Source organism: Helianthus annuus, chromosome 15, assembly GCF_002127325.2.
Source record: "Helianthus annuus cultivar XRQ/B chromosome 15, HanXRQr2.0-SUNRISE, whole genome shotgun sequence".
NCBI lineage: Eukaryota > Viridiplantae > Streptophyta > Magnoliopsida > Asterales > Asteraceae > Helianthus > Helianthus annuus.
In genome coordinates, this window is record NC_035447.2 from 50,449,613 (window position 1) to 50,521,701 (window position 72,089).

Sequence of the window (72,089 nt, forward strand, 5' to 3'; positions counted from 1 at the left end):
TCGAGAGAACCTCATTTTTGTATTTTCGCCTAACCATATATCCGTTTCAAATTTACCCAATTTCCTTTTTAATAATACATTTAATACATTCTGTATTTCATTTTTATCAACCTTACACGTTTTTATTATTTAAAGTTTACCATTTTCATAACAAAATTTAATTGACCATTATTTTATGTCTATTTTTCTAAATTTAAGAGTTGGGATTCTCATTTTCTTCTTTTACCTTTTATGATCACACATATTTAAAATTACAAATATAAAACCAAATTTACTAATTCAAACCACTACACGGAATTCTAACCTACTTTACAATATAATCATACAAAAAAAATTACTTCAATGTCTCAGCCATGTAGTAAGATTCCTTAATAACAAAACCAATAAATTATAACATTTGAACCAATCATAATTACCAGATCTAAGATGACACTAATTTTCTAAGATTTGGAGTAAATTCTATAAGTTGGACTATTTGGAAGTATGTAATATATATCTTTATAGTCCCAACCAGCCGCCATGAATATTTACAGATAACATATATGTTGTCACATATAGTCATATGCATCATACTTTTCTTATTAAAAAAAAACAAAAAAAAAAAAACAACGATCTTTGGAAAAGGTGTAAGATTCTTGATCCCTTGGTTCATTTGGTAATACATATGCTTCAACTTCCTTTGGAATGACCAAAGGTGTAAGATTCTTGATCCCTTGGATCATTCGGTGGCACAAATGCTTGAATTTTGTCTTTGGAAGTACCAAAGGTGTAAGATACTTGACAACTTTGGTGTATTTCAATTTCCTAAAAATATTCTCCTTGTGGATTAGTTAAGTAGAGATCTATTTAAACCAATTTCGGGTTTGAATGAACCCTCAACTACGCATTGAGCTTCTTTGCAAATTCTTAGCTTCTGCTATCACATAGTTATCAATTTCACTGATCATGGGCATACACATATTTCCTAAAAGCATGTATACTAAGCTGGCTATAGGGAGATGCCAATCATCTTCACATGTCATTGATGTACCTAAAGGCCATTTCTCTGTGTATGTGGGTGAAAACAGCCTCAAGAGATTTATAGTTCCTTTAGCGTATCTTAAACATCCTTCATTTCAAACCTTGCTGAACCTAGCAGAAGAGGAGTTTGGCTATGCTCATCCGATGGGAGGTCTAACATTCCCGTGCAAAGAGGAGATTTTTATTGAGCTCGTTCAAAATATACAGTTAACATGATTGTGGTCTAATAAGAGAACACGACCATAATTTTTTGCAATGTAACCGTAAACATTTAGGACTTTTTTTTTCTTTCTGCATAATGTTTCATGGTTACACCCCGGGTTTTTACCAATGAAAACATGAGTTTGTATAAATAATATTACGTTGATTCGTTAGAAGTTCTACTATTATTAACTTTCATGGTCATTGATTAATTTTGCTTGATTTTTTTTACTTTTGTAACTGCAAAAAAAAAAAAAAAAAAAAAAAAAAAAAAAAAAAAAAAGCTGAAATTGAGAAGCAAAAGCAAGCACCAATATGGCCTAATCAAATTAAGCAAATATAGCAAATAAATAATACCTATATATAACAACCTTAAAACCATACCCACCAAAGCAAAACTACCTTGCAACCCCATAGGCCAAAACCATACACTACCACAGAAGATGATGCCTAACTAATTAACACAAGTCATTAAGTACAAAAGCGCTTGATCGAAACTAGATGCGCCTTGAGATCTAGTATTAAAGAAATCCGATTCAGAATTCAGAACGTAATTATTGTACGACCTAGACTTTTTTGGGTTCTAAATAATGGCTAAAGCAAAGTGAAAATTATCTATACCATAAAGAAGAAGGACGGTGGCAATAGCGATTGACAAAAAGGACCTCAAACTTTGATAAGAAGACAAAATAGACCCTAAACTTTTTAAATTGACGAAAACAACCACTAAACTTTAGAAAATTTTCTAAAAACTTTATAAATTGTCATTTTCACCCCCTTAGGTGCTGAATTTTCAACCCCCCCCCCCCCGCACGCGCTCGTATATACATTCTTTAGCTTAATATTAAAAATACAAAAACTATTTTTCTCACATGTTATTTTTATGTACATGGCGGTATAAATCACGTTTCGATGTAAATTTTTTTCGAACGAGTCAGGTCAAATATAATATGTTTTTATGCATATTTTTATGGACTTTTTTAGTTGTCCTACGTTTTGACATTTTAATGTGCGTGTCACGTTTCAACGTAAATGATATTAATTAACTTTTATAGGAAACGTGTACGGTCAAATATAATACTTTTTCATGCTTATTTTTTATACGTTTTTTTGTTGGTCTACGTTCTGGCGTAAACTGTGTTCGGAAACGAGTTGAACGGTATAAATTCGAGTTGTTGTGTGTGTTAACCCGCTAAATCTTGATTCAAAGGTAACGGTGGTGTAGTGGTTAGGTGGAAGCTTTACTAAAGAACCAACTCGAGTTCAATTCCGTTTCTTTTGTAACCGCTATGCTTTAGATCATATTCGTCGAAACACGCAGTTTCATATGATTAACGCGTCACATATTGTGTTACCAACTACAAACAACTAATTAATGTCACCACCGCAACACGCAACCTATGGCAACAATCTAGTTACAATTGAAACTACAACTTATTGATTTGAGCAACGTGATCTTCTGTATTTTTTCGCCACCGTACAACTAGTATACCTTTATTAACAATCCACAGACTTAGTATTTACAAACCCGTTTTCCCGACCAAACTCGTATTTACGCATACGACTCTTTACATAAACCATATAAACAAGTCGTAACGGGTCAAATATTTTCAGAACACTTTCAAATCAGAATGTAAGGTTAACCAACCATATTATATGAGACACCTCACTTGTATGGTTATAACCTATATTTTATCCGGTCAACGCTTAATCTAGCGAAAATCGTGCTTAAATCCACGTTAACCGGTCAAATCTAAATGACTTATAAAGACCCGTAAACAATTCTCATGGATATCATTTCCATTCACTCTGGACTATAGAGCCCTCTAGTAATTGCACCATAGGCAATAAACTTTGAGTCCGGCTATACTACGGACTGAATACGTTATGTTCTAAGCTAGTACAGGTAAATAGTTTTTAACTACTTTTATCAAGATATAGTATAAAACTCCTTGGTTTGGGTATTGTAACAGGCTAAATGTCTTCATAATGCAATAATTCAATTTAATCCGTATTATTTGATTAACAAAAACGATTGGGGTTAATACCGTATATGGGTTCCTTGATTCATTATTATAATGACCACAAGTGTGGGGTGTATATTGATTCAATATTGGCTTCTATCCCAGTTCCCGAACATGACAGGCATGTGAATACGGTATTTTTTAACAATATATGTTTTAAAGATTGACTTATAGGCGACGAATGAAAAATATATGTTTTAATAATGAGTCAGTTAGCTGTATTTACCAGCGAAAGATAACGTATTTTTTTAAAGATTGACTTATAGGCGACGAACCTAGATGAATAGGTTAGATAAGGTCCGGTCTCAAAATCCATTTTAAATTATTTTGATCCACCTTTGGGTTATATTGTATCAACGTATTGATACACAAAGTTTTACTATATAGCTTAGGAGTTTTAATACTTGAAATTTAATATTACTCCTTATTTTGCTGCGCTGTGAAACTGGTATACAATCGTCACGTAAAAACCCCATATTTGGGCCCACCAGGAAAGCGGGGTGTGACATCAATCGTCCTTACAACCTAGACTTCTATAATTTGACTTTTTACTTGATAACATTTTGCCTTTATAAGTAAGAACACAAGACCATGTTAATTCATTTCCAAGTTGAGAAGCACTCAAAGGTCTTAAAAGCCATGTTCGTATGTGAGTCGAGAAGCACTCGTAGGTCTCTAAATGTTTAATGGCAAGTCATTAAGACAACACTTTAAAATCAATCTATAACCGGTCATTAGAACCTCTTAATTACTTACTATTAAAGACGTTCATTAAATTAATTTTTTCCTTTATTGGAGTTAAATAATTTGACGATTTGTTTCTTTTTTTCACATGACTATAAAACTCACGCCACAAAATAATAATAATAATAATAATAATAATAATAATAATAATAATAATAATAATAATAATAATAATAATAATAATAATAATAATAATAATCCAATGATCAAGAAACTTTTCGGGCTACGCGTTTAAGCTATGATTTCAGGCATTGAGTTTTCTAGGCTGCACTATTTTGTTTTTTCTACCATGGAGATCAATGTTTGTTCTCTTAATCCTTAACCACTTTTTAACGTTATTTTACTAATTTCGTGATTACATTCTTTAGCTTAATATTAAAAAAAAACTATTTTTCTCACATGTTATTTTTATGTACATAGCGGTGTAAATCACGTTTCGATGTAAATTTTTTTCGAACGGAGTCAGGTCAAATATAATACGTTTTTATGCATATTTTATGTACGTTTTTAGTTGTCCTATGTTTTGACATTTTAATGTACGTGTCACGTTTCAACGTAAATGATATTAATTAACGTTTTTAGAAAACGAGTACGGTCAAATATAATACTTTTTCATGCTTATTTTTGTATACATTTTTTGTTGGTCTACGTTCTCGAGTACACTGTGTTCGGAAACAAGTCGAACAGTATAACTTTGAGTTGTTGTACGTTTTGACCCGCTAAATCTTGATTCAAAGGTAACGGTGGTGTAGTGGTTAGGTGGAAGCCTTACTAAACGAACCAACCCGGGTTCAATTCCGTTTCTTTTGTAACCGCTATGCTTTAGATCAGATTCGTCGAAACAAGCATTTTCATATGATTAACGCATCACATAACGTGTTACCAACTACAAACAACTAATTAACGTCGCCACCGCAACACGCAACCTATGGCAACAATCTAGTTACAATTGAAACTACAACTTATTGATTTGAGCAACGTGATCTGTATTTTTTCCCCACCGTACAACTAGTATACCTTTATTAACAATCCACAGACTTAGTGAAATTTTCAAATATTTGATGTAAGTAGAAAGAATTAATGGTTTCTACATACCAAACATGATTATCTAGTAACGTTGTATATAAGAAGCGAATATCAGTGTGCAAAATGATGTTTTTTTTTACAAACTACATGATTTTTATAAAGGGAATTGGTACCAGATAGTTGTTAATCAGAAGTTATGAACAATAATTGGCTAACACCCAATGTTTATTATCAAGGAAACTTAACTCAAAACCTTGAAAAATTACAATCCCTACCAATTAGTTTGGTATATATAGCTAAGGCTATGCGGTATGGGGGACGTCCCCATACCGTCGAGCACCGGCGCCGACATATACACCATCCCGGCCCCCACGTCCCCGTCCTCTCCGGCAAACCCTAGACGTTTGCGACGGGCACTAGATGCCAAAAAAAGGTGGGGACCAATGTAGAGAAGCTACTGTTTAAAAAAAATTCAAATTCACAATTTAGGACCATTGATGAAGATAATTTATTTGAGGATCGATTTGAAGCTGAAGAAGATGAGAATCTGGTTGTGGGGTTGTTGAATGTAGGGGTGTAAGTTGAAGAGGAAGTAGAAGAAGCCATTGGTGTTCTTTTAAGCTACTTTATAAGAACATTGGTGTTCTTTTAAGTTGAAGAGGAAGTAGAAGAAGCCATTGGGTTGTTGAATCTGGCTGTGCAATTTGTGAGTTTGGGGAGGAAAGGGGTTCGGGGAAGGGGTAATAGTGGAATAAGTCCACATCAAATGTGTAGAAAGGAGACCACGTGTTGGATGGTTAGCAAAAGCTAATTGAATTGTTGACGATTATTATTTTTTATTGTTATATAACAAAATGTTTTTCTTGGAGGCAGGTTTGTCATCACAACAATGTAGTATATTCTTTCAGGAAATATTTTTTATTCTTTCAGGAAATAATTGTTATTTGTTTATTTATTTTTTTAAACTTATGTAATTGTTATTTTTAAACTTAGTATTTTCCTATTTTATTTGTTAAATGTTAAAAAAAGTGGAAGATTAAAAAAATAAAAAAACATAAAAGTGGTGGGGTAGGATCATCTAGGACCATCCTCCCATACCCTCTAGTTTTGTGGGATGGACCATCCTTGGGAGGACTATGATGTGACGCCTACGTGGCGGATCATCCTCCAAGGAAGGATGGGTACCATACCCTCTAGCCTAACCTAAACGCGTTAGATTATAACTAGGAAACCTATTAATTAATTACATAATAATTATCTAACACACTTCCTAACCTAACACATATAGGAACCTTAGATAATATTCACTAATTAATTAATAATATTGTTTATTACTTGTCTTGCACTCCAAGCGATCCTCCTAGCCATCCTTCACGCATGTAAGCCACGGATTAGACTAGGAATTCCCAACATTCATCCCCTGAATTTCTGAGTCGTATACGGGAGGTCTTCAATGCCAAGTAGATCCCGCATCTCCTTGAACTTGATTTTCGCCAATGCCTTCGTTAGTATATCCGCTCTTTGCTCGCTGCCAGATACATGCTCAACGACCACTTCGTTGTTTTCAACACACTCCCGAATAAAGTGAAATCGGGATTTTATATGCTTGCTTCGATTATGGAACACCGGATTTTTTACTAAGGCAATCCCTGAAGTATTATCCACTTTTAACATCACTTTCTATGGTTGTCTTCCAGTAACTTCACTTATCAATTCTCGTAACCAAATAGCCTGACAAGTTGCTGAACTAGCTGCCATGTATTCAGCTTCACATGATGATAATGCCACTGTACTCTGTTTCTGCGAACACCAAGTAATTGGTGCAGAACCATAATAAAACACGTGTCCCGTTGTATTCCGACCATCATTATCATCAATATTATGACTACTATCACTGTAGCCACATAACACGCCTTCTGCTTTTCTCGGATAAGTAATCCCATAGCTCGCGGTTCCCTTCAAATATCGGAGTATTTGTTTAATAGCTTGCGCATGACTCTGTCTTGGAGTTTGCATGTACCGACTAACCATGCCAATTGAATAAGCGAGATCCAGACGTGTCTGGAGTAAATAACACAAACACCCAACTATTTTTCAATAACTGCTTGCTTCAACTTCAGCTTCGTCTTCAGCTTTTGATAACTTTAAATTCGGGTCCATTGGAACAAGAGCCGAATTGCATTCGTGCATCCTCGCTTCTTTTAAAATCTTCCAGGCATATGCTTCCTGTTTGATTTTAATTCCATTCGCGCCTTGTGAAACTTCGATACCCAAATAATAAGTTAATTTTCCAAGATCAGACATATCGAAGCGTTTCGCCATTTCTTTCTTGAACTCATTAATAATTGACAAACTTGAACTTGTAATGAATAAGTCATCAACATACACGGCTAAGATTATTAAAGAATTACCCACAATCTTTCGATACACGTCTTTTTCTTTAGTACACCGATGGAATTTTAACGCCTTCAACAATGAATCTAGCTTAATATTCCAAGCCCGAGGTGCTTGTCTTAACCCGTACAACATCTTGAAAAGCTTGTAGACTTTGTGACTTTCTTTCGGTTTAACGAATCCTTCCGGTTGAAGTACATAAATATCTTCCTCCAAATCACCATTTAAAAACGTCGTTTTCACATCTAAATGGTGTATTTCCCAACCCTCCACGGCTGCAAGAGAAATAAGAAACCGGATCGTCTCGATTCGCGCAACCGGTGCAAAAACTTCATCAAAATCAATACCCTGTCTCTGCACGTAACCTTTTTCTACAAGTCTCGCTTTGTATTTATTAATTGTTCCATCCGCATTCTTTTTTATTTTGAAAACCTACTTTAAACCGATTGGTTTAACGCCTTTTGGTAAATCCACAAGTTTCCATGTACGGTTTCGTTCAATCGAATTAATTTCTTCTCGCATTTCTTTAACCCATTCCCCCTTTAATTTTGCTTCGCCAAAATTAGCCGGTTCGTCATCAATTAAAAGCAATTCGCACGTATTTAACTTGTAGTCACTATATTTTATAGGTAAAATAGACTGACGAGTGGAACACCTGACCTGAAATTCGTCTTCTTCTGGGCTGCTCTGGGCAGTTTCTGAGTTGCTCTGTGTAGTTTCTGAGCTGTTCTGGGTAGTTTCTGGGCTGCTCTGAGTTGATTCTGGGCTGTTCTGAGCTGATTCTGGGCTGCTCTGAGCTGATTCTGGGCTGCTCTGAGCTGTCTTTGACATCATTGGGCTTGAATTTATCGACCCAAAGCAAGTATCAATCACACTACCCCAGTAAACACGGTAAAATAACCGGGTTCGGTTTCACTTCCGGTATGATTTTCAACACTTTTATTCCACTTCCACCCCCTTGTTTCGTCAAATTCCACGTCTCTATTTACCACAATTCGTCGAGTTCTTGGATCATATAAATGATACCCTTTTGACCCAGGTTCGCTTCCAAGATGCACCAAAATATCGGACCGATCATCGAGCTTTTGAATATCTGTTTCGACTTTTGCAAAAGAAATACAACCAAAAACTTTAACGTGTTCTAAATTAGGTTGTTTACCTTTGTATTTTTCATATGGAGTAGCTCCCACCAATGCACGCGTAGGAGACCGGTTAATTAAATAAGTCGCGTATCAGACCGCTTCACCCCATAAATAGTTCGGAACCTTCATTGCTTTCATAATACTCCGAACCATCTCCATAAGTGTTCGGTTCCGACGCTCGACCACACCGTTTTGTTGTGGTGTATAAGGGGTTGTAAACTGTCTCGTAACGCCCTCTTCATCACAAAAACGATTAAACGCCCGGGAAGTAAACTCTCCACCTCTATCGGTCCGTAAGGTTTTGAGCAAATTACCCGTCTTTTTTTTCGCCATCGCCTTAAAATATTTTATTATTTCTGTTAGTACATTATGTCTGTAGCTTTCGTCTACATCGAGTCTTATTTATTTTATCATGTATGTGTGTTTTTGTATATGTATGTATATGTATGTATTTTTGTGTCTAGACAAACAGGGAACAGAACGTAAATTGTCAGATGTGGTCCGAACGGATGGGAAATGTCATCCGTACGGATGGCAATCCGATTGGATGGCAATCCGATCAGATGAAATCCCCCCCTCCCTGTGTTGCCTATAAATAGTGGACTTGTGTCATTTGTCCACAACCTTTTGCTGAATTGTCATAGCGAAGCGCTGTCTGATTGTCTACCAGAACTCTTGTATTTTCACATTCTACTAATGAAATCAGACATGTTAAGCGTTGAGATTGTTGTTAGTGATTCTCAGACGGTGTCGAGGGATTCCGCACCTCGCCACTGATCGATTCTGCTACGTTCTACGACTTGAACAGATCCAAATTGTGTGCCTAACAATTTCGAAAGCTCCACTTTTCTCCTTTAACAAGTATGACCACATATATCGTGATAAATCATTAATCAAAACTAAAATATAGCGATTACCATTCATGGTCGATGGGGAAATTGGTCCACATAAATCACCATGGACTAATTCAAGTGTTCGTGATGCTCGAAAAGTCGCCTTCTTTGGGAACGGTTTTCGCGTTTGTTTTCCAACCATACATGCTTCGCACACCTTATTCTCATGACGAATCTTTGGAACTCCTAAAACCATCCTGTTGATTTGCTCCAAGGTCTTGAAACTAGCATGCCCGAGTCTCGCATGCCATAACCACGAATCTTCACTGATTTTCGCCATAAGACAAACGGGACTGCCCACTTTCAATTTCACCTTGTACAAACGATTTTTCGAACGAGCCACTCGCATCAATAATTTTCCATCACTATCAAACATCGTTAGAAAATTATCTTTCATTTGAATTTCACATCCAAATTCGGTTGCTTGACCCAAACTCATCACATTACTCTACAAATTTGGGATATAATAAATATTGGTTAAAAGCTTTTGTTCACCGGTTTTACCTTCAAATAAAATCGACCCTTTTCCTTTAATCGTCACACGTGAACCGTCACCAAACTTCACGCTTCCATTTATTCGCTCGTTTAGCTCTGCAAAATAACTCTGGTTACCCATCATGTGGTTGTTGGCTCCGTTATGAAGATACCAAACATCTTTTTCGCTAGAATCGGCTTCAAATTTCTTTGGCAAAACCTTTTCTTCGTTTAAAAAGATAGTTTCTTGATCGATCTTCATCATAAAAAATGTTCCATCAACCTCATTATTTCGTTCCTCAGCCTGTGCCATGTTCGCCTCATTATTTTTTAATCGATCTTGACATCTTGAAACAAAGTGTCCATATTTGTCACATCGGTAACACTTTATTCCCGATAAATCACGCTTTTTATCCTTTTGCTTTCCGTTGTCTCGGGTCTTATATTCTTCTTTCTGACCGCGGTTTTGGGTGTTATCCCGACCACAGCCACGCCCTCGCGATGAGTGAGATCCTCGACCTCGACCCCTACTAGAATCACGTCCACGGCTAGAAGAAGATTCAGATTTAGAGAACAATAACTTACCCGAATTGTCGTATGCGTTATCTTCTTCTTTGATCCTCTCTTCATAAGCTTTTAGTCTACCAACCACATCTTCATACCCGACTATCTTCAAGTCTAAAACTTGTTCAAGTGAGGCCAGAATATGTATAAACCGCCTTGGCAAACTAGTGAATAATTTCTTGACCATTTTTCGTTCTTCCATCTTTTCTCCTAGTGTGGCCGCCTTAGAAGCAATAGACGACAACTTTGAGGCATACTCGTCAATCGTTCCGGTATCCCTGATCTTCAAACCATCGAATTCAGTAATTAAGGTTTGAAGTTATGCTTCTTTCACACGTTCTGCACCGAGATTTCTTGACTGAATTGCTTCCCACATCTCCTTTGCTGACTTCAAATTCCCGATCTGTAAAATTTGTTCCTCCGGTATCGATTGAAAAAAAAGAGCCTTTGCCACGTTATTTTTCTTCGCATCATCAGAACCCGGATCAATCACATCCCAAACTCCATGAATCCCAAAAATAACTTCCATACGTATGCTCCAAATCGTGTAATTTGTTGAAGTTAACATCCGACACTGAAACGAACCTGGATTCGTTTCCTTTACCAGAGCATTCGAACCTTCACCCACAACCATCGTTCGTTTCTTTCGTCGGCTATAGGTTTTAGTAGTCCCCAGTGAATCAATTTTACTGATACAACCCTTTTAACGTGGTTGTAATCGGTTTGTTTTTCGATTCATGTCGATAACATCGTAGGACAATCAACGGTTTCCCGTTTCCAACCTACTATAATCAACGATTAATCAAGACAATCAACAGTTAAAAACTGTTTCCAACTTGATCAAATCTGAATGGAAAAAAACTTAGACCACGTTTTAACTTACGGTTTCGATTGAAACGTAGTTTAAAAAATAATATTGTTTTATATGGAAAAACCCAACACCAGCTCTAAATTAATTGTAAATAAATAAGGTAATTTAAAAGAATTATCTTTTTCAATTATTCACAAATAAAGCTATGACCAGAAAACGAATATTAGTCAATCTCTTTGAACGTAGCTTTGACTAAAAAACAATGGAACTCAGCTTTTTCTCAAGAATCACCGGTTCACCACTATCGCTCATGTCTTTCCAACGTGTGCCGACTCTGCTAATCTGATTTCTTGCACTTGATCAAACTACTACGATTCGTACACCAATGGCTGGTTTTCCGATCTCCGCTGGTTTAGTCCGATCTGAACTACTGTTCCGTCGTGATACAGTAGTTCCGGCGAGTTTTTCTGCAATCCCGATCAAACCCCTTCAATCACAGGTTCGGTCGTTCTAAATCAACCACCCCTACGTTCACATGTATGGTTATTCTTCACGAATTCACATGTATAATCGCAGGCTCTGATACCAATTAAAGGGAATTGGTACCAGATTAGTTGTTAATCGGAAGTTATGAACAATAATTGGCTAACACCCAATGTTTATTATCAAGGAAACTTAACTCAAAATGTCACACCCCCAAAATACCACCTAGGGAGTGTCCCTGTCAGGCGTGTGACAAACCAATAACGAGCCACTAATCATATTGAACCAATCATAATGTTGAATAAAATCATCAATTATTCTGAAAAGTACTGTCAATAAGTTTAAAAGAAAATCAACATGTTCAGCGGAAGCAAACAAAAGAAAACATAACTAACTGTTTCGGTTTAAATGTGTGAAATCAATAAACCCATCATTCGTATCCACTCGGCACGACCCATGACCACTCCAGCTACTTCAGACAGCAAGTTCCAAATCCATATAACCTAACAACCTGCGAGCATGCAACAAGTGTATCAGACAACGCTGGTGAGTTCATAGTTTTACGAAAACGTTGTTTACCAAATATGTAGTTAATCCATTGAAGTTAATTCCCGAAGTAATGTTGAAAACAATGTTGATAATACCCCAATACAAGACGGCTTCTGATTATTTTGCCCTTTCTCCAATGCTCCTATCAAAGCATTGGTCATGACTAGGTCATTAGTTCAACACCCGTCCTCCCAGGAACGGGGTGAGGTTGCCAAACCTAAGTAGCGCTACTAACTAATACCATGTTACCTTCCCGGTAACCAAACAACACGGAGGGACTTTAAAGGTGATAGGAAGAGTATATTATCCAACATTCCCGTTTTTACCCAAAAGACTTTTCCCTCCCTGGGATACCCACTGACTGTCCCAACCACCGGGACGCATGCTCAAGAGAGATGAACTCACCTTAGAGTGCTCGGTAGAATTAATTACACGTTTCACACAATGATCAATCAAAACCTACCATATTACACATAACAATCAGTTCCACATTTACGTAAGTCATAAGTTTCACGAATAGTGCACTCATACTAGACTTGAACAATTCTCAACACATTTGTAATTATTCACGTCGTAACACGTTCTTTACTGAAGCCCCTAGCTCGAGTAACCATGTGTACCATCTTATCTAAACAAGTAACATTCAAACTAGTGATACACAATTTAGACAACACCTTTCATGGACACGAGATCAACACTTCTGATGTGCACCCTATAGATCAGCCCATATCTACAAAATTAAGCTCGGCTGAATAGCTCTACACTATGCAGCCCAATAATAGATGTGTTTAAGATGAATATGTGAGTCACGAGTTTCTAACAGGCCCAAAGATATATCTATTCAACCTAAAACACCAATCTAACATTTTAAGTTATAACCGGCCTCACTCTACCTCGGCCCAGTCCAAGCAATTAACATAAAATCATCACCACTACCATCCCAGCCAATAAGTTTGTTCGGCCCATAATAAAATAACCCAGTTTCCTTTAGTTGGCCGGTTGGGCTGTCGAATTCAGTTAACCCCAGCGGCCCAATTCAATAATAAATGATCAGCCCACTACCCATTTAACATCATTAACTACCCGATTCAATAATAAGTTGCAGCCCCCTCATTAATCATCAGGCCCAAACCTATTTACATAAGTTTATTAGTTCAATTTTTATATCAGCCCAACCACCCTAAGCTATGCAGCCTATTCCCGTTGACAGGGCCCAAGTGATATTGTGTGTAATCCACTACCCATGTGCTATCTGATGTTATCACCCAGCCCAATATAGGTGTGCGATTCCACCTAATTCCATTACCCATCCCCCCCCTCTAATCACGGCTCATCAGTTTCTCAACCAAGTTTTAGACACTTACAACAGTTACTATGATCATCATGCTTTCTATTTATCATTAATTTATTAACCAAGTATAACCACAACAAACCAGATTCCTCTTTATAACACTTAACATGACCAAAGAACCTACTCAAAGATCCCACCCTGTAACACCTCCTAAACCCAATGAATACGTAAAGGGTCTAGCCGATTTACCAAGATTCTATCTACCCTTCTTAGCATAAATCAATACATAACCAATTCTAACTCACTCTCTGATCATACATAATACTAGTATTACCCAAGATCGCATTCACATATACACAACATAATAATCATTAAACAATCTGAATTCATGAGTTGATTCTTTTATATAACATTGTTTTCCATCCAAGAATACCTAACAGTTTCCACACAAAACATCATAACCATCGGTTGCTATTATTCTAACTGATTACGTGACCGTCATGCATACGAATACAAAGTTCTGATATCACCTACAAGATGTACACATATATAGCAACCTAAACCACTAACGATCAACGAAAGCATACATCAAAACAGGAAATCACACTTTGATTACTTGTGCATACCGACATCACGCAACATATATATATACGTAGATGAAACAGGAACGATTATACTAACCGGATAAACGAACGAGAAGGTATAGATGATTAACACACACACGGGGGGGGGGGGGGGGGTTCCGCTGCTGAGATTGTGCGATCAGGGGAGGGGATGTAGGGGTAGGGTTTGTTGTATCATGAAATTTGTGATAATGTGATTATTATAAATATATTACGTAACCTCCTACTATAATACCAATCACAATTGAGGTGGGCCGGCCATGAGATGTACCAAACAGCAGGGCCGGTTATTCAAAACAATCAAAGGTGGGCTCAATTTGTTAGATTATGGGATAACCAGCATGTACGGCCCCATTTCCATTTGATGTAGTTTACTAGGGGTTTCGACCCACATACACTAGGCATAGTAAACTAACTCACTAACACGCAAACATATTAAACCGGATTTTCGTTTAGCACGATTATTAAAGTCACACGTTTTATAACAATTTATATTGTCGTAAGGGGCGTGAAAAGAGAAACAATGAGAAAATAGGGATTACGTGACGTAAAGGCACTGACCTTAAATGTTCGGGTTGTCACATCATCCCCAACTTGAAAGAAATTTCGTCCCGAAATTTGACAAGTGAGCACGAAAGAGTGAAGTGAGAAATCAAGATTGTTGTGGATTATTCTCAGGTGCCACATCATCCCCAACTTGAAAGGGAATTTCGTCCGCGAAATTCACCAGTTGCATCGGAATTGATTCAGCAGATTCGCACGATTGCATATACTTAGTCTCGAGTTCCAACGAACTCTCACAATCGAGATATGACTATGTTAATCGAACCTTGACTTCCTGGTCCATGTATTCGATAAGTTTCTCCAGTAAAGGTATCGCTCGCGTTTCATCAGACGTCAGTTAAGCTCGCCACGCTTCCCAAGCATCCCACCTTGACTTCGTTCTCATGTGTGGCTATGTGGGCCTTCAGGCCCGGTCATCCGTACATGGTCTTCAGGTTTTAATACATCCTATCAAAGCTCTGATGAGTAGGATATTGAGGCCCGTGTGCTTCGCCTACACCAGTTCCCTAAGGTTGCTGTATAGTGAGGTCCATATCCGTTCCACGAAGCAGCAAATATCGTCCGTCCTGCCAAAGGTTGCTTCCCCATGCCCCGCATGGGTCTATCTTGAGAACTCTCTTCCGTCAGTTCTTCAATTTAAATAGGGTGAGTCTGATCAGGTATGATAAAGTCGATAGCGAGCTGCAAAGCTCGTACACGTCCAGGTTTCACGGTCGTATTCATTCAAAAGTTCCATCCAGCGTTGCCATCACATGTTTAGCTTTCTTGAAACAAGGATACACGGGAGGCCCTTGTGATCGGTCTAAGTAGTGCATTTGGTACCGTCCAAGTAATGCCTCCAATTTAAATCCAAAGACCACGGCTCCCACCGCAGGTCGGAACTCGTGCAGTTCTTCCTGTAGGTCCACCACGTAAGCCATCGCCCGCTCATGTTGCATTGGCGTGTAACCGGGACTCTGAATCGAACCATCATGATATATCGCCGGATCATCAGTACCCTCGGATAGAAGTGATGCTCCTTGCGTTACAGGGTTGGGTTTCAAAAGCTGAGAAGACGTCCTGCTACTTTGGTCCCGATGAGTTCACCGCTCCCCGCTGTGCTAACGAGGTTAAGGTTGCGCAATCTTCGAAAATCCCGTGATGAATCTGTGATAGTATCCAGCGAATCCAAGGGATTACTGTACCCCAGAAGGAAATCAGGATTAGCATAAGGTCTATTCTGAAATTCCACCTAACGATGTGGAAGTAAACCAGGTAACTCTTCAGAAGACACGTCAGGAAATTCACGAATAACTGGAAGATACTCGATCTTCCTTTCTTAAAGTGGCGAATCGGTGACAAGAGCTAGTATAGCAGAGTAGCCCTTCCGTAGACACTTCTGGGCTTTCACGATTGAGACGATGCCAACAATGGCACCACTACGATGATCTCAAACTGATAAGGATTCCCCACTGGGAGAGGGAACGCACGATTTTCTTTTTGCAGAGAATTTTCTGCTTGATACATAGATAACCAAGTCCATGTCAACGACCATGTCAAAACTTACAAGAGTATTGGGAAGTAGGTCAATATCGAACACTTGACCCACGAGATCAAGTTTACAACCAGAAAGAACATGAGAAGCTTCTATCGATTTACTATCAGTTAATTCTACTACATGCTTATTTACAAGAAAGGTGGGAGTCAGTCCTAACTGACGACTGAACCCTAAGGCACATAACCCCAATCGAAACAAGAGTCAAATAAAACAGAAGCAGAAAAAGATCATTCAAGAAGACGTACCGGTCTCAACATTGCCATCATTGCGAGTCTCCCCCAGCGCCAATAGTAAATACTCTTCCACGTGCTCCGTTCCCACCATTGTTCCCATTGTTGCCGCTCCCAGTATTGTTGTTGTTGCCAGCATTCTGATTAAGCTGAGGGCAATCCCTCTTAAAATGACCCTCATCACCACACTGAAAGCACCCCTTTTGATTTCCCTGGTTCTGTTGAGACTGTTGCCTCTCCTGTTGCTGTGGCTGCTGCTGCGGCTGCTTTGGAAGCCAGACCCTGCAATCTTTAGCCATATGACCCACCTTGTTGCACCTATGACATACCCGGGTGCACGGCCCGCGATGGTGAAACATACACTTATCACACTTTGGTAACTTTCCCGCGTAGGAACCCTGATTTGAATTGTTGCTCTGATTCTGGTTCACAGAAGACGACTGGCTAAAACTACGGTGGATGCTGTTGTCTGCCCTTTTCTGAGGTTGGCTGGCACTGGTTGCTTTGTTAGTATCGTTCCATTTTCGCTTGTGATCACTAGCAGGGGTTGTAGCTGTAGCAGTCGAGGTAGTAGCAGAAACACGTGGCGGCAAGTTGCCACGTTCGACCTCTTGGTCAGTAATCTTATGTGCCAAACGGACGATACGGGGCAGATTATCTAGGTTTGCAGCAGTAACGTACCCCTTAACAGCTGGTGCTAAGCCCTTGAGATACAACTCAATTCGCCGAGGTGGGGGTCGAGACATGTTAGGGCACAAAGTTGCTAAATCATTAGACCTCCTAGTGTATGCTTCAATCTCAGACCCCTCCATTTTCAGGTTGTAGAACTCGTTCTCCAGTTTCTGAATCTCATCACGAGGACAATACTCCTCTCGCATCAACTCCTTGAAATCATCCCAGGTAGTGGCATTCGCCATCTCAATACCCAACATTTGTACTTGGGCATTCCACCAAGTTAAGGCACCATCCTCCAAAGTGCCTGTAGCATACTTCACACGGTCCCCCACGGGGCAGTTGCACATAGCAAATACTGATTCAGCCTTCTCGAACCAACGCAAGAGTCCCACAGCCCCTTCAGTCCCACTGAAGGTCTGTGGCTTACAATCCATGAAAGTCTTAAATGTGCAGGCAGGCGGATTGTGTTGATTCGCAGGTTGACCTAAAACGAAGGGACATACAACACACAAGTAAGATTCGAGTATACGTCGCAAGGATAGAGAGTAATTGGCAACATATCGTACCAGCCTGGTAAGCCGCTAGGGCTTCAGCTACACGAGTGTTGATCAAGTTGGTTAATTCGGCCTGGGTCATAGCAATGTGACCACGTCCACCACCTCGACCTCCTCCACGTCCACTCATGGTTCTATATAAGAGAAGGGAACAATCTTAAGGGTCGAAATGAGGCAAAAGTCGAGTATCACATTGAAATCTACAAACTACCAAGTTTACACACAATAGGGCAGAACCCTTCTCACGCTCATTAAGCCTCACTGGGATTTGCATGCACCTCGCGTTATTATTATGTGTGCACCCATAATAATAAGGCGATTTGCATGCTTATCTCAGTGCCTCTTAACTTGCGCTAAAAGGTTCCCCACATTCAAATAGCAAGCGAAAGGTTTCACATGATCAAGAATGACAATAGTCGAAGGGTAGTGTCGCACTAACAGTTCACATAACGGGATTGATAACAAAGGGCTCATACTACAGTGTCAGGTGTGCATTCACGGGTAATGTTATTCATAAGCAAACACTAGATATGCTATGCAATAATAAACGAGAGACGAACCTTGCAGTCTGGAGCTGAGTGTCATGGCCGATTTCGGTATTGTTCGGTTATAGTCTGGTTTTATAAAAACGTTTTAAAACCAAGTTCACTATAACCAGTGGCTCTGATACCAAACTGTCACACCCCCAAAATACCACCTAGGGAGTGTCCCTGTCAGGCGTGTGACAAACCAATAACGAGCCACTAATCATATTGAACCAATCATAATGTTGAATAAAATCATCAATTATTCTAAAAAGTACTGTCAATAAGTTTAAAAGAAAATCAACATGTTCAGCGGCAGCAAACAAAAGAAAACATAACTAACTGTTTCGGTTTAAATGTGTGAAATCAATAAACCCATCATTCGTATCCACTCGGCACGACCCATGACCACTCCAGCTACTTCAGACAGCAAGTTCCAAATCCATATAACCTAACAACCTGCGAGCATGCAACAAGTGTATCAGACAACGCTGGTGAGTTCATAGTTTTACGAAAACGTTGTTTACCAAATATGTAGTTAATCCATTGAAGTTAATTCCCGAAGTAATGTTGAAAACAATGTTGATAATACCCCAATACAAGACGGCTTCTGATTATTTTGCCCTTTCTCCAATGCTCCTATCAAAGCATTGGTCATGACTAGGTCATTAGTTCAACACCCGTCCTCCCAGGAACGGGGTGAGGTTGCCAAACCTAAGTAGCGCTACTAACTAATACCATGTTACCTTCCCGGTAACCAAACAACACGGAGGGACTTTAAAGGTGATAGGAAGAGTATATTATCCAACATTCCCGTTTTTACCCAAAAGACTTTTCCCTCCCTGGGATACCCACTGACTGTCCCAACCACCGGGACGCATGCTCAAGAGAGATGAACTCACCTTAGAGTGCTCGGTAGAATTAATTACACGTTTCACACAATGATCAATCAAAACCTACCATATTACACATAACAATCAGTTCCACATTTACGTAAGTCATAAGTTTCACGAATAGTGCACTCATACTAGACTTGAACAATTCTCAACACATTTGTAATTATTCACGTCGTAACACGTTCTTTACTGAAGCCCCTAGCTCGAGTAACCATGTGTACCATCTTATCTAAACAAGTAACATTCAAACTAGTGATACACAATTTAGACAACACCTTTCATGGACACGAGATCAACACTTCTGATGTGCACCCTATAGATCAGCCCATATCTACAAAATTAAGCTCGGCTGAATAGCTCTACACTATGCAGCCCAATAATAGATGTGTTTAAGATGAATATGTGAGTCACGAGTTTCTAACAGGCCCAAAGATATATCTATTCAACCTAAAACACCAATCTAACATTTTAAGTTATAACCGGCCTCACTCTACCTCGGCCCAGTCCAAGCAATTAACATAAAATCATCACCACTACCATCCCAGCCAATAAGTTTGTTCGGCCCATAATAAAATAACCCAGTTTCCTTTAGTTGGCCGGTTGGGCTGTCGAATTCAGTTAACCCCAGCGGCCCAATTCAATAATAAATGATCAGCCCACTACCCATTTAACATCATTAACTACCCGATTCAATAATAAGTTGCAGCCCCCTCATTAATCATCAGGCCCAAACCTATTTACATAAGTTTATTAGTTCAATTTTTATATCAGCCCAACCACCCTAAGCTATGCAGCCTATTCCCGTTGACAGGGCCCAAGTGATATTGTGTGTAATCCACTACCCATGTGCTATCTGATGTTATCACCCAGCCCAATATAGGTGTGCGATTCCACCTAATTCCATTACCCATCCCCCCCCCTCTAATCACGGCTCATCAGTTTCTCAACCAAGTTTTAGACACTTACAACAGTTACTATGATCATCATGCTTTCTATTTATCATTAATTTATTAACCAAGTATAACCACAACAAACCAGATTCCTCTTTATAACACTTAACATGACCAAAGAACCTACTCAAAGATCCCACCCTGTAACACCTCCTAAACCCAATGAATACGTAAAGGGTCTAGCCGATTTACCAAGATTCTATCTACCCTTCTTAGCATAAATCAATACATAACCAATTCTAACTCACTCTCTGATCATACATAATACTAGTATTACCCAAGATCGCATTCACATATACACAACATAATAATCATTAAACAATCTGAATTCATGAGTTGATTCTTTTATATAACATTGTTTTCCATCCAAGAATACCTAACAGTTTCCACACAAAACATCATAACCATCGGTTGCTATTATTCTAACTGATTACGTGACCGTCATGCATACGAATACAAAGTTCTGATATCACCTACAAGATGTACACATATATAGCAACCTAAACCACTAACGATCAACGAAAGCATACATCAAAACAGGAAATCACACTTTGATTACTTGTGCATACCGACATCACGCAACATATATATATACGTAGATGAAACAGGAACGATTATACTAACCGGATAAACGAACGAGAAGGTATAGATGATTAACACACACACGGGGGGGGGGGGGGGGGGGTTCCGCTGCTGAGATTGTGCGATCAGGGGAGGGGATGTAGGGGTAGGGTTTGTTGTATCATGAAATTTGTGATAATGTGATTATTATAAATATATTACGTAACCTCCTACTATAATACCAATCACAATTGAGGTGGGCCGGCCATGAGATGTACCAAACAGCTGGGCCGGTTATTCAAAACAATCAAAGGTGGGCTCAATTTGTTAGATTATGGGATAACCAGCATGTACGGCCCCATTTCCATTTGATGTAGTTTACTAGGGGTTTCGACCCACATACACTAGGCATAGTAAACTAACTCACTAACACGCAAACATATTAAACCGGATTTTCGTTTAGCACGATTATTAAAGTCACACGTTTTATAACAATTTATATTGTCGTAAGGGGCGTGAAAAGAGAAACAATGAGAAAATAGGGATTACGTGACGTAAAGGCACTGACCTTAAATGTTCGGGTTGTCACATCATCCCCAACTTGAAAGAAATTTTGTCCCGAAATTTGACAAGTGAGCACGAAAGAGTGAAGTGAGAAATCAAGATTGTTGTGGATTATTCTCAGGTGCCACATCATCCCCAACTTGAAAGGGAATTTCGTCCGCGAAATTCACCAGTTGCATCGGAATTGATTCAGCAGATTCGCACGATTGCATATACTTAGTCTCGAGTTCCAACGAACTCTCACAATCGAGATATGACTATGTTAATCGAACCTTGACTTCCTGGTCCATGTATTCGATAAGTTTCTCCAGTAAAGGTATCGCTCGCGTTTCATCAGACGTCAGTTAAGCTCGCCACGCTTCCCAAGCATCCCACCTTGACTTCGTTCTCATGTGTGGCTATGTGGGCCTTCAGGCCCGGTCATCCGTACATGGTCTTCAGGTTTTAATACATCCTATCAAAGCTCTGATGAGTAGGATATTGAGGCCCGTGTGCTTCGCCTACACCAGTTCCCTAAGGTTGCTGTATAGTGAGGTCCATATCCGTTCCACGAAGCAGCAAATATCGTCCGTCCTGCCAAAGGTTGCTTCCCCATGCCCCGCATGGGTCTATCTTGAGAACTCTCTTCCGTCAGTTCTTCAATTTAAATAGGGTGAGTCTGATCAGGTATGATAAAGTCGATAGCGAGCTGCAAAGCTCGTACACGTCCAGGTTTCACGGTCGTATTCATTCAAAAGTTCCATCCAGCGTTGCCATCACATGTTTAGCTTTCTTGAAACAAGGATACACGGGAGGCCCTTGTGATCGGTCTAAGTAGTGCATTTGGTACCGTCCAAGTAATGCCTCCAATTTAAATCCAAAGACCACGGCTCCCACCGCAGGTCGGAACTCGTGCAGTTCTTCCTGTAGGTCCACCACGTAAGCCATCGCCCGCTCATGTTGCATTGGCGTGTAACCGGGACTCTGAATCGAACCATCATGATATATCGCCGGATCATCAGTACCCTCGGATAGAAGTGATGCTCCTTGCGTTACAGGGTTGGGTTTCAAAAGCTGAGAAGACGTCCTGCTACTTTGGTCCCGATGAGTTCACCGCTCCCCGCTGTGCTAACGAGGTTAAGGTTGCGCAATCTTCGAAAATCCCGTGATGAATCTGTGATAGTATCCAGCGAATCCAAGGGATTACTGTACCCCAGAAGGAAATCAGGATTAGCATAAGGTCTATTCTGAAATTCCACCTAACGATGTGGAAGTAAACCAGGTAACTCTTCAGAAGACACGTCAGGAAATTCACGAATAACTGGAAGATACTCGATCTTCCTTTCTTAAAGTGGCGAATCGGTGACAAGAGCTAGTATAGCAGAGTAGCCCTTCCGTAGACACTTCTGGGCTTTCACGATTGAGACGATGCCAACAATGGCACCACTACGATGATCTCAAACTGATAAGGATTCCCCACTGGGAGAGGGAACGCACGATTTTCTTTTTGCAGAGAATTTTCTGCTTGATACATAGATAACCAAGTCCATGTCAACGACCATGTCAAAACTTACAAGAGTATTGGGAAGTAGGTCAATGTCGAACACTTGACCCACGAGATCAAGTTTACAACCAGAAAGAACATGAGAAGCTTCTATCGATTTACTATCAGTTAATTCTACTACATGCTTATTTACAAGAAAGGTGGGAGTCAGTCCTAACTGACGACTGAACCCTAAGGCACATAACCCCAATCGAAACAAGAGTCAAATAAAACAGAAGCAGAAAAAGATCATTCAAGAAGACGTACCGGTCTCAACATTGCCATCATTGCGAGTCTCCCCCAGCGCCAATAGTAAATACTCTTCCACGTGCTCCGTTCCCACCATTGTTCCCATTGTTGCCGCTCCCAGTATTGTTGTTGTTGCCAGCATTCTGATTAAGCTGAGGGCAATCCCTCTTAAAATGACCCTCATCACCACACTGAAAGCACCCCTTTTGATTTCCCTGGTTCTGTTGAGACTGTTGCCTCTCCTGTTGTTGTGGCTGCTGCTGCGGCTGCTTTGGAAGCCAGACCCTGCAATCTTTAGCCATATGACCCACCTTGTTGCACCTATGACATACCCGGGTGCACGGCCCGCGATGGTGAAACATACACTTATCACACTTTGGTAACTTTCCCGCGTAGGAACCCTGATTTGAATTGTTGCTCTGATTCTGGTTCACAGAAGACGACTGGCTAAAACTACGGTGGATGCTGTTGTCTGCCCTTTTCTGAGGTTGGCTGGCACTGGTTGCTTTGTCAGTATCGTTCCATTTTCGCTTGTGATCACTAGCAGGGGTTGTAGCTGTAGCAGTCGAGGTAGTAGCAGAAACACGTGGCGGCAAGTTGCCACGTTCGACCTCTTGGTCAGTAATCTTATGTGCCAAACGGACGATACGGGGCAGATTGTCTAGGTTTGCAGCAGTAACGTACCCCTTAACAGCTGGTGCTAAGCCCTTGAGATACAACTCAATTCGCCGAGGTGGGGGTCGAGACATGTTAGGGCACAAAGTTGCTAAATCATTAGACCTCCTAGTGTATGCTTCAATCTCAGACCCCTCCATTTTCAGGTTGTAGAACTCGTTCTCCAGTTTCTGAATCTCATCACGAGGACAATACTCCTCTCGCATCAACTCCTTGAAATCATCCCAGGTAGTGGCATTCGCCATCTCAATACCCAACATTTGTACTTGGGCATTCCACCAAGTTAAGGCACCATCCTCCAAAGTGCCTGTAGCATACTTCACACGGTCCCCCACGGGGCAGTTGCACATAGCAAATACTGATTCAGCCTTCTCGAACCAACGCAAGAGTCCCACAGCCCCTTCAGTCCCACTGAAGGTCTGTGGCTTACAATCCATGAAAGTCTTAAATGTGCAGGCAGGCGGATTGTGTTGATTCGCAGGTTGACCTAAAACGAAGGGACATACAACACACAAGTAAGATTCGAGTATACGTCGCAAGGATAGAGAGTAATTGGCAACATATCGTACCATCCTGGTAAGCCGCTAGGGCTTCAGCTACACGAGTGTTGATCAAGTTGGTTAATTCGGCCTGGGTCATAGCAATGTGACCACGTCCACCACCTCGACCTCCTCCACGTCCACTCATGGTTCTATATAAGAGAAGGGAACAATCTTAAGGGTTGAAATGAGGCAAAAGTCGAGTATCACATTGAAATCTACAAACTACCAAGTTTACACACAATAGGGCAGAACCCTTCTCACGCTCATTAAGCCTCACTGGGATTTGCATGCACCTCGCGTTATTATTATGTGTGCACCCATAATAATAAGGCGATTTGCATGCTTATCTCAGTGCCTCTTAACTTGCGCTAAAAGGTTCCCCACATTCAAATAGCAAGCGAAAGGTTTCACATGATCAAGAATGACAATAGTCGAAGGGTAGTGTCGCACTAACAGTTCACATAACGGGATTGATAACAAAGGGCTCATACTACAGTGTCAGGTGTGCATTCACGGGTAATGTTATTCATAAGCAAACACTAGATATGCTATGCAATAATAAACGAGAGACGAACCTTGCAGTCTGGAGCTGAGTGTCATGGCCGATTTCGGTATTGTTCGGTTATAGTCTGGTTTTATAAAAACGTTTTAAAACCAAGTTCACTATAACCAGTGGCTCTGATACCAAACTGTCACACCCCCAAAATACCACCTAGGGAGTGTCCCTGTCAGGCGTGTGACAAACCAATAACGAGCCACTAATCATATTGAACCAATCATAATGTTGAATAAAATCATCAATTATTCTGAAAAGTACTGTCAATAAGTTTAAAAGAAAATCAACATGTTCAGCGGCAGCAAACAAAAGAAAACATAACTAACTGTTTCGGTTTAAATGTGTGAAATCAATAAACCCATCATTCGTATCCACTCGGCACGACCCATGACCACTCCAGCTACTTCAGACAGCAAGTTCCAAATCCATATAACCTAACAACCTGCGAGCATGCAACAAGTGTATCAGACAACGCTGGTGAGTTCATAGTTTTACGAAAACGTTGTTTACCAAATATGTAGTTAATCCATTGAAGTTAATTCCCGAAGTAATGTTGAAAACAATGTTGATAATACCCCAATACAAGACGGCTTCTGATTATTTTGCCCTTTCTCCAATGCTCCTATCAAAGCATTGGTCATGACTAGGTCATTAGTTCAACACCCGTCCTCCCAGGAACGGGGTGAGGTTGCCAAACCTAAGTAGCGCTACTAACTAATACCATGTTACCTTCCCGGTAACCAAACAACACGAAGGGACTTTAAAGGTGATAGGAAGAGTATATTATCCAACATTCCCGTTTTTACCCAAAAGACTTTTCCCTCCCTAGGATACCCACTGACTGTCCCAACCACCGGGACGCATGCTCAAGAGAGATGAACTCACCTTAGAGTGCTCGGTAGAATTAATTACACGTTTCACACAATGATCAATCAAAACCTACCATATTACACATAACAATCAGTTCCACATTTACGTAAGTCACAAGTTTCACGAATAGTGCACTGATACTAGACTTGAACAATTCTCAACACATTTGTAATTATTCACGTCGTAACACGTTCTTTACTGAAGCCCCTAGCTCGAGTAACCATGTGTACCATCTTATCTAAACAAGTAATATTCAAACTAGTGATACACAATTTAGACAACACCTTTCATGGACACGAGATCAACCCTTCTGATGTGCACCCTATAGATCAGCCCATATCTACAAAATTAAGCTCGGCTGAATAGCTCTACACTATGCAGCCCAATAATAGATGTGTTTAAGATGAATATGTGAGTCACGAGTTTCTAACAGGCCCAAAGATATATCTATTCAACCTAAAACACCAATCTAACATTTTAAGTTATAACCGGCCTCACTCTACCTCGGCCCAGTCCAAGCAATTAACATAAAATCATCACCACTACCATCCCAGCCAATAAGTTTGTTCGGCCCATAATAAAATAACCCAGTTTCCTTTAGTTGGCCGGTTGGGCTGTCGAATTCAGTTAACCCCAGCGGCCCAATTCAATAATAAATGATCAGCCCACTACCCATTTAACATCATTAACTACCCGATTCAATAATAAGTTGCAGCCCCCTCATTAATCATCAGGCCCAAACCTATTTACATAAGTTTATTAGTTCAATTTTTATATCAGCCCAACCACCCTAAGCTATGCAGCCTATTCCCGTTGACAGGGCCCAAGTGATGTTGTGTGTAATCCACTACCCATGTGCTATCTGATGTTATCACCCAGCCCAATATAGGTGTGCGATTCCACCTAATTCCATTACCCACCCCCCCCCCTCTAATCACGGCTCATCAGTTTCTCAACCAAGTTTTAGACACTTACAACAGTTACTATGATCATCATGATTTCTATTTATCATTAATTTATTAACCAAGTATAACCACAACAAACCAGATTCCTCTTTATAACACTTAACATGACCAAAGAACCTACTCAAAGATCCCACCCTGTAACACCTCCTAAACCCAATGAATACGTAAAGGGTCTAGCCGATTTACCAAGATTCTATCTACCCTTCTTAGCATAAATCAATACATAACCAATTCTAACTCACTCTCTGATCATACATAATACTAGTATTACCCAAGATCGCATTCACATATACACAACATAATAATCATTAAACAATCTGAATTCATGAGTTGATTCTTTTATATAACATTGTTTTCCATCCAAGAATACCTAACAGTTTCCACACAAAACATCATAACCATCGGTTGCTATTATTCTAACTGATTACGTGACCGTCATGCATACGAATACAAAGTTCTGATATCACCTACAAGATGTACACATATATAGCAACCTAAACCACTAACGATCAACGAAAGCATACATCAAAACAGGAAATCACACTTTGATTACTTGTGCATACCGACATCACGCAACATATATATATACGTAGATGAAACAGGAACGATTATACTAACCGGATAAACGAACGAGAAGGTATAGATGATTAACACACACACGGGGGGGGGGGGGGGGGGTTCCGCTGCTGAGATTGTGCGATTAGGGGAGGGGATGTAGGGGTAGGGTTTGTTGTATCATGAAATTTGTGATAATGTGATTATTATAAATATATTACGTAACCTCCTACTATAATACCAATCACAATTGAGGTGGGCCGGCCATGAGATGTACCAAACAGCTGGGCCGGTTATTCAAAACAATCAAAGGTGGGCTCAATTTGTTAGATTATGGGATAACCAGCATGTACGGCCCCATTTCCATTTGATGTAGTTTACTAGGGGTTTCGACCCACATACACTAGGCATAGTAAACTAACTCACTAACACGCAAACATATTAAACCGGATTTTCGTTTAGCACGATTATTAAAGTCACACGTTTTATAACAATTTATATTGTCGTAAGGGGCGTGAAAAGAGAAACAATGAGAAAATAGGGATTACGTGACGTAAAGGCACTGACCTTAAATGTTCGGGTTGTCACACAAAACCTTGAAAAATTACAATCCCTATCAATTAGATTGGTATATATAGCTAACCTAAACGCATGAGACTATAACTAGGAAACCTATTAATTAATTACATAATAATTATCTAAACACACTTCCTAACCTAACACGTATAGGAACCTTAGATAATATTCACTAATTAATTAATAATATTGTTTATTACTTGTCTTGCACCCCAAGCAATCCTCCTAGCCATCCTTCACGCATGTAAGCCACGGATTAGACTAGGAATTCCCAACACTATAAGTTTAAATCATATATGTCCTTCAGAATGTTTTCCTACCTAACCCTTGATTACAAAATAAAACCTAGCTACATGTATAGTAGCTTAAAGTACCACATCGTTTGATCTTCTCTAAATCAGTGGCGGACCTATAAATTTTTTTCATGGGGGCAGAAATTTTTAGGGATGGTTTGACTATCGCAACACATAATATTTTTCGGTCCGGTTCGGGTCGGGTCGGATCATCTTCAGGCGGAGCTAGAAGTTCTAATCTGGGGTCGCAGTAGAAAGTTTTTAGCTTCGTTCGTGTACATCAATAAGAAACTCTACCGATCAATGTACGTACGGAATAAGAATAACTCTATTCTTATAATTATAATACTAAAGATGACAAATTAAAAAAAAATACCTCCATTAACGTATATTAATAAAAAAGTTTATCAACCGATATACATGAATATGAAATACCAAGAACGACTCTAACATTTCGTTTCAATAACTTTTAACACTGGTAAAACGTTTTTTTTAGAGATAAAACATCTTTTTAGAGATTAAACAACAAAAAATGGTATTTATATAATGTAACAAACAATTATTTAAATAAAACTAGAATCTATATATATTAATAAATGAGATGATTTGGGCCATGTGGCATGTGATGGTGGAGCTATTTTGCTGATGTGGCATGTAATGGTAGAGTAGATGGTGATTTTGGGAGGGAAACAATATTATACACAAGTAAATTTGGGACGCGGGATCCGAAACAAATTGGGCAGACACGGGATCCATGTTATGACCCAGGTATTTAGATGTTCTAAAACCCTAAATCTCCACCTCTTTCACCTCCGCTTCATTCTTCTCCTTCATGATGTGATAATCCTTCCTCTTGTTCATTCTTTTCCTTCTTCAACTTCTGTAATCCATTAACCTCTGTAATCAATCGAGTAAATTCCCAGGTATCATAATCCCGTTTACTTCTTTTTTTTTCTTTTTTGTGTTGTGGATATCTATCCTAGTATAACCCAACTAATCAAATACGTTTCTTTTTTTATGAACCCTAGATCTCAATTGTCTTCTTTCTTCTACTTTTACAATCTCAATCCACCACTTCCTCTCACTATTCCAATGCATGGTATTTTTTGTGCTACCGGTAAAGAGATTTGTCCCAGATGATGGTTGTCACCAAACTTCGAAGGAGAACTTGCAGACCCCAGGTATGTTTATGCCCTTTGATAGACGATATAGTAGAGACTTATCATTCACTTCTATAAAAGGGTATTAGTCATTTTGTATCTCCCGGTTATGAAGAAGTCATGGAAGCCCTAAAAAAACGGCCTTCTCCATCACTACGGTTGTCAATCGTTCGTTTTGTGGCTGCCGACCTGACAAATTCACAACGGTAAGATTTTGATTTCTATGATGTATTTGTTGTGAGGGATTTTGGAAGTTTTTATATATTTTATATATGTTGAAATGTGTTGTTTTGGATATCATGTATATTGTTCACTTTTTTTATGAGATCTGATAACATGTAGCTTTTGTTTTGTTTAGTTGTGAATTATCAAATTTAGGGGTAAATTTTATAAAAAAAGGTAGAAATCGTGAGTGAGTTATTCTGACGACAATCTGATAACATGTAGTTTTTAGTGCCTTTTTTGGCCATTAATTATAAAAAAAATACAACTGAGACAACAATTTTATCCTTTATTCATGACACAAAATCGTTTGATGTCTCATGATCCACGATTAAAAACAAAGGAGGATCCGGCTGCAGTTGCAAGTTGTGTGAAGGTCTGTTGACGTTCTTTATTGTTGTCAAATGGGACTCTTTTATATTGAAGATTTAATTCACTTGCTTTTTTACAAGAACCACCCGAATTATTTGCCGATGTTGCTATTATTCCACTTCATGAACTCATGTATAAAGTCAGAGAAATTAAAAGCAAAGCCGAACATGATTGAACACATAGGAAAGGATACTCATTTTGTGTTTTAAAATTTTAATTTTTTTAATATATGTTATGGTGTGGTGACATGATTGGTGTACATATTGCTGCAACACTTCGCTATTGAAACAAGATTACCATTTGTATCAGCTGAAAATAAGTTTGGGGATCTTCACTTTCTTACAGGTACCTTTCTTTATTTAGTTCAACATTACACATATTCAGTTTTACAAGGGAATGTTTTATAATTGGTTCAAATTATCATGTTTTATTTTTTTAAATTTCACATTAGTTTTTATAGATGGTGGAGGTATGATGGCACAACCGATTTTCTCTTGATTAAGATAATTTGGGTCCTATTTACTTGATACAAATATAAAACGAAGACGGAACCCACAAAATACATTATGAATACAACTGATACAAATGAGGGGCTGTTTGGTAGCATCTGAATGACAATAAGAGGCTACCTCTTAATGAAATCATTTAAGAGTTTAACAAAGATAATGTAGAAGAATGTGACATGTGATGGTTTACCATTCAGATGTTACCTCTTATCCAGTCAGACATAAGGTTACCTCTTATTCATTCAGACATAAGGGCCACAAATGATTTCATTAGAGACAGCCTCTGAATGGATTAAGAGGCTACCAAACAGCCCCTGAGTGGCATATTATGAGTTATATCCATGAACGTTATTCATCCGTTAAATTATTTTGTTGGTGAAATGAAATAAAAGAATAATTAGTGATTACCTTTGTTAAATTCAATTTTAATTATCAATTTTATTGCTTTGAGAGGATGTGATAACTTAATTTTTCCTATTTTGAAGAATATGATGATGAAAATCCAAATATGAATATCAAATGTAGGCTTCATTTTCATTTGTGGTGCATTATTATGAGATTAGATAAAAGATATATTCGAGTTTCTATTTATTTGATCAAATACTTTTTGGCTTTGTTTTTTTAGGCTATCGAGGTTGTTGACCTTGACCAACAAAACAAAGATGGTTACGGAGCTTGATGGTCATGTGATGCGTTGTGTACGTGATCAAAATGGCAATCATGTTATTCAGAAGTTATTAGATGTGTACCAGAAAATGCTATTCATTTTATAATCTCTACTTTCTATGATCAAGTTGTAACTTTGTCAACCCATCCATATGGTTGTCGTGTCATACAGGTATTAAATCCTATTTTTAGTATTTGGGGTACTGATATTTTCATTTGATCAATGATGATTTTGAAGTTTCTTGAAATATTTTGTGTAACAGATAGTTTTGGAACACTGTCATGACCCTAAAACACTAAGCTTAGTGTTGGATGAAATCTTGAAATCTATCAATATGCTGCCCAACATCAATATGGAAATTATGTGGTTCAGGTATGCTGTTGGAAGTGCCTGAACATTTTAGAAAATTTGCATTATTTCAGAACATCATATCATTTCTTTAATGAACAGTAACACCCTATTGTAGGAAATTTTTATAATAGATTAAGAATTCTGGCTAAGACACAACCTCTATTTTTATTGTTTTTCTTTGCCAAATTAATAACAATGCCATCCAACCCATGTTTTTTTTCTTTTTGTGTATTCAACCCTTCAACTTTTAGCATTGCCACTTACACCCCCTCAGCTTTCAAAAAAAGTTGTAAAATGTCATTTTGACCCCCTCGAGTTTTACATGCTTATTTTTGCGTACGTGGGTCAAATATAATACGTTTTCATGCTTATTTCTATGTACGCTATTGGTTGGTCTACGTTTTGTTCAGAAACAAGTTGGGTCAATTATATTACGTTTTCACTAGGTGGTATAAATTCGAGTTACTTCACGTTTCGACTCCACCGCAACGCGTGGTACCATTATTTAACGTAAAAAATTCTATTTTCCTACATGCTTATTTTTAAGTACGTTTCGTTATAAAAGTCCATGTTTAAATTGGGTGGATTGGTTAAAAAACCTAATCATGAAAATGTAATTGTTTGTTTTCATTGGCTCTATCTTTGTTTGATAGTTGGTTTTGTAATATCCCGTTAGATTTTTTTTTTAAGAAGCATTGGTTATAAGGATATGATTTATAGTTGGAATCTTTTTGACGCTGATCCAAGTAAATAAAAAAAGTGTTTTGTATGTGGCATTTAAACAACTTGGATATGTTAATGATAAACTTATAATCTTTTTTGTCACTTATTTCACAACATATTATTTTGTTTGCCTTAGTGAAGTTTACGGGTATTATTTTGAATCAGGTCAAATTTGGTGGCTGCTATTGTTGATAAGGACTGATTAGTCTTGGGCATATCTGTTCATTTACCTGTTACAGGTCATATGCGTCAATTCTTGCGTTGATCGGGTAAATTTCCTTAATAGAGATTGTATGAAACTTCAGCAGATTATTAAAATTTTAAGTTTGATTAACTTTTATGGATTTCATAGTTTGAAAATGTTCAGATCATTCATTCATGAATTTCATAGTTTGAAAATGTTCAGATCATTCATTCATGAATTTCATTTGGTAAAGAAATGATGGCTTTTGATGGATGTTTCCAAGACTTGGATTTGTTAATATTTTATTATTTCGGTGTTTATTCTGTTAAATCCTAACCATTTGAACTTCTTTGTTGTACAAATAAAAGATCTAATACTGTATTTTGAAGTATTAATATAATAATTACTATATTTGAATTGTAGGTTACTACTTTATTATATAATAGAAGTATAGAATTTTATATAAGAGACATATAGAATTTGATTCCTTAAAACTTACTCTATAAACTTAATTAATCCAATTTTCAACAGCAGAGTCAAACAATACTATTGTTTAGTTGCAGGTTCATCAGACAACACTATGTCACCTTCAGCAAAAGATGGTTTAACCATATGGGAAAAACAAATGGTTTAACGCTATGGGATTTTGAGAGATCTGGTATTTTGGAGGCACTCTTGGGATACCGACTTCACTACGAGCAATTAAATGTGCCGTACTCAAGAGTAAAAAGCATGGGCTACTTAAAAGTTTTTAAAATACTTTTAAGTATTTTTTTTTATTTCACAATGTATTATTTATTCTATCTCATGATAGTTCATGGTATTTGCTACTAAGAAGTAATTTAAAATTTTTCAAATATTTTTATTTTATATTTCAGAACGTATTATTTATTTATAACATCATCTTGTGCCACGCCACAAGGAGGCAACACCAGTTCAATATAACTAGAAGATACAATCTCTGTCATCAAAAATGCAGTTGTTCATTTCCATGAATATTGAAATCGGCTTGGCTTTGACCCGTTACCTTCTTTGCTTCAAAGTTAGAAGAACCACTTATTCAGAACTAGAGATGACGTTGGCAATCTAATAGTTTATTACAAATTTTTATTTTATTGATAACTCTTTTTATGCGATTACTTGATCAAAATGGTACTTCAAATTTTCGATAAAAATACGCGAACACCAACTTTATTCGACGGTCCTTCTTTTAGATATGTTTGTTTGTTACTCGCAATCAATGTTCTTTTAGTTATTATTTCAAAAGAAATTGAATACTATAGGCAATTAATGATAGTTGTTTTGATCGCGTTTGTTTGGTGGAATCCTGTTCGATAATATACGTAGTCAATGATTTTGTGTGTTTATGTGAGCTATTGATAGTTTGGTAAGAATGGAGTAGGAAATTGAGATTTAAGTTAAAAGTTCCATAAACAAAGACCTGTGATTCTTGATTCAACAATAGAGTTGATGATCCTAATACTATTACTCTAAATGATTGATACATATTGAATTGTAACTTGCTTTTACTTTGGAACAGTTAGTATATGTAAATATGCAACACAAAACAAAGACTATATAGTGATGCATAAACCAAAAAAAGTACTTAAATTAGTCACGTAAGTAATGAAACGTTTCTTTTTTTTTTCAGGATTTATATTAACTTGGTTGGGAGAGATGTGATCGATAAATGGCCTTCGGCGTGCTTCAGAGCGCTTCCTAAATTTCTATCGGACCATAATCCATTGTTGTTAACGTTGAAAGATATACTAAATGTGGTTTATAAAGAGATTTTCAGGGAATTGTGATCATTGCATATTCATGTATTTTAATTTGTCATTGTACTCTAATATATTCTTTTGTGTTTAACGTCTATAAAATCAGAATACTTATGTCAACAGTGTTAATGAAGATAATAAAACTTTAAATAATCTTTCAATAGTAATAATAAAAATTGTAACATAAAACTTTAAATAATTCGTATTTCTTTAATCAATTAATATACTTATTTTGTCCCATATTATAAAATTTATATAAATTTTTACGTTCGTTGTTTACATCATTTAATGGTCCAACCCGTGAGTATTCACGGGTGATAACCTAGTGGTATTTATATATTTTATACTAAAAGTAATCTAATATAAATAAATTAAAATATAAATGAAAACCAGATATTATTAAACTTTATTTAAGAGAAAGATAAAAATATAAAACAAAAATCAATAAATTACAGACTTTATTTAATAGAACAGTTAATTTAAAAAACTAGAACGTAACTTAATAGATTAACGTAACTTAATACTTAATAGAAAAGTTAGTTTAAAAAGAAAAATAGAGCGTAACTTAATATAAAAATCATACTGCGCCATATTCCACTCCTGCGCCATAAGACTAGTGGGTATGGAGAGCCTCATCCCCAAGGGGATGGGCCGCCATGTCACCGCCACGTAGGAAAGGCTTGAAGGGGATGAATCCTAGTGGGGTGGGGGATGAACCCCTTTATATATATATGTATGTATGTATAGTTGTGTGTGTGTGAGGAGAGAGGAAAAAGGCCTGTGAACATCGGCTATGGGCGGACGATTTTGACGGGGCTGGGGCGGCGATGGGGCTGGGAGGTGGATCTGTTGGGGGGCGGCGGGAGGACGGGCCGGGGGACGAGCCCCATACCCACTAGTCTAGTTACCATCTCATGCGCAAAAGATTTCAATTCTACTGCGCCATATTGCACTCTCCTGCGCCAATTCCTTGGTTATTTTGGAAAGTCAACTGCTATTTTGTAAACTCAATTAGTCAAAATGGATAATTTGGTGATTTTCCCCTTTCTTCTCCATATTTTTCTTTCTACTTTTTTTAGTTTTTACCTCTTCAACCTCCACTAAAATCTTCATATTCTTCTCTCTACATTTTTAACTCTTCAACCTTCACTAAAATCGCTTCTGGAATTTCAAATCATTTTTCATTTACAACCTTATATTAAAGAAGATGCTGCGACATGCTTGACTTCATCGATTTTTGTTATTTTGCGGATCTTAAACTTTAAATGAAGCACTCAATACATATAAAATTTTCCAAAATTTACACTTTTAAGAAAACAAGAGGGGGCCGGGCCAGGGCCCAACTAAGATATACCTAAATTAACCGGTATCTCCAAAACGTTCCAAAGCTTGGGTAAAGAGCAACACAAACTAATTGACACTAATTTTACTTACACCCCTACATATTTACAATATACAACCTTGACCCTTAAACATAATTATAACAATGACACTAGACCCTTATATATACTTAATAATAAGTTTAGTTTAATTTACAATATAATCTTATAAAAATATTACTTCCATGTCTCCGCCATGTGGTAAGATTCCTTCATAACAAAACCAAGAAATTATAACTTTGAACCAATCATAATTACATGATCTAAGCTGACACTAAATTTCTAAGATCTTGAATAAATTTTATAAGTTGGACTATTGTGTAGTTTGGACTTTATATTTATATAGTCCCAACGGCCGCCTCGAATATTCATAGATAACATATATGTTGTCACATGTATTCACATTCATCATCCTTTTCTTATTCAAGCAAAACACAAGGATCTTTGGAAAAGATGTAAGATTCTTGATCCATTGGATCATTCGGTCACAGATGCTTTAACTTTGTCTTTGGAAGTACCAAAGATGTAAGATTCTTGATCCATTGGATCATTCGGTCACAGATGCTTTAACTTTGTCTTTGGACACAGGTGTAAGATACTTGATAACTTGTTGTATGTGGAATAGTTTGATTAATTAGAGATCTATTTATACCAATGTTGATTTTGAATGAATCCTCAAATACTCATTGAGCTTCTCTCCTATAAAGTTCTTAGTCCCTGCTTTCACTTTAGTATCAATTTCACTGATCATGGTTATACACAAATTTCCTAAAAGCATGTTTAATAAGCTGGCTTTTGGGAGATGCCAATCATCTTCACGTGTCATTGATGTACCTAAAGGCCATTTCTCTGTGTATGTTGGTGAAAACAGCCTCAAGAGATTTATCGTTCCTTTAGCGTATCTTAAACATCCTTCATTTCAAACTTTGTTGAACATGTCGGAAGAGGAGTTTGGCTATGCTCATCCAATGGGAGGTCTCATATTCCCTTGCAGAGAAGATACTTTCATTCAGCTTGTTGAGAATATACAATTAACATGATTGTGGTCTGATAAGAAAATATGACCAACTTTTTGCATTGTAACTGTAAACATTTAGGAGTTTTTTTTCCTTTCTACATCGCTTTTCATGGTTATACCCAGGGTTATTACCAATGAAAGTATGAGTTTGTATAAATAATACTTTACTAACTAGTTACAAGTTTGTTATAAATTTATCTATTTTTATAGGCATTTATTAGACCAGCAAAAAAGACGTGTTGGATAACTAGTGGAAAGCCGAGTTCACCTCGTACAAAGTGGGCACTTGATGGATTTTAAGAGTATATTTTAGAGGTGTGTAAAGCAAAAAAAAAAAAAAAAAAAATAGCCTATTTAAGCAAACACAACCAAGAATAAATACCATGCAATGAAATAATTTATTGTGTTTTGTTTATTGAACCTTTTGTTTTGACTTTATTCTAGTTTTAGCATGTCATTTCGGCATACGTATACGGAATTATACAAAAAACATAAAAGCAACAGCTATGGTCAAAAGCCGTCCAAGATTTATTTTCAACTCATACAATCTGTTACATCTTGTCAAATTTGATATTTGCACATAGTTTCACTGATACCAGGTAAGAGAAGGTGAGGAGAGTCTTCCTTAGTTTTTGAAAAACTAGTAATCATTTTATAAAAATACCCAATATTTAGTGTTACTTTTACGCCTCCAAGAAGGTTCAACTATAACAACCTGGTTATCCCCAACAAATTTCTAAGTGACACGTGTCTAGAAATCATCCTCACGCTTAACTTGGTTATAGTTGAGGAATTAGAATTGACAAAAGGGCAAAGAAAGAAGTTCAGGAGGAGGAGCTGGAGCTGAAACTGTCAAAAATCAAAATTTCGTTATACTAGGGCCATGCGGACCGTATGGCTTTCCCCTTGAGGTCCGCAAGGGGTGCCAGACAGCTGCACCTTCGTTGGCAGCTGCACTTTGCTGCATTTTGACACACGTCTTGAGTTTTTGCCACTTCTTGTCCGGTTGTGACACATAGGTGGACACTAATCACTCATATAAATACTCTCAGACACTTGTCCTAACATTATGACTCTCCATTTGCTATAAATAGCTCCTTTGAGTCCATAATTTTCATTCTAAACTCAAACAAACACACTTTACTCTAAAAGGTCTTGTGTATAAGTTTTTGTTCTTGTTTTCCAAGCTCCTTCTTTGGTTTTCTGAATCGTCATCTAAAGTTGATGAGTCTCTTTTCATAAGCTCTTTCAATAGCAATTAGTTTCATAGTTTAATTTCGTCCGAGTGTCTTTGTTGATACACTATGTGGGCGCAGCTCGCTCGTTTCGGTTCCGGAATGAAGATCAAAGCCGATATCCTCCATCGAGCTTTGATTCAATCTTGTTGCTGCTAATTGTTGCTGATCTGCAAGCTGCAGATGTTCTGGATGCTCTGTTCGACGAAACTCCTGCTGATTGCAGGCTATTGACGAAACACATGCACAACTGTTTGACGAAACACAGCATAACTTGCTGTTGACGAAACTCAAAGATCTGATCATGTATGATGAAACATCTCATGGTGAAATACAAGTTTCGTCGAAGATGGGAGTGTGACGAAACACTCCTTGTTTCGTCAACTCATGAGGTTTCGTCGATATGTTTCGTCAACTCATGAGGTTTCGTCAACCTTTGTTGCTATATATACACCAACTGCAGACATACACGGAGATGAACATAGAGAGAACACACACACCCGAGAGAACTGAGAGTTTGTTTGTGAGAGCATAATCTTGTGTAATACTTGTAATCAAAACAAACTTCCTGGTTCTGATATATTTGAGCTGTTTAAACATCGAATATTTGTGTTCGTGTTCTATATCTCGGTTTGCTTTCCCGGTTGGATTCCGCACAACTGGGTTAGTTCGTATACAAGGATTAGGCGACTAGATCCTCCGCTAGTTGGACCTACAAGTGGTATCAGAGCTTGGCTCTCTTCCTTGTTAAAACCGAGTGTTTTTCGAGTGTTTGAAGTTCAAAATCTGGAAAAATCTATTTATTTTGCTGTTAGTTCATTAAAAACCTTGTTTAAAACTCATTTACATATGTGTGTTAAGGTTTTTTATTGAAGTTTCTTGCAAAATTTCGTGTTCGAAAATTTCTCCGGTCACCAGAAAACTCATAAGTTTACTGTAAAACTCATAGCGTTCTTCATTTATTCAAAAGTTCATATGCGTTCTTCATGTTTTCTACTTTTTGATCTTTTATGAAATGACTGTTTGAGTTGTTGCTTAATTAAAAACTATATTTGTTTGAAAATTGTGTTTTCAAAGCATGGTGGGTTGTTGAGTTGGTAGCATAGGTGTCTGTGTCAGACAAAAGGATAAGAATCTCTTTTGAAAAATCTCACCAACTATCTGTGACCTTTATTCGACGAAAATCAAAAGTGACGAAACCCCCTGGGTTTCGTCAAAAGGAATTCCGACAAAACACCAAGAGTTTCGTCACTTTGTCATTTAGAAAAATCCTTGTTTCGTCAGTTAAGTGTTTCGCCAATAATTGAGTTTTGTCGAGACACTTGTCAATTTTTTTTACAGAAGGTTTCAAAAAGTGTTTTAACTGTTTGTTTCAAGTGATTTAATCAGGTTTTCATTTTTATTCATCTAAAATGAGTTTGGATTGGTGGGGAATTCCATCCAATATGGAGAGCAAGTATAGAAGCACGGTTTTGTCGCCATCATGGGCCGAATCTCCCGCAGCCGCATCCTCGTCTATTCAAGCTCAAGCAAATCAAATTTCGTCAAGTCAATGGGCGTTCGTTTCAAATCAAACTCAAAGTATTCAAAGTATACTTTTAAGCGAAAGTGAAACCAGAAGCCTTAACCGTCCACCGAAGCTAATGCACATGAATGAATATCCTGGATGGGAAGAAAGATTCCATACGTATGTCCTTGGGCAAAACATGGAATTGTGGTTATGTTTTACTACAGATTTCGATCAAGCACTTGAGGTTGCTGCTTCAACTGCCGCGACATTTGCAGATCTTACGGTAGATGAGAAGAAGGCATATGATTTAGAAAAGGAAGCATATTCTATTCTAACTCAAGCGTTGAGCAAGGATATATATCATCAGTTTGTCAGCTTCAAGACGACAAAGCGTTTATGGGATGCATTGATGACGAGAGGTATAGGAAATCAAGCGTCACGCAAATTGCGACATGATCTACTCAAGAAGGAGTTTGATGTTTTCACGTGTATGGAAAGGGAATCTTTGGGAGACTTGACAAGTCGATTTTATCACTTGTTGACGGAGTTAAGTAACTTTGGGGTAGCAGTGACTCCAGAAGAAGTTGTTATGAAGTTTGCCGACGCATTACCAGCTCAATGGAATGGTTTCTTGGAAATCTTGAAATATAATGGCACTTTGGTTGTCAATGATTTCATTCAACTCTTAGAGAACAAAAATCAAGAAGAAATCAGGAAGGCCAAAAGGATTCCAGTACCACAAAATCCTGAAATGTATTATGGAAACTGTGGAGGTTCTAGCACTGCTGCAAGACCTGCTCCACATGCTCAGCTTCAAACGGCCTTTGTATCAAGAGATTTGTACGGAAATCCACTACCAGCATCCTCAACTCAAACGACTTTTGTCTCAAGCACTGACATGTATGGAAATCCACAACCAGAAGTCTCAAATCAAAGCCATCAATATACTGGAGCAAGAGATATGTACGGAAATCCTATACCAGTTCCCCAACAAGCTTGTTATGGAAGCACCTCATCTGCTGGTCCGTCGTCTAATCCGAATACAGTTCGGCTCGACACTTCAAGCTTCTCGAAAGTAAGTGTTGAAGTAGCTAAAGAACATATGGAGCTACTGAACACTTTGGTGAGCGCGTATTGTGGGTTAATCGCAGGTCAGATTGGGAACATCAATCTGACACAAGAAGATTATCAGCAGATTGATAAGGAGGAAATGGATTTGATGGACATCAAATGGGCTTTCGCTAGTGTTGTCAGGCGAGCTAAGGACTTCATGGAAAGGACTGATAGAACCAGCTTGGAAAGCAAGAAAGACACCAAGTACAGGTTCGACAAACAATCAGTCAAGTGCTTCAATTGTGGTGAACGAGGTCACTTCAAGAGAGAATGTACAAAGCCAGCTCAACATGGGAACCAGAATCCGTTCAGGAATCAAGGCAATCAAGGCAACCGGCAGAATCAAAATCAAAACAGGAATAACGAGCGTACGTTGATGCCTGTGAACAACCCAAATCAAGAAGTAGCATCAAATGCCAACCAGGCTCTTGTTGTGCAAGTCGATGAAGGTTGTGACTGGTCGATTCAGTTGGGAAGTGACGTTCAGGATGGAACAGCTTCTTTTGCTGAGGTTATCAAGGATCTGAAACACACCAGTGGTGGAGAATCTTCCGCCAGTGGTGGTGAATCTTCTGAAGATGAAGACAGTTCTGGTTACAGTAGAAGCTCAGATGAAGAATCCTCAACTTCAGGCGATGATCATTTGGATGAAACGTCAAGTGTGTCGGTCGACGCAGATGTTGATGAATTGTTGGGAGAAGCTGCAGCAAGGAATCATAGAAGATCAATCTTGGTGGATGAAGCTGCTTATTCTTCTTCTTCTTCTAATCATTTAGCCTTTATGGCTAATGTGGGCAGTTCATCAAACCAGGTATGTGTTGATGATCCAACTTCTAATAAGTGTGATAAATGTGTTAGTTTAGGTGATAAATTGTCGGACTTGCAAAGCAAATATGACGATTTGCAAAGCAAGTATGACGTGACATATATTCACAATCAAAAGTTGATAGTGGATCTTTCGAAATGCAAAGAGGCTAACATGTTTTATGAAAACCATGAAAAGGAGTTTAAAACGATGATTGGCAAATTGAGAGAAGATAAAACCGAGCTAACTAAAATGGTTTCAAGAAAACAAATTGATATAAACTGTTACATCAATCGTCTCGAGGTCATGCAAAAGGAGTTAGCCTGTGTAAAGTGTGAAAGTGAGGCGATCCACCTTAAGCTAGACAATTATTCAAACTCTAGGTATGTGTTGGATCACATCATTGACATACAAAAAGAGAAAAAGGATGTCACGTGCATTGGATACTAGCAGGGCCGTCTCCGAAAACCATAAAATTTGTTTGGCCCTGTTCGAGATAAAAAATTTGGGCCCTATTCGCAAATCTTCATATAATATAAACTCATCAATCATTCAATCAAATAACCCATAACGATAATTGTTATCAAATAGATAAAACAAATTAACAAAAATAGTGTAGCAAAAATATCAAGTTATCGAACCTACTTGCTAACCGAAAAGTGTGGTTCTTCTAGCGTTTTTTGAAGCAAAGCTCTCGATCAACTCCTTGTAATCTATAGTATCTAATATTTCACTTTCAATAGAAATTATCGCCAACCCATTTAGCCTTTCTTGTGACATTGTAGAACGTAAATAGGTCTTCAACAACTTCAACTTTGAGAAACTTCTTTCTGCCGATGCCACGGTTACCGGAATTGTCAACAACACTTTATATGCATTTATAGCATTAGGATAAGTAGTATTGCGTTGGAAGATATAGTCTAAAACATCAAAAGGGTTGTCAATGTGTCTCGGTAAAAATGTAATAATCAAGTTCAACTCCGTATACAATTCTTTAGCATCAATATCGGACTCTCCTTCATACTTCAATGCATCTTGAAGGCGATAACAACACTCCTTAAGCTTGGCTTCATTTAGAGTCTTCAACTTTTTTGGAAACAGAAACCCAAATATTTTTTCAAATTTTTGGTATTGTTCAAATCTTGTTTCAAGTGAAAAAATAGCTTGATCAACAATACATAAAAAATAATTTACTCGAAAATCCTCCTCGGGTGAAAATGTTACTTCTTCTACACTTGATGATTCATCAAATTGTTTTTTCCTATATATCACACGTTTTTTACGGAATTCCCAATTAACACCTATTTCATTTGCAATTTCTCTAGCTTCATCAAGCGCCTTAGAGAACCCCACTTCTCTATAATTCTTAAAGAATTTAATTAATTTGTCCACTTCATCAATAGCAACATCAAGAACAACATCTTTTGATTGCAACCGTTTGCTCACCACATTGACCTTTGATAATAATTCAAACCAAATGACAATTTGTGCCAAAAATTCAAAATCACCAAGTTCATACTCTTCTAATGATTTAGCTTCACTTATGATTTTAGCATCTCTATCCGTCTCCCTAACTTCTCGCAAAGCTTTTCTTACATCTCCAAGTTGATTTTTTATAGGCTTAATACTATCTATACGACTTTCCCAACGAGTTGTAGACAATGATTTAAGAGTTAATCCTTTAGCATTGTCTTTCAAAATTTGCCACCTATTAATAGAATGGGCAAAGATAGTATATAACCGTTGTATTGTTCCAAAAAATTCTTTAGACTTAGTAATTGTATCATCAACAACCAAAAAACCTAAAAATGATTCCTCAACGGTCACAGAACTAGAGTTAAAATTCACGTACCTCACAATTATGTACATTTGCTCTTGGTGACTTGTATCAGGCGTGCAATCGAGAATGATGGAGTAATACTTTGCTTGCTTAACCTTCTTGATGATTTCGGTTCTAACTTTATCCCCTAATAATTGTATCAACTCGTTTTGAATATTGTGGCCAACAAAAGTGTACATGACACTCTTCATTTAAAACACGACGCACATGTTCTTTTATAATCGGGTCAAACTCTTCCAACATCTCAACCAAACCCAAAAAGTTTCCGTTGCCTTTTTGATACAACTTCTCAGTTATCCCACGAAACGCTAAGCCATATTTTGCAAGAAATTTCACAAGCGCAACAATCCGTATAATGACTTGTTTCCAATAATCTTTTTCTTTTTTAAATTGCTCATATGCCACTTTGTCAATTGTTTCTTTGCATTTCAACCTTTGGCGCAATTCAAACCATTCATTCATATTCTTGAAATGTTCTAAACCAACTTCATGTTCTTTAAGTCTACCACTAGCATGTCTCCAATCCTTATAACCTTCATCATCCAACCCACCTTTCGGATGCCCCGTTCTAAAAACTTTACAACAAAAACAAAAGAGTTTGTCAAGTTTTTTCGAATACACTAGCCATTCTCTATCACACGTCTCCCTATTTGATAGAATTCTAGTGTACATGGTATTAGAAAAATGTCTTCCAAATTTATCCACAGGGCCCTTAACATCCATATCTCTTTTTGGACCTTTCGTAACCAACTCTTTAATCATATATTACTAAGCCCACCCCAATTTCTAGGATTAAAAATATCAATATCCGGAACCGGATTAACATCATCTTCATCTACGGTATCATTAACATTATCTTCACCTACGTTCACGTTGTCTTCACCTACGGTCACGTTGTCTTCGCCGACATTAGCTTCTTCACCTACGGTCACATTGTCTTCGCCGACATTAGCCTCTTCACCCACATTATCGTCACCCAAGTTAGAACTAGAAGTTTGAGTTTCTTTTGAAAAAAACTTGTTTATTCGGTTTTGTTTTACGTCGTCTGCCTTTCTTTTCTCTTCCTCTAGCTTCCTCTTCTTACGTTTTTGATGGCCGGATGGGTATTTGTATCTAGGAACGGGAGGCATAATTTCTAAATATTAACAAAAAAAAAACATTCATTCAATATTTCAATCACATTCACAAGACATCAGTTAACAAAAAATATACATTCATTCAATATTAACAAATAACATTCATTCAATATTTCAATCAAAAAGACATTCGTTCAATAAAAACATTCATATGTAATAAAAAAGAAAAAGACATTCGTTGATTCAATCAAAAACGAAATCAAAAAGACAAAAAGCATATGAAATCAAAATTGAAATCAGCGACTGATATTAAGTTATTAACATACCTCCGATTGAAATCAGAATACATATTAACTGTTAACATACCTCCGATTGAAAACATATGAAATCAAAAACGAAATCAGCGACTAATATTAAGTTATTAACATACTTCTGATATCAAAAAATACTGCAATTGAAATCACAGCCGATCAGCGATTCAGCGTCTTGCGTCTTTTTGTTTCCCACTTTCCCTCGTCCCCTCATATCAGATCGCATATTACTGGCCTTATTGTTTGTAATTGGGCCTATTTCAAAATTCAATTCATTGCAACCGTCTGGGCTTTAGTGCTTTACATGTGAAACTGATCTTGTAATTGGGCCTATTTCAACATATACAGGAATTTTAATTTTTTTGGGCCCCATGCTGGCTTGGGCCCTGTGCACAGGCCCATTCTGCACATGGGCTTAGCCAGCCCTGGATACAAGAAATGTCCACCACCTGTTAGACAAAATTATGATGTACTGCCTGATGAGGAGAATAGAACTGATTTTGAGAAATCTATTCCTTTAGACATTAAGGAATTTGCAACCGGACTCGGATATAAAATGGAAGTATCATTAGATTCGAATGTGTCAGCAGATACGAAAGTATCAACTGCTGAACAAAATCAGGATCCTCCAGTCATTATTGAGGATGCTGATTCTTCATATGATGAATCCGATGATACTAACTTTGCACAGTCTGATGCGGTTATCAAAGAAGAGGACATACCTCTCGAGAATTACATTCTATGTGATCCTCCCGCAAAACCTGCTAAGACTGTTCAGGTTGAGTCCACTTCTGCACAAAAGTCTGAGAGTGTGAATTTGCTGTACACTCTTATTGGTGATGATAAAATCTATTCTGACAAAGATTTTCCGATTAAGAATGTGAATCGATCTTTAATCAGTAAAGTTTTTGAAGATTCGACAAGTAGGTTTTTGGGAAAGTCGGGCTCACACGTTGTGGTAACACAGTGCCCTTCGGTTCCAAAAGCTGAAGTTCGAAAACAATATGGAAATCAAAGATTGCCAACAATAAACAAGCAGCAACATCATACCAAACCAAAAGGTAAATCAACGACTCAAGGTCGAAAGGAACCGAACTAAAAGAAGAACAAGAAGGTGAACTTTGTGAAATCAAAGGGAACAGACAAACTTGAAACATTTGCCAATAAATCTAACTTAGAATATATCAATCAAGTTATATTTTTGAAAAGAAATGAACAAAACAGTTCAAAACCAAGTACCTCGAGATCACAAAGTTCATCAACAAGACAGTCACACGATACTTCAGGGTTTGTTGAACGAAGATCATGTTTTGAGTGTGGTGAAATTAGACATATCATTCGAAATTGTCCGTATCTTCATAAGTTAAAGGCCAAAGTTGATGACCCCCGTGAACAAAATTACCGAAAGCAACCTGTTTCTTCAAAACAAGATCCCCGTCTTGTAAAAGAAAGGGAAAAGAAACAGAAACGCCAACAAGTCAAGGTAATTGAGAAAGCACTTAAAACCGATGTGGTTCAAAAACAATCTTTTTCAGTTAAACCAGAAACTTCAAAAATTTCAAAATCTTCAAACAATCACGAAGTTGAAGTTTCAAACAATCAAACTAGTAAAACTCAACAGACATGGAAACCTAAAATGACCACAACTTCAGGGGGAGCATCACAATTTCCTAACCATCGAGAAGTTGAAATAACTTTTGTTGATGAAAATGGAAGACCCAAGACCACAAAGGCTTGGGTCCCCATCTCCAACTAATCATGTGAGTTCATGTGCAGGGTGCTCCAGGAGGAACTTTCAGTAGTCATTGGATTGTTGATAGTGGGGCATCCAGGCACATGACAGGCGACATGAAGCTTCTCTACGACTTTAAATCTATTAGAGGAGGTTATGTTGCTTTTGCTGGAGATAAAGGCGGATATATTACTGGTGAAGGAATGGTATCCAACGGGGTTGTAAGCTTTGATAAGATCAACTTTGGGCAACAACTTGATCACAATCTTCTCAGCGTTTCACAAATCTGTGATAAGCAGTTTTTAGTGCACTTTGATGCAAATGGATGTTACGTGCTGAAACCCGGCTTCAAGATTCCAAAAGAATGGATTCTCTTATCTGCTCTAAGGATAAATGATTTGTATGTCCTTGATATGAGCCAAGCAATTACAACGTCTGCACAAGCAACTTGTTTTATTTCCAAATCCACAGAAAAAGACTCAATCTCTTGGCATAGATGGATGGGTCACATTCACCTATGCAAAATGAATCATTTGGTGTCGAATGAATTAGTGAATTGTGTTCCTCTTAAAAACTTCCATCTTCAAGACGTCTGTGTTTCATGCCAAAAAGGAAATCAAAGCAGGAAACGACACCCTACAAAGAAGATTAACACCGTTGCAATTCCGCTTGAACGTTTGCACATGGATTTGTTCGGTCCTGTCAAGCATAAAAGCATTCAAAATGATCAATACTACCTCGTGATAACAGATGATTATTCAAGATTTTCTTGGGTGGCGTTCATGGCTCACAAGAGTGATACTTTCGGAATTTTCAAAAACTTGATCATTCAGATTGAGAATTTGTATACTTTGAAGGTTAAACGGATTTGCAGCGACAATGGAACTGAGTTTAAGAATCATGCAATGGAGGAGTTCTGTAGATCAAAAGGTATTCATCATGAATTTAGTGCGGCTTACACTCCTCAACAGAATGGCATTGCTGAGCGTAAGAACCGTACATTGATCGAAACTGCTAGGACGATGTTGGTAGAGTCACAATTGCTGATTCCCTTCTGGACTAAAGTTGTGGCCTCTGCTTGTTATACATTAAACCGAGTCCTAACAGTCAAAAGACACAACAAGACCTGCTTCGAGCTTCTTCACAAACGGAAACCAGATTTGTCATATCTTGAACCGTTTAGAGCAACTTGCACAATGATCGATCCTAATAGAAAGTTTGGGGCAAAAGCTATTGAAGGTTACTTTCTTGGTTATACCACCCCTAACTTAAGAGTCTGGAACCTAGAGACTAAAAGGGTCGAGGAATGGTCTGAGGTCAGGGTACAACGACACACATTGCTAGTCAAATGTCCAGGTCAACCATGGATGTTTGAGTACGATGACTTTTTCAATTCGATCAATATTCAAGAAGTCGAAGAAAGTGCTGCGGCAAGGATGTTTTTCGAGAGTGACAACGCAACAGATTCACCGTTGGTTCATCCAATTATTGTCAACAATCCAGGAACATCTTCAGTGAACAATAATGCTCTCAACAATGAGGATTTTCATCATGCTAGCGAACTGAGCGAATCTTCAGAGGATGATGAATTTCTCGATGCAGACCAAGAAGCTGTTTATGGTACTTCTGAGGCTACACCTCCAGTGGACGCCCCTAAAATAGCTGGAGCTACTGCATCATCCTCTTCGACAGTTCCGGGTATTGAATTGGTTGTTGATCTCAATCTCAACAATATGGGTATGAACATTCCAGTTCTAGATAACCCAGAAACAAGGATTCACAATACCCATCCTCAACAAAACATCATCGGAAATGTACAAAGTGGCGTACAAATAAGAAACATGTTGCGAACCAACAACAATGCAGGCTTGTATGCGGCGATTTGAGAATCTGGTCAACAAAACGATTGGTCCTTCGCGTGTTATGTATCACAAGAAGAACCAAAATCTTGGAAAGAAGCTTTGAAAGATAATGCTTGGGTGGAAGCTATGCAGGAAGAACTGCAGCAATTCCAGAAGCTAGGTGTCTGGAAACTCGTTGATAAACCTGAAGATTACAAGAAGATTGGTACCCGTTGGGTTTATAAGTGCAAAAAGGATGACCATGGAGTAGTTATTCGAAACAAAGCAAGGTTAGTCGTTCAAGGTTTTCGTCAGATTGAAGGGATCGACTACAACGAAGTTTATGCACCAGTTGCACGTCTAGAAGCTATTCGGATCTTTCTAGCCTACACGACCTTCAAAGGATTCAAGGTTTACCAGATGGATGTGAAAAGTGCATTCTTACATGGTGTGGTTGAAGAAGAGGTGTACGTCGAATAGCCTCCAGGTTTTGATGATCCTATTCACCCTGATCGGGTTTGGTTGCTGAACAAAGCTCTCTATGGTCTACATCAAGCACCACGAGCTTGGTATGCAACCTTATCTAATTATCTGCTAGAGAATGGATTTCGTAGAGGTCTTATCCATTGCACTCTTTTCATCAAAGAACAGGATGGAGATCTTCTATTGTACAGGTATACGTAGATGATATTATATTTGGTTCTACTAACGATGTTTTGTGTAGGAATTTTGAGCGCATTATGCAGGATAAATTCGAGATGAGCGCAATCGGGGAAATGAATTTCTTTTTGGGCCTACAAGTGCAACAAACTGAGTCTGGGATATTCATCCATCAGCTAAATATGTTGGTGACATCTTGAGCCGGTTCCAGATGTCTGATGCAACGCCCATTGGTACCCCACTGCAGCAAAATCATGGAATTAATCCGGACTTGAAGGGTGAAGTTGTTAGCCCCTCATACTACCGTGCGATGATCAGATCTCTTATGTACCTCACAACATCAAGACCAGATATAATGTATCCAACGTGCCTGCTTGCCAGATATCAAGGGAACCCGAAGGCCTCACATCTTGCAGCTGTAAAAAGGATTTTTCGTCATTTGAAGGGTTGCCCTGACACCGGTCTATGGTACCCCAGGGATAATAACTTTGACTTGATCGCTTTCAGTGATTCTGATTTTGGCGGATGCAAAATCGACGGCAAATCCACAACGGCTGGATGTCAGTTTTTAGGAAATCGCCTAGTCACATGGCAGTGCAAGAAGCAGACTTGCGTCGCTACATCAACATGCGAAGCTGAATACATTGCTGCCTCAAGTTGTTGCTCCCAAGTCTTGTGGATTCAATAACAAATGTGCGACTACGGTTTTGAATTCCTATCTACTCCTATTTTCGTTGATAATTCTGCTGCTTTACAGATCACTAAAAATCCAGTGCAGCACTCAAAGACCAAACACATCGAAATCAAATATCATTTCATACGTGATTGCTTTGATAAAAGGCTTATCGATGTTGTTAAGGTCCACACCGATGACCAACGTGCCGACCTTTTTACCAAATCTTTTGATAAATCACGATTTGACTATTTACAAATGGTAAACGGCATTAAGGTCAAACCAGAGTAAAACCAACATCGGAAAATCATTTTTGTAAATATTTGTTTGTGTTTTCTTAATTTCTCGTACTTTTTGCATTTTAGGGGGAGTAAATTCGAAACATACAAAAACATTGAAAATTTTTAAAAATCCAAAAACATCAAAAAATTTCAAAAACACAAAACCATAGAAAAACAAAAATGTGTTTCCTAGAGAGCAAAAGAGAAAATGATAGTACATCAGTGGTCTGTCCAAACCTCTTTAAACCTTAAATGAAAAATGCTCGAAAAATGCTCGTTCGATTCCCGCTCAGTTTGTAAATGAGTCGCTCGGATCGGTTCGATTCAAATTCAATCCAAGCATGAGCAAAGGTCCGCGCGCTTGTCGATTGCTCGGTTTCGCTCGAATTATTCATATTAATAATATATATATATATATACATATATATATATATATATAGGGTTGGGCTATATAGAAAACCCTAAATATTTAGGAAACCCGGGAAACTCAAAGCTCCCGACTTTTTTTTTTGAAAAAAATAACACATGTAATATACATGATTTTAAGAGTTTTGGGCCAAAAAAATCAAAAAAGCGCCGAAAGGTTTTTTTTGAAAAAAAAAACAAATTTCAGCAACTTTCAGCATTTTTTGTCTAACACATGTTTGTCAACGAAGTTTTTGAAACTTGTTTATTTTTTTTAAAAAAAAGTACTCGGCGTTTTTTTTGATTTTTTTGGCCCAAAACTTTTAAAAACATGTATATTACATGTGTTGTTTTTTTCAAAAAAAAAAGTCAGGAGCTTTGAGTTTCCAGAGTTTCCTAAGAATTTAAGGGTTTTCTGTCTAGCATTACCCTATATATATATATATATATATATATATATATATATATATATATATATATATATATATATATATATATATATATATATATATGGTCAGGATTTAGAGAAAACGGTGAAAAGTGTGAGAACAGTAAGAACGATTTTGGTGGTGACATGTGGCATTGATGCTAAATTACACTAAGAGATAATATTGTCCAAAAACCCACTCACATGAACTGGGTGTTCAAATAAAACGCCATAAAAACACCCAATTAGGAAAAACGCCATGAAAATACTCAGTTAAAACCGCCATAAAACACCTAGTTCAGAAAAACGCCATGAAAAAACTCAGTTGAAAACGCCATAAAACACTCAGTTCAGAAACACGCCATGAAAATACCTACTTAAAACGCCAAAAAAACACCTAGTTCAGAAAAACGCCATGAAAATACCGAGTCTAAAACACCATAAAACACTCAGTTCAGAAAAACGCCATAAAACTCAGTTAATTTTTTTCGAAAAGTATATCAATAGTATACTCATTGGAATGATTAAAAAACACTGAGTTTTATGGTGTAATTTTTTTCGAAAAATGATCACGTATAAAAAAGTTATGGTCGTTTAAATATGATGGGGAAATGGCATGTGATTAGCATGCGCACCTTTGTTTGGAACTTCCTATTTTACCCCTCCTGGTAGTTCCAAGGCCTCTATTATTTACAAAAATGTCAACGCATAAATCTCAGCCACAAACCACTAAGATCTTGTGGCTGAGAATCGTTCTCACTGTTCTCACACTTTGAAGCGTTCTCTCCTGATTCTGTTCCTACATGTATATTATAGATTTTAATTAACAAACCAAAAAAGTTGTTATGTAATGTGTAGAACTTGAAGGTTTTGTTTAATGTTTGTGTTTATAGGTTATATGTTGATTTGAAGTTGAATTTTGTGGATGGAGATCAAGCTTAAAGAAGAAGTTTATGGCTTTTGAGCTAAATGACAATTTGTATTTCGCACGTTATTTTGTGCTTCTTGATATTGTTAAGAACATTTTAAGAATCATGATTTTAGTTATGTATTGCTTTTGTTAATAAGGTGTTGGACATGTTTTAATTAAGTTAGGATTTGTTTTTGTTGAACGCAGCCTTATAATTCAATCGAGCGAAAATGATCCGCTCAATTTTAGTTAGGATTTGAGAAAACCGAGCAAAACCGAGCGAAAACGGTCCGCTCGATTCAAATTCAGTCCGAGCATGAGCATCAATTTTGTGCTCGGTTTTGCAAATTCGATCCGATCGGATCAGATCAGATCGGATCTGTTGTAATTCAATCCGAGCATGAGCAGACCCACGATCGGATCGGATCGGCTCATGAACACCCCCATACCTAAATCAACCGGTATCTCCAAAACGTTCCAACGCTTGGATAAAGAGCAACACAAACTAATTGACACTAATTTTACTTACACCCCTACATATTTACAATATACGACCTTGACCCTTAAACATAATTATAACAATGACATTAGACCCTTATATATACTTCATAATAAGTTTAGTTTAATTTACAATATAATTATACAAACAGTGACGTCTCTGAGAATTCATGCACCCTGTTCGAACTCGAAAAATGTGCCCTTATGCTTTAACGATAAACAATGCAATTACAAAAATGACAAAATCATAGTATTTGATAAACAATGCAATTACAAAAAATGAGAAAATTATAGTATTCAAATGAGTTACATTACATACCGTAATAACTAATAAACTAATAGCAAACCAATAATTTGTGCAGCCCTCCTTGCGTTCTTCATAGCAAATTGGTGGATTAACTCTTCACAATTTAGATTATCTAAGACTTCGTTTTCAATTAGTAATTGGCTAAATTAACCTAGTCGGCTAAATTCTAAAGTCTAAACCATTAAAAATTATTTTTAAATGAGCCTTACTTGAAATTGGTATGAGTTTACTATTTTAAAAACATTAACATATATATCGGATTTTATTTAAAACCATATGCCCTGAGAAATCACGGGCCCTGTGCGGAAGTCCTCCCGGCACACCTTCTAAGCCTCCCCTGCAAACAAAAATATTACTTCAATGTCTCCGCCCTGTGGTAAGATTCCTACATAACAAAACCAAGAAATTATAACATTTGAAGCAATCATGATTACATGATCTAAGCTGACACTAAATTTCTAAGATCTTGAGTTAATTCTATAAGTTGCCCTATTGTGTAGTTTGGACTTTATATTTTTATAATCCCAACGGCCGCCAAGAATATTCATAGATAAGATAACATATATGTTGTCACATATATTCACATTCATCATCTTTTTCTTATTCAAGCAAAAAACAAGGATCTTTGTAAAAGATGTCAGATTCTTGATCCCTTGGATCATTTGGTGAAAAATAACAATTTCGTCTTTGGAATGACCAAACTTGTAAGATTTTTGATCCCTTGGATCGTTCGGTCATACAGATGCTTTAACTTTGTCTTTGGAAGTACCAAAGGTGTAAGATACTTGGTTAATTAGAGATCTATTTATACCAAAGTTGATTTTGAATGAATCCTCAAATACTCATTGAGCTTCTCTCCAATAAAGTTCTTAGTCCCTGCTCTCACATAGTATCAATTTCATTATTCATGGGTATACACAAATTTCCTAAAATCATGTTAAATAAGCTGGCTGTTGGGAGATGCCAATCATCTTCACGTGTCATTGATGTACCTAAAGGCCATTTCTCTGTGTATGTTGGTGAAAACAGCCTCAAGAGATTTATCGTTCCTTTAGCGTATCTTAAACATCCTTCATTTCAAACTTTGTTGAACATGTCGGAAGAGGAGTTTGGCTATGCTCATCCAATGGGAGGTCTCATATTCCCTTGCAGAGAAGATACTTTCATTCAGCTTGTTGAGAATATACAATTAACATGATTGTGGTCTGATAAGAAAATATGACCAACTTTTTGCATTGTAACTGTAAACATTTAGGAGTGTTTTTTCCTTTCTACATCGCTTTTCATGGTTATACACAGGGTTATTACCAATGAAAGTATGAGTTTGTATAAATAATACTTTACTAACTAGTTACAAGTTTGTTATAAATTTATCTGTTTTTATAGGCGTTTATTAGACCAGCAAAAAAGACGTGTTGGATAACTAGTGGAAAGCCGAGTTCACCTCGTACAAAGTGGGCACTTGATGGATTTTAAGAGTATATTTTAGAGGTGTGTAAAGCAAAAAAAATATAGCCTATTTAAGCAAACACAACGAAGAATAAATACCATGCAATGAAATAATTTATTGTGTTTTGTTTATTGAACCTTTTGTTTTTTACTTTATTCTAGTTTTAGCATGTCTTTTGGGCATAAGTATACGAGTTATATAAAAAACATAAAAGCAACAGCATAATAAAAATATGTTTTAGCACATTTGACTTGTCACAAACCCGTTTTCCCGACCAAACTCGTATTTACGCATAAGACTCTTTACATAAACCATATAAACAAGTCGTAACGGGTCAAATATTTTCAAAACACTTTCAAATCAGAATGTAAGGTTAACCAACCATATTATATGAGACACCTCACTTGTATGGTTATAACCTATATTTTATCTGGTCAACGCTTAATCTAGCGAAAATCATGCTTAAATCCACGTTAACCGGTCAAGTCTAAATGACTTATAAAGACCCGTAAACAATTCTCATGGATATCATTTCCATTCACTCTGGACTATAGAGCCCTCTTGTAATTGCACCATAGGCAAATAGTTTTTAACTACTAGCACAGGTAAATAGTTTTTAACTACTTTTATCCGGATATAGTATAAAACTCCTTGGTTTGGGTATTGTAGCAGGCTAAATGTCTTCATAATGCAATAATTCGATTTAATCCGTATTATTTGATTAACAAAAACGATTGGGGTTAATACCGTATACGGGTTCCTTGATTCATTATTATAATGACCATAAGTGTGGGATGTATATTGATTCAATATTGGCTTCTATCCCAGTTCCCGAATGTGACAGGCATGTTACTTGTCCCAATGAAAAATATATGTTTTAACAATGAGTCAGTTAGCTGTATTTGATAACGTATTTTTTTAAAGATTGACTTATAGGTGACGAACCAAGATGAATAGGTTAGATAAGGTCCGGTCTCAAAATCCATTTTAAATTATTTCGATCCACCTTTGGGTTATATTGTATCAAGGTATTGATACACAAAGTTTTAATATATCTTGGGAGTTTTAATACTTGAAATTTATTATTACTCCCTATTTTTGTTGCGCTGTGAAACTGGTATACAATCCCCACGTTAAAAACCCCATATTCGGGCCCACTAGGTGTGACATCAATCATCCTTACGACCTAGACTTTTATAATTTGACTTTATAAGTCAGAACACAAGACCATGTTAATTCATTTTGAAGTTGAGAAGCACTCAAAGGTCTTAAAAGCCATGTTCATATGTGAGTCTAGAAGCACTCGTAGGTCTCTAAATGTTTAATGGCAAGTCATTAAGACAACAATTTAAAATCAATCTATAACCGGTCATTAGAACATCTTAATTACTTACTATTAAAGACGTTCATTAAATTAATTTTTTCCTTTATTTGAGTTAAATAATTTGACGATTTGTTTTTTTTTCAAATGACTATAAAACTCACGCCACAAAAATAATAATAATAATAATAATAATAATAATAATAATAATAATAATAATAATAATAATAATAATAATAATAATCCAATGATCAAGAAACTTTCCGGGCTACGCGTTTAAGCTATGATTTCAGGCATCGAGTTTTCTAGGTTGCACTATTTTGTTGTTTCTATCATGGAGATCGATGTTTGTTCTCTTAATCCTCCACAACTTTTTAACGTTATTTTACTAATTTCGTGATTACATTCTTTAGCTTAATATTAAAAAAAAAAAAAAAAAACTATTTTTCTCACATGTTATTTTTATGTACATAGCGGTATGATGTAAATTTTTTTCGAACGGAGTCAGGCCAAATATAATACATTTTTATGCATATTTTATGCACGTTTTTAGTTGTCATATGTTTTGACATTTTAATGTACGTGTCACGTTTCCATGTAAATGATATTAATTAACTTTTTTAGAAAACGAGTACGGTCAAATATAATAATTTTTCATGCTTATTTTTGTATACATTTTTTGTTGGTCTACGTTCTAGTGTACACTGTGTTCGGAAACGAGTCGAACAGTATAAATTTGAGTTGTTGTACGTTTTGACCCGCTAAATCTTGATTCAAAGGTAATGGTGGTGTAGTGGTGAGGTGGAAGCCTTACTAAACGAACCAACTCGGGTTCAATTCCGTTTCTTATGTAACCGCTATGCTTTAGATCAGATTCGTCGAAACACGCATTTTCATATGATTAACGCATCACATAACGTGTTACCAACTACAAACAACTAATTAACGTCGCCACCGCAACACGCAACCTATGGCAACAATCTAGTTACAATTGAAACTACAACTTATTGATTTGAGCAACGTGATCTGTATTTTTTTCCCCATCGTACAACTAGTATACCTTTATTAACAATCCACAGACTTAGAGAAATTTTCAAATATTTGATGTAAGTAGAAAGAATTAATGGTTGTCACATACCAAACATGATTATCTAGTAACGTTGTATATAAGAAGCGAATATCAGTGTGCAAAATGATGTTCTTTTTACAAACTACATGATCTTTAAGTTTAAATCATTTATACATATGCTTCAACTTCGTCTTTGGAATGACCAAAGGTGTAAGATTCTTGATCCCTTGGATCATTCGGTGGCACGGATGCTTGAATTTTGTCTTTGGAAGTACCAAAGGTGTAAGATACTTGACAACTTGGTGTATTCCAATTTCCTTAAAATATTCTCCTTGTGGAATAGTTTAGTTACGTAGAGATCTATTTAAACCAACGTTGGGTTTGAATGAACCCTCAACTATTCATTGAGCTTCTTTGCAAATTCTTAGCTTCTGCTCTCACATAGTATCAATTTCATTGATTATGGGCATACACATATTTCCTAAAAGCATGTATACTAAGCTGGCTACAGGGAGATGCCAATCATCTTCACATGTCATTGATGTACCTAAAGGCCATTTCTCTGTATATGTGGGTGAAAACAGCCTCAAGAGATTTGTAGTTCCTTTAGCGTATCTTAAACATCCTTCATTTCAATCCTTGTTGAACCTGGCAGAAGAGGAGTTTGGCTATGCTCATCCAATGGGAGGTCTAACATTCCCGTGCAAAGAGGAGATTTTTATTGAGCTAGTTCAAAATATACAGTTAACATGATTGTGGTTTGATAAGAGAACATGACCATCATTTTTTGCAATGTAAATGTAAACATTTAGGAGTTTTTTTTTCCTTTCTACATAACGTTTCATTGTTACACCCCGGGTTTTTACCAATGAAAACATGAGTTTGTATAAATAATATTATGCTGATTCGTTACAAGTTTTACTATTATTAACTTTGATGGTCATTGATTAATTTTGCTTGATTCTCTTTTACTTTTACTATTATTTATATAAAGTAACAAAAAGTAATTTAAATAAAACTAGAATGGTATTTATATTTGATACTAAAAGTAATCTAATATAAATAAAATAAAATATTAATGAAAATTGGATATTATTAAACTTTATTTAAGAGAAATAAAAAACATAAAACAAAAATCAATAACTTAACAAACTTTATTTAATAGAACAGCTAATTTAAAAAAAAAAAATAGAAGGTAACTTAATATAAAAATCATACATGATTTTGAATTTAATTTGTGTGAGTTTCGCCAATGATATCTAGATCAAGTGATGGAAGGCTTGCATTTCTCTTGGGATATGCAGTTTCAACTCCTACTTGGTGCAGAGTGAGGCACTGGTGGGCGATGGTAGGAGATCCAGCTAAGAAATATGGGTTCGATCATTGAGCCAAACTTGTTTTCTGGTAATTTCACCGTCGTGCATATGGGGGGTGGGTTACCGGGTTTTCACCGGCATTGGTAGTGGACTCGGGTTACTCTCAGAGTACTTCGTTTGGCTCAGTGGGTGTCCCGAGAGTGCTCGAGATTCAGTGACGAGGCTTGAGATTTCCGATCGGGGGGTCGAAAAATTATATACCTAAAAATTTCTATAAGACTGGGGTCGAAAACATATATATTCCCAAAAATTTCTATACGAAAACTACATACTCTCTACTACTGAGCGAAAAGTTCGGGAGGTCGGCTGCCCCCTCCCGCCCTATAGAAGTTGCGTCAATGTCAGGATTGATTATGTTGGTCGTTAAAAAAAATTGTGTTAGTTACAATGCATTAAACCTACTACATTCAACACCTCCTCCTAATACACTTTTATTGACTTTCTTGTATCTTTCTTCTCCATATGTTTCTTTCAACTCTTTTTAGTTTTTACCTCTTCACCTTCCATTAAAATCTTCATATTCTTCTTTCTACATTTTTAACTCTTCAGCCTACACTAAAATCGCTTTCAACTTCGAATCATTTTTCAGTTACAGATTTTTGTTATTTTGTGGATCTCGGTTCAGGTATTTTGCGGATCTTTCTTCACTCGTCTTTCATTGCTTCAACTCAAGGGGTGCGATTGCAAAATTTTATGGGGGCTGTTGAGATTTTCACGCATATTTAACATTGAATTTTTATTTCTAAAATAGGTCAGCCCCTGCTCTAAATCCATTTCAAAGCAACAGCGATAAGCCATTAATCTGATGGTAATCAAAGATGAAAAATGAATGACAATAGTAGAGACTAACACAGCTTGATTTCTGATTATAGTTTTGATCATACAAGTTTGTAACATTTGTTCATAGTTGAGTATAACAGATTTTAAACTTTTAAATGAAGGGGTGAACTCAATACATATAAAATTTTCAAAAAATGTAAATTTACACTGTTAAGAAGAAAGAAAAAAAAAGAGGGCCGGGGCTGGGCCCAACTAAGATTCTCCCATGATAGTCGATACATGTATATATACCTAAATAGGGTTGTCCAAACTGCTCGACGATCGCTCGAAAAATGCTGGTTCGATTCCCGCTCAGTTTATAAATGAGCCGCTAGGATCGGTTCGATTCAAATTCAATCCAAGCATGAGCAAAGGTCCTCGCGCTTGTCGATTGCTCGGTTTCGCTCGAATTATTCTTATTAATAATTAATATATATATATATATATATATATATATATATGTTAGGGGAGGATTTTCTAATAACCCATGATCCTTACTTGTTATCCTAACAATGATCCTTACTTCTGTGACAGATAGTGATCCTCAGAAGTGCTTCAGGATCAGGATCATGGATCACCTTAAGGATCCTCATACTAACGATTGTTTGTTTGAATTTCGTATTGTTTTGCAGGAGTAACAAGCTTGACATGGTCTTGGTAACGTTGCTATGGAATATTCCACCGGTATTTCGCACACGTTTGACTGGAAATGGACGTTGTGGAGAATGTGGGAGCATGGCACAAAAGTCGGATAGTTTGTTAGCATAGTTAACTTCTATTTTTAAAGGGGCAACGAGCTAGTAATTAGAACACTTAGCCATTTTCAGCTATACACACTCTCGTACAACTGCACTCTTGAAGCATTCGGCAAACACTTAACAGTTTTCACATACTTTTACACATTTCACCATAGTGATCCTTGTACCTAGCTCGTTGCTATCCGAAGTTGTAAACATTTATTGATTAATTTGAGCTTGGTGATCGGTAGTTTCCATCACCCGAGGTTTTTTATGCCGGAGATCATTCATTGATCATGTCACACCCTGGCTTTGCGGAAGCGTGGTTAATTTGGTGTGACTTCTTAATACCATAGCTTAATCATAACAAAGCTATATGAATTAAAAACATGCAAGATCATCCATTAAGTTTTGAAAAACCAAATACAATACCATTGTTTTAACGGGAACACACCCTAACAACCATAATCTTGTTCAACAAACAAAAAAAAAACATAAACACAGTTTAAGGACTGTGACTTGTCCAAGAAAGAGTCACATTCCCTAAACCCCGGATGACCTCGGAAACTAGTGCAGTGGGAAAACATGCCATACCGTGCCAGATCCTTTAATTCCCTGAAATACATGTAAGTTGAAAAATCAACAATAATGTTGAGCGAGTTCATGTGTTTAGTATGTGCGCGCGAATAAACCTTTATAACCATTGTAAGTGTGAATATTTTGTAAACTCTGGTATGAAAGCAAATAAGGAAACGTATCAGTTAATGTGTAACCACATGGTCCAACCTGCGGGCGCATGGGAGGGGATAGGACAAGGTCACCACATGGTCCAACCTGCAGGCGCATGGGTGGTGTTACGACAAGGTCACCACATGGTCCAACCTGCGGGCGCATGGGTGGTGCTAAGACAAGGTCACCACATGGTCCAACCTGCGGGCGCATGGGTGGTGTTAAGACAAGGTCACCACATGGTCCAACCTTAGGGCTCATGGGTGGGGTTTGTTATGCTCAAATAGGCCTATCACTTGTATCCCTCGATCGTACTACGAGGACTAATGTTCTTAAGGTTTCACCTACCCAAATCACATAACCTAATAGTTCCTTCCTTAGCTGACCATACCATGTAAGAAATATTCGTAGTCATAGTAACATGTATTTCACCCCTGCAGTTTAGAAAACTGAAACAGTTAAGAGAAAAGGGGGACATGAACTCACAGTCAGTGCGTCGCTATACCAAGTACTCCAAATATCCGATAGCTGTGCAACGACCTACATGTGCTAATTCTATTAGACGGATGGTCGTGCCTTAGCTTTATAGTTTACATTTTGGGAAACAGTTAGACAACCGTTCCTTGTATATACTTGGTAATTTAATTTCCTTCCCAAGGATGGGGGATTTAATACATGTGTATTTGTATCATCTCATTAAGTCCCACTTAATATACTTTTACTTCTCATTCCAAAATATAAATATTTTTCTCAAAAACATTATATTTTCTCTTCACATAATATTTTCCAAAATAATACTTGACAAAATACGCGTTTATGAATATTTCCGTATAAAGCGTAAGTTGTTTTGGTCAAAAATCACACAAGGATAATGTAACCAAACTTTATGTAATTGGGGTATGATGCTTGGTTAATTATAAAAGTAAAGGATCACTTTCGTGATAGAGATGCAAAGACACAATGATTTATACGAGGAAAAAGCCCTTGATCAGTATATGATCTCCGGCATAAAAAACCTCGGGTGATGGCAACTACCGATCACCAAACTTCAATATAAGAACAAAATGGTTACAACTTTGGATGATAATGAGCTGAGTACAAGGATCACTATTGCTTTTGGTGTCTAAGCGTGTGAGAGTTGCGTTGTATGTCGTGTGTGTTCTTCCGAATGAGGAAGAGTGGTATTTATACAAGTGTAGGTGACCTATTTTAGGTAAAAGGACTAATAATCAGCTCATTACCCCTTTAGAAATGAGATACAATCTAGCCTAAATAGCCGCCCATAAATCAAGCCAAGTTTCCATATCCTGTGCAACGTCTATCTTCAATTAAGCTCTTGCCATAATTGTGAAGACGCGTCCCTTGATCATGATGCCTAGAGCGTATCCTGCTAGATGTTCCTGCAAAACAATATTGTATTAAGTGGAAGTGGCCGTTAGTATGAGGATCACTATAATGTCCCATGATCCTGATCCTGAAGTCCTGCTGAGGATCACTGTCTGCCAAAGAAACAAGGATCACTGGTTAGGATCACGTATAAGGATCACGTATAATAAAAATCCAGCCCTAACAATTGCCCCCAAAATATAAGGAGTTTATTGTAAATAGACGAGTTATATTTTGTTTCGATCTTATCCCTAACGGGTGACTCCAAGAAACTAGCCGTTACACCCGGACTAGCCGTTGCGATCGTTACGTCACAGATGTGACAATCCCTGCAGATCAGTATTATAAATAGGAGATAGGGTGAGGATCAGTTTGTATTTAAATTCAAGATACACTCCCTTTATATTCTGCACCGAAGATTGATCAGGTATTCTTCTCTTTCTCTCTTTTTTCTCTTTGCTCTGTTTTCTGCTCCTACTCTGTTTCCGTCCCGTCACAAATATGTTGCTCCGGAATTCTCCACACAAGGATTCCAAGAAGGATAGTCCCTTAAAAAGCCAGGGGATTATCAAGGATTCTCCTACGGAGAGGTGCTGCTTTACTGATGTTCACATAGACAAAATTCGTCATTGCTTTCCGGCGAATGCTGTTTTCAAGTCCTTCACGCCTACCGCTCTGAGTGACTCTGTTTCGAATACCTGGGTGGCTTTTCCTGCTACTCCATTCACCATAGGGTATTCATATCCTTTTCCATCGTTCACCCAATCCTTCTTTTCCTTAACCGGCATCTCATATATCCAAGCTATGCCGATGATCTGGAGGGTTCTGTATACCTTTGAGAGGATCATCGAGCAGGAAGGGATTGATCTGGGGATGGCGGAGTTAGCTGAGTTTTACGATCTCACCACATTTGGTTCTCACCGGTATTTGTTGAAACGGAAAGCCGGGGAGGATCATCCTGTTTTCAAGGTCACTAAGAACGATACAAACTGGAAGCGTCGCTTTTTCTTTGTTAGGAGGGATTCCATCCCAGATGGGGAGGATCTGCCCAAGGAATGGGCCACTCATGGTAGGATAGAGGATCCTCGAAGGATCACTATCAGCCCTGTCTCATATAATGAGGATCACTAATATCTCTTTTTATCTCTTGTGCAGCTATATCCATTGCTCATCTGAAATTAAGCCCTGCTGCAAAAGAGAGAGTCCTAGCTTTTAAAAAGCTTAATCCTGAAGTCAGAAGTTTCCAAGTCACCGTCCAAGATTCTCAAGAAGTATCCTCTGCATCTGCCACTATGTCAAGTAAGTATCCTTATAGAAAATAAATTATATGTAGGATTGTTTGATTAATAAAGCAACTTATCTTGTTTTTTGATTGTGTAGGTGCTGGAAAGTCTGCCAGGTCTGTCAAATCTGCTTCTAAATTTGGGATAGATGATCTCACCAACGTCAAGTCTTCGAGGAAGAAGGCTCCTGCTGCCAGTCCCTCTGCTTCAGCTCCTAAGGCACCTGTTAGAAGTAAGGGGAAGAAGAGGAAGGCTCCTGAGGATCTTCAAGGATTTCCCCTGATCCGCCAACAGTTCCTTGACTACGTCAATGAGGTAAGGATCATTGCCCCTGTTAGTTATCCTTCTCGAATATCCTACTTGTATATCCTGCTTGTCTATCCTGCTTTTTCGAGGATCACCTGATCCTGAACTTACCTTTTTTCTTTTTTTTGCAGAAACTTGCCGAGATTGAGACCTACCTTGGCCATGTCGAGGATCAGGAGAGCCAAATCGCCGACCTCCAACAAATGGGCGTGTTAAAGGATCTCAAGATAGCTGATCTTGAGAAGGAGCTCCGGGCTACAAAGGATGAGGCTGCTCAAAGGCTAATTGATATGGATGGTGAGAAGCAGGAGATCATCCAGGATGCCAAGGTCTCTGCCGCAACTGCTATGTACAAGATTCAATTACAAATGGCTGCGGAGGCTCAGGATCCTGCCTTTGACAAGAGCTCATGGGACGTGGAGGGTTGGAAGGCAAGATTAGCAGAGCTGGAGGATGAGGACGAAGCAGAGGAGATCCCCATGCTGGAAGGTGGTGATGCTGAGAAGGATCAGGGTGGAGAAGCTGGTGGTGATGGAGCAGCAAAGGTGTGAGCTGCTGGATTGGGCAATGATGGATATTTCGAGACTAGGCCGGAGCCCAATTTTTCTAGGATTGGTAGTGGTTTTTTTTTTGTGGTTGTTGATGGTTTGTGAACAATTTATGGTCTGTAATCTTTGAAAAATAGTTTTTAGGGTAAAGGATCCTGGATCCTTCGAACAATAGGTAGGATTGCAAAAGGTGGAGGGATCCTCTGTTTGGGGGATGAAGCCTTTGTGATCCTGCCGCTTTTACTTTCCTGCACCTGCTAAGACCGCAAAGACAATGGACACCCTTTGCCAACCCATGTGGACGGGCCACGTTTTGCTGGTAGAAATGTGGGTTGGCAATTTTGACAACTTTTTGAAAGGGTTAAAGATCCTTTTGTTTAATAATATAACTTTAATTTTTCTGGCTTATCTCGTGTTGTTATCCTTATCTTCTTGTTTCTTGATTGTTTTTGTAGTATATTTAAAGTAACAAGGGTTGAAAATATATTTAATAAATTTAGGATATGATCCTAGATCAAATATCCTGATATTGAAAGTATTCAAAGTATTTTAGTTCAAGGACCATAGGTTTGGTTGTCAAAGTATAAGGGTTGGTTAGGATAATGAGTATAATCAAAATAGTCAAGGATCATACCTGAGGATCCAAGTTAGGATCCTAACCTTCAACCGAGACAGTCGTAGATAAGATTTTACTAGATAATAAGGATTAAGGATCCTTATGTGTTTTAACTTTGACAATCCTGAAAAACGAAGCACAATTTGGGACTAAGCCAATGTAAGAAATAAATTAGTAACTGGGGACATGCCCAAAGGATAACTGAGAATGATCCCGGAGGATCACTGGGGACAAGCCCAAAGGATAACTGGGGACAAGCCCAAAGGATCGTATGTAAACTGGAGTATGGCCCTTTCTGGCGACTATCCAAACTTAGTGACATGAAAATGTCAAAACCTTAGCTAACGTGAAAACGTTAGAAACCTCAGGAACGGATGTATGGTACGTCTACCATTATACGTAGGATCCTAAATATAGCCAGTACGATGAGGTTGTCAGCCCCGGAAGTGGGTACTGGTCCCAAAGACGTGAACTATATCAGGATCGTCGTGCGCAGCTGGCGGAAACTGGGGATAATCCCAAGGATAACTGGGGTTGGACCCAAGGATCTGCGGTGCTTTTGATGATCTTTGACGATATGCTGAAGATACCTGAACTTATCATAACTCAAATGTTTCGTGAGTAGAGGATGAAGGATACATGATCCTTATCCTTAGGTAAAAAGTAAGAAAATGCAATAGTTTCTAGGATAAGCATATTACCAGAGTAAGGATCACTGATATCACCGGGATCCTGTAAGGATCACGTGCATGGAGGATCATGTTCACATGAAATATTTCTTTAAGTGAACAGCATTCCAGGCTCTTGGCAACAAGTTTCCTTCCATGGTTAGCAACCTGTATGCCCCCTTTCCTGCTTCAGCTTCAATCAAGTAGGGACCTTCCCATTTTGGTGCTAACTTCCCGTCAGCAGGATTGATAGTATTTTGAAATGCTTTTCTCAACACCATATCTCCTACTTGGAATTTCCTTAATCTGACATTTTTGTTGTAGGCACCAGCCATTCTTTGTTGGTAGCTTGCCATCCTTATCCTAGCTAGATCCCTGATTTCTTCAATAGTGTCTAAATCCTGAGCTAGAATTGTAGCATTTTCTTCAGGATCACGAGTACTTGTTCTAGCGGTTGGGATCACCATTTCTGTTGGGATCACTGCTTCTGCCCCAAATACTAAAGAGAAAGGTGTTTGACCAGTGGCATTCTTGGGAGTTGTTCTATCAGCCCATAGCACATAAGGTAACTCCTCTGCCCATTTCCCCTTCTTGGATCCTAGCTTCTTCTTCAGATTGTTGATGATGATCTTGTTGGATGATTCTGCTTGACCATTGGCTTGTGGATGAACTGGTGTTGATGTTATCATCTTGATTCCCCAACTGTCACAAAAGTTAGTGGTTCTGCTTCCAATGAATTGGGAGCCATTATCACATACAATTTCAGAGGGAATGCCAAATCTAGTTATAATATTTCTTTTGATGAAGGATATGACTTCCTTTTCTCTGACTTGGGCGAAGGCTTCAGCTTCTATCCACTTAGAAAAATAGTCAGTCATGGCAAGCATAAATACTTTTCCACCAGGTGCTTTAGGAAGCTTGCCCACTATATCCATTCCCCATCTCATGAATGGCCAAGAGGATGGTATAGGGTGTAGCAGTTCAGGTGGTTGATGAAGGATATTGCTGTGTCTTTGACAAGGATCACATTTCCTAGCATATTCTACAGCATCCCTTTTCATGGTTGGCCAGTAGTATCATGTTCTAAGGATCCTTGAGAATAATGCCCTGCCCCCAGTGTGGTTTCCACAATCTCCTTCATGGAAGTCTCTCAACACTTCTTCAATTTCAGGATCCTCAATACATCTTAAGTATGGTCCTGCAAGGGATCTTTTATATAGCACATTATTTAAGATTGTAAACCGAGATACCTTGATCCGGAAAGCTCTAGGATTTTCTCCCATTGGAATCTCTCCGTTTTGCAAGTATTTCATGATTGGTGAGACCCATGATCCTGAATAAGATTGAGCTTCTTCACTAGGGATTATTGCAGTATCCTCTTCTATTTCCATGGCCACTTGATTTTTAATAGCAGGAGCTAGGATATGGATGATAGGGATACTTATGTCTTCTGGAATTTTTAAGGATGATCCTAAGTTGGCCAATGCATCAGCTTCCGTGTTATCCTCCCTCGGTACCTGTGTTAAGCTGAAAGAAACAAAAGAGAGTGCCAATTTTTTGACTATCTCTAAATATTTGGTTAGTTTTTCACCTTTAACAGCATAGGATCCGTTAAAGTGATTGGTGATCAATAATGAGTCTACATATACTTTAAGATATTTTACCCCCATATCCTTAGCAATTTGCAAGCCCGCAATCAAGGCTTCATACTCAGCCTCATTGTTAGTTGCTTGGAACTCACAGGCTATGGAGTGGGGTATTATGTCCCCCTGTGGCGATTTTAGTAGGATCCCGAGCCCTGTGCCCTTGACATTTGAGGATCCGTCAGTGTGTAATATCCAAGGATCCTTGGTTTCATCCAGCTGCTGGACCTCCAATTCTGCTTCTTTTTGTAGATCACTACTGAAATCAGCCACAAAGTCGGCTAAGGCTTGTGATTTAATGGCTGTTCTTGGTTCATATCTTATATCATGGGCACTAAGCTTCACTGCCCACTTAGCCATTCTCCCTGACATCTCCGGTTTCCTGAGGACATTCTTAATTGGAAAATTAGTTTTAACAACAATAGTATGGGTTTCAAAATAATGCCTTAACTTAGTGGATGCCATGATTAATGCAAGAATAAGTTTTTCGAGGTGTGAGTACCTGGATTCGGCATCAAGTAGACTTTTACTTACATAGTAGATAGGATATTGTGTACCTTCGTGATCCTTGACAAGGACAGCACTTACAGCGGTTGAGGATACCGCCAGGTATAAGGATAACACATCTCCTTTTTTCCGGTTTTGCTAATGCTGGTGCTGAGGACATATATTCTTTAAGGGCTTGTAAAGCGTTCTCATGCTTCTCAGTCCATTCAAACTTCTTATTCTTCCTTAGGATATCGTAGAATTCTTTGCATTTTTCTGAGAATTTCGATATGAACCTGTTCAAAGCTGCTATCCTGCCTGTCAGTCTCTGAACATCCTTGGCATTGGCAGGAGACTTGATATTTACTAATGCTTTGATTTGTTCCGGGCTTGCTTCAATGCCCCTCTGAGTTACCATGTATCCTAGGAACTTTCCTGCCTTAACACCAAAATGGCATTTTGAAGGATTAAGTTTCATGTTGTAACTATCAAGGATATCGAATGCTTCTTCCAAATCCCTTAGGTGATCCTCAGCTTTCTTTGACTTTACCACCATATCATCTATGTACACCTCCATAGTTTTTCCAATTTGATCTTTGAACATCATATTTACCAGCCTTTGATATGTTGCACCTGCATTTCTTAGTCCAAAAGGCATGGCAATATAACAATATAAACCGGTTGGGGTCATAAAGGCTGTATCCTCTTGGTCAGATGGTTCCATCTGAATTTGTTGGAATCCAGAGGATGCATCCATAAAGGTCAACAGTTCATGCCCCGCCGTTGCATCCACCATGGAGTCAATGTGGGGTAATGGGAAAGGATCCTTGGGACATGCCTTATTCAAATTAGTGAAATCGACACATACCCTCCACTTTCCATTTTTCTTTTGGACAACAACCACATTGGCTAACCATTTTGGATATTTTACCTCTCTGATCATACCTGCTCGAAGTAGTCTCTCTACTTCTTCTTGGATAATGGCATTCCTTTCTGGTGCAAACTTCCTCCTTTTTTGATGGATTGGTTTGATAGACCTGTCAATGCCAAGTTTGTGAGTAATAATATCCTTAGATATACCTGTCATATCTTCATGTTTCCAAGCAAAGGTAGATTTTCTTCTTTTGAGGAAGGATAATAAGTCTTCTTTCATCTTGCCAAGGATCCCTGATCCGATATAGATTTTTGATTCAGGATCACTAGGATCCAAGAGGATTTCGTCCACATCTTGTTCCCTTGCCTCCAAGACATTCCTCGGAGGATACTGTAATTGCTATTGCTCCCTTGGCTTCGAGGTTGGTTTCATGGATGAGGTATAACAATCCTTAGCCTCCTGCTGATCACTGTCGATCTTGATTATTCCCCATGGGCTAGGGAGCTTCACACATTGATGGTAGGTGGACGGGACTGCTTTCATATCATGTATCCAAGGCCTGCCAAGGATAACATTGCAACAAGACAAACAGTCAATAACGCAAAATTTCTGGTAATTATGTAATCCTTCCACGTAGATTGGGAGTTTGATGTCCCCCAGAGTTTTCTTCGTTTCCCCACTGAATCCTACAAGCACGGAGGATCTTGGTGTGATGTTTGATTCAGGGATTCCCATCTTCTTCAGGACATCAAGCTGGATAATGTTCACAGAGCTCCCTCCATCAATAAGGATCCTGCGGACAAAATGGTTAGAGATAAAGAGAGTGATGACTAAACTATCATGGTGAGGATCCTGAATGTTAATGCGATCATCCTCATCAAATGTTATCATCTTCCCTTCTGAGACACTTGATGTTCTAATAGGCCTTTCACCATTATCCATTTTTGATTCTTTTGCATGTCTTTTGGCCGCCGAGAAGGATGTACCACAGATGTCTGATCCTCCGGATATAAAGTTGATCACTTGTGCATTTGCCGGAGGTGCTGGAGCTTTTTCGGGGATCCTTTCAGGATCCTGAGTCCTTTGCTTTTTTCTTCCCAATAATTCTTTTAGGTGCCCCTTGCTTAACAGATATCCAATCTCTTTCCTTAAAGCCATGCATTCTTCAGTTAGATGCCCGAAATCCTCATGGTATGCACACCATTTTGACTTGTCTTTAGTCCCGGATGGTTTATCATTCTTCCTGGGCCACCTAGCTTTTTCACCTAGATTCTGCATTGGAAGGATTAGTTCATGATTATCAACGGAAAAAAAATATTCTGAGATTGGAGGATATTCTTCATCATCCTCTTCTTGGTCGACAGCATGCACATTCTTGTTCTCATTTCTATGGTAGGATTTGAATTTGTTGTTCTTGAAGGAGGATCCTTGCTTCTCCTGTTTTGAGGATCCTACTTGTCTCTCCTGGATCCTCTTGTCATCCTCTAGCCGGATGAACCTGAGTGCTCGTGTTCTTACTTCATCTAGATTCCTGCATGGTGTCATAACAAGATCATCATAGAATAATGAATCCTTAAGCAGTCCCATTTTGAAGGCTTCAACAGCCGTAGCCATATCCAAGTTGGGAATGTCCAAGGATTCTTTACTAAATTTAGTTATATAATCCCTTAATGATTCATTATGATTTTGAGTTATCCTGTATAAATCACTAGTTAATTTTTCAAATTTTCTGCTACAAGAGAATTGGTTATTGAATAAATTAACTAAATTAGCAAATGAAGTAATAGAGTAGGGGGGAAGACTTAGCAGCCACTTAAGAGCTGATCCCGTAAGAGTGGATCCAAATCCTTTACATAGGCATGCTTCCTTCAACTTTTCTGGGATAGGATTGATCTCCATCCTCTCCCTGTATTGTGCTATATGTTCCTCTGGATCCGTTGTGCCATCATACAGCTTCATGGTAGGGATATGGAACCTTTTGGGTACCTCTGCATCACAAATTGGTGGTGCAAAGCGAGATACCTTGTGGCTTCCATCTGCAATCTCTAGGATATGCTTGACTACCCCTGGAACACTTGAGATCATATCTTTTAGCTTCTGCAACTCCCTAGCCATAGCATGATTGGTACCTGTATCCTGCATGAATCCATGGTTAGTGGTAGGATAATTATTTAAAGTGTTACCTCCCATTGGGTTCAAGTTAGGGAACCCATATTGCTGGGATTCTGGAACAACGGAGGGACCAGTGGAAGCAATGGTCTGCATTGGAATGAAGTCCCCTTGATGGACATCTAGACTTCCTGTTTGTAAACTTTTTAGGGATCCTGGTATCTGGAAGGATCCTGGTGTCTGGGATGATCCTGTAACGAAGGAGGATCCTTGAATCTGGGATGATCCTGGAACAAAGGAGGATCCTTGGCCCTGGAATGATCCTGGAACAAAGTAGGATCCTTGAAACTGCTGTGCCCTCGGATAGGCTCCTGAATTCATGAAGGATCCCATGTACTGAGGATAGGATCCTACTGGCTGAAAATGTGAGCCTGATGTCTGAGTCATTGCTGCCGACTTGAGATGTAATCCTCTTGACTCCCCTATGATTTGCACGTCCGGGATCCCTGATGGCTGGGAAGTGATCATTGGAGTATCGAAGCTCAAGGATTTGGGCATCAGTGGGGAATGATCCTCTGCCGCTTTCTTTTGTTTTTTGAGGTCTCCAATTTCCCTGAGGATCCTGTCATTGGTCTCATCATGCCGCTGCATACGATCCTTCATCTGCAAAATTAAAGCAAATACATCACTAGTACTGGGAATAGAAGGATTCATAGCAGAAGAAGATGGAGGTTTAGAGAAAGTGGGAGTTGATCTCTTCTCAGTATTTTTCTGAGATCCTGCCGGTGGAGGAGGCAGAGTGGTCTGTGATGAGGTGACTGTAGACATCGACGTGGACGTGTTCTTCAATGATGAAGCCATGTAACTCTTTGAAATGATTTCGAACAAAAGATTTTCTTATGAATGAAGCACCAATTGCCCCACGGTGGGCGCCAAACTGTTTTGGTCAAAAATCACACAAGGATAATGTAACCAAACTTTATGTAATTGGGGTATGATGCTTGGTTAATTATAAAAGTAAAGGATCACTTTCGTGATAGAGATGCAAAGACACAATGATTTATACGAGGAAAAAGCCCTTGATCAGTATATGATCTCCGGCATAAAAAACCTCGGGTGATGGCAACTACCGATCACCAAACTTCAATATAAGAACAAAATGGTTACAACTTTGGATGATAATGAGCTGAGTACAAGGATCACTATTGCTTTTGGTGTCTAAGTGTGTGAGAGTTGCGTTGTATGTCGTGTGTGTTCTTCCGAATGAGGAAGAGTGGTATTTATACAAGTGTAGGTGACCTATTTTAGGTAAAAGGACTAATAATCAGCTCATTACCCCTTTAGAAATGAGATACAATCTAGCCTAAATAGCCGCCCATAAATCAAGCCAAGTTTCCATATCCTGTGCAACGTCTATCTTCAATTAAGCTCTTGCCATAATTGTGAAGACGCGTCCCTTGATCATGATGCCTAGAGCGTATCCTGCTAGATGTTCCTGCAAAACAATATTGTATTAAGTGGAAGTGGCCGTTAGTATGAGGATCACTATAATGTCCCATGATCCTGATCCTGAAGTCCTGCTGAGGATCACTGTCTGCCAAAGAAACAAGGATCACTGGTTAGGATCACGTATAAGGATCACGTATAATAAAAATCCAGCCCTAACATAAGTTATGTTTTAACGATTAAGTGGTAATGATAATTACCGTTGTAACTTATATGTTTGTCGTGTAAGCGTTTATATTATTTTGGATTCGTCAACATTTGTAAATATTATTTTTACTCTAAAAATAATATTTATATATTTTCACAAAATAATCATAAACAGTGTGGTGAAAAATATATTTACCGAATATATATTTATCACGTTTAGTTTTGTGAAAATCCCACCTCCGAATATTTGTAAATAAAGTCATGGCGAATTATTTTTGAAAATATGTCAAAAGTAGTCTAACACTTGTAAATAATTCTAAGTGTTAGATTTTAGAAAAATTTCGCCAGAGTTTCCCCTGTAACTGGAGGTGGCCACGCTTTCAAGCGTATCATTTTCTTTTACAAAATCACTTCAACACTTCTTTAAATCATCCAATCAATTTCCAACACATCAACTAGTTTTCAACACATCAAACTAGTTGACTAGTATGTAAAATCGCATTATTACATGAACTTGTAGTTTTTCTGAAAATTATTGTGTAGATCTCGTTATATTTAGTGGATCTATGTATAAAATAGTTTAGTCTTGTAAAAACCCCGTTTTTAGAATAAATCATCCTTTACAACTTCCCGTCATCTTTCTCAAAGATTGATATTTTGTCGAATACTTCTTATTTCACAAGTGTTTATACACTTGTGGTTTGTAAAATCACCTTTGTTAGTATGTCACCCGACTTTTATAAAACATGATTTTCTCGACACTTGGTTCTACGAAAATACCACTTGTATATACGTAGATCCGCTAGTTTTAAACATCATTTTACTAGTAATAATACTTTTACACTAGTTCATGTTTCTCGTGTGGTGGAGTTTCACCTTTTAACCCTCGTACCGACAGAAACAAGCTTATGTCAAGATCCATGATCTTAACAAAG

At 37.9% G+C, this 72,089-nt stretch overlaps 2 protein-coding genes and 1 long non-coding RNA gene across 7 annotated transcripts; 1 reads left to right on the top strand and 2 right to left on the bottom strand.

Moving 5' to 3' along the window:
• Positions 1-9,892: 9,892 nt before the first annotated feature.
• Positions 9,893-11,116, bottom strand: LOC110913657. Its single transcript, XM_022158478.1, has 2 exons — positions 10,817-11,116; positions 9,893-10,765 (listed from the first exon to the last, which is right to left on the bottom strand). Exons 1-2 carry the CDS (start codon positions 11,114-11,116, stop codon positions 9,893-9,895), a joined length of 1,173 nt encoding a protein of 390 aa, XP_022014170.1.
• A 17,743-nt stretch (positions 11,117-28,859) lies between these two features.
• Positions 28,860-33,173, top strand: LOC110911551. Of its 5 annotated transcripts, none has more exons than XR_004881997.1 (7): positions 28,860-29,020; positions 29,126-29,278; positions 29,376-30,196; positions 30,983-31,195; positions 31,287-31,396; positions 32,264-32,367; positions 32,846-33,173. It is a non-coding gene; the product is annotated as an uncharacterized LOC110911551 (long non-coding RNA). The 5 variants fall into 5 exon arrangements; XR_004881995.1 differs by having other exon boundaries at positions 29,373-30,196; positions 32,846-33,154; XR_002577015.2 differs by having other exon boundaries at positions 29,126-30,196; positions 32,840-33,173.
• An 8,595-nt stretch (positions 33,174-41,768) lies between these two features.
• On the bottom strand, positions 41,769-43,722 carry LOC110913656 (zinc finger MYM-type protein 1-like). The gene is made up of 3 exons (XM_022158477.1): positions 43,143-43,722; positions 42,973-43,087; positions 41,769-42,828 (listed from the first exon to the last, which is right to left on the bottom strand). Exons 1-3 carry the CDS (start codon positions 43,720-43,722, stop codon positions 41,769-41,771), a joined length of 1,755 nt encoding a protein of 584 aa, XP_022014169.1.
• Between the last annotated feature and the right edge of the window lie 28,367 nt (positions 43,723-72,089).

What these genes read in the sequence shown, in the direction of transcription:
- LOC110913656 (XM_022158477.1), bottom strand. Translation starts at nt 43,722, where the DNA reads ATGATTAAAGAGTTGGTTACGAAAGGTCCAAAAAGAGATATGGATGTT. An exon ending in TCGTGTTTTAAATGAAGAGT is followed by an intron (nt 43,088 to 43,142) that starts GTCATGTACACT and finishes TACAATTATTAG; the next exon opens with GGGATAAAGTTAGAACCGAA. An exon ending in CAAATGTACATAATTGTGAG is followed by an intron (nt 42,829 to 42,972) that starts GTACGTGAATTT and finishes TTCTATTAATAG; the next exon opens with GTGGCAAATTTTGAAAGACA.
- LOC110913657 (XM_022158478.1), bottom strand. Translation starts at nt 11,116, where the DNA reads ATGGTTGTGGGTGAAGGTTCGAATGCTCTGGTAAAGGAAACGAATCCA. An exon ending in GAAATCTCGGTGCAGAACGT is followed by an intron (nt 10,766 to 10,816) that starts GTGAAAGAAGCA and finishes GATGGTTTGAAG; the next exon opens with ATCAGGGATACCGGAACGAT.